A 72089-nucleotide genomic window follows, 5' to 3' on the forward strand; every position below is an offset into this window, starting at 1 on the left:
ATACTATTATTTTATATATACAGCATAAAAAAATGTTCAACCCTTACACTTTACAGCAACTATAAAATATATATGCCCAAAATAAGGAACCGTTTAAATATGCATTCTACACAAATTTTATGTTTTTTAGCCCCCAAAAAGGTCACAATTTTTTTCGACTCGCTTCGCTCAGCCATCTTTAAAAATGTCGCCCCTTTTCTAAAATCCAGAATCCGCCCCTGAAATTCATTATATGACGTCACAAAGTATATCGGTTTTTAGATATTCTAAAAATAACCGTGCGATATGCTTTTTGCCGGTCAATATGCTTTTTGCTATCCGCCGTTTTTTCTCTACCTTCGAAAATATAGTTTAACATGTGACTATCTCTAAACGAATCAAATATGTTAAAATATACGAATTAATAATATATATATATATATATAGTGTTTGTATGATATTTTATTAGATAACAAGTGTTGACACAGATGAGTGTGGATTTGTTTTTCGTTTATTTTTTGTACATAAATAAGGCCGTCAGTTTTCTCGTTTGAATTGTTCTACATTGTCATTTCGGGGCCTTTAATATCTGACTATGCGGTATGGGCTTTGCTCATTGTTGAAGGTCGTACTGTAGTTGTTTTAATTTCTGTGTCATTTTGGTCTCATTGGCAATCATACCACATCTTTTTCATATGTATTTGCTTACTATTTGTATGGATCTATGTATATTACTTTATGGTGGATCGTCAGTATCATTAGTAAAACTTTTTGTCAAAATGTCGAATTGTTTTTTTTAGTAATGAAAATGCCTGACATGATGCTAGGGGCTAGATGAGCTAGAAAGAGAACTTATGTGTTGTGGTTTTTTCTTCAATTCTTTGATAATATTTCCTCCAAAGCTTGTCAAAGCAAAAAGGAGTTTTTACTAATGTGAAAATGATATCGTGAAAAGATCCTTTGTCAGCATGCTTCAAAGACTCATAACTGTTCTTAGAGTAATCTGGTAGAATTCAAGCATGTAAAGTGGATATTATGAGCATCTAGTTAATGTGTCTAGATATCTAAAAAGTTATAATATTCAATACAAAAATGGTAGTGCAAAATTATTCTCTTTTTATTTTTTTGGTTATAATATATGGACACAAATATAAGTGATACCATTACAGTATTTGTTGTGGTATGAAAGTGTAGTAATTAACATTTACTGTAACAATGTTAGTGAGAGCCGTGGTGTAGTGGTTAGATCATCGAACTACTAACTTAAAGGTTCCTGGTTCGATTCCCGTTCGGGATGACAATTTCAGGGACTCAATTTTCTGCTCTCCCTTGACACCATTTGCGAGTATGGTCTTAAGGAAACGATGATAGTCCGTCGCAAGGGGACGATAAATGGCTGACCCGTGATAAGAGAGAGCCATATCTCTTGCACGTTAAAGACACCCTTGTAGATTTCGAAAAAGAGTAGGCTAATGCCGCTACAAGGCAGCACTCTCACCCGCAAAGTGGAAAGGGATTAATATAAGTTGCAAAACTTGTTTCCCAATCCAAACATATGTTAATTCACACAAATTAAGAAATAAACAAATAAATGAACAAATGTTGAACAGGTACAATGAAATATAATAGTTTTAGAAATCAATTAGGCCAGATAGGCCTAATTTTTTTCTTCTTCACATAATTGAATGACCATTTACACTCAGGTCCTAGTCTTTAGTAGGCAATACAGATGTATTAAAACAACCTAGCATAATATTGCTTGAAGGGGGAGTAGCATTGTCCGGTTTTTTTTCTTCAATTTGATCAATAGACACATAATGTTTGGTTCAAATCGAAATAAAATGCTTTTTTTTATCTCCCTATTACATACTAGTACATTGTACATAGAATGAATAATACTTGGACAAATCCTTGTACATGAGAGTTGTATGTCAAATCTTTATTTCACAAAGAATGAATTGCACAGCAATGAACTCAGCTCAAAGCAAAGCACTTTAATGATACACTTAGACAGAGAGCTCAATCCAGTGATATACTTTGTACTACAGGTTCTTCAGGAACATCATCGACTAAAACCATATCTCACCAACATGACTTACTACATGGTTGGATCTGACAGAAATCCTGAAAAAGACATGAATTTTATCATCGTATTTTAAGTATATATACACAGATTAAAACTTTCGCATTTGTGGCAAAAACATTCAGTATTTAGCAACTTTCAATCGCTTTCCTCCACTTATTTTTAGTCAACTGATGAAGAAACATTCAAAACTATAAAATTTTATTTACTTTAAGACTTATCAGTGTCTATTTGCCATCGCCCCTGAATCAATGATATATGTACACATCTATACATGTAAGACTAACATTAAAGTATATCCGACTAAAACTGACGTTCGGTCTTTACTTCATCCCAAAAAGCTCGCTATACTTTTCCTTTTTTGTCTTTTGTTCGAGCCTGTATATTGACCTCTAGATATCTTTCAATTACATCCAGTTTGGTGCGTGTTGATGTTTGATAGTTGTAAATATAAGGAAATAATAACCGAATAAGGAAATGAAAATTGAATAAGGAAAAAGAAATCAAATAAGGAAACAGAAACCGAATAAGGAAAAAGAAACTGAATAAGGAAAAAGAAACCGAATAAGGAAAAAGAAACCGAATAAGGAAATGAAAATCGAATAAGGAAATGGAAATCGAATAAGGAAATAAAAACTGTATAAGGAAATGAAAAAGAACGAATAAGGAAACGAAAAAAAAATTTGAAAAACTTTTTGAGAAAAAAAATTTTGAGGATAAAAAATTGAGGAAACAAATTTTTGAGGATAAAAAATTTGAGGAAAAAAAAATTTTGAGGATAAAAAATTTGAGGAAAATTTTGAGGAAAACAAATTTGAGGAAAATTTTGAGGAAAAAAAATTTTGAAGGAAAAAAAATTTTGAGGCAAAAAAATTTTTGTTTGGTAATATTTTTCAAAATTGAATATCGAAAAAGGAAAAAGGAACCGAATAAGGAAATGGAAATCAAATAAGGAAATGAAAATCGAATAAGGAAATGAAAATCCAATAAGGAAATAGAAACTGAATCAGGAAATAGAAACCGAATAAGGAAATAGAAACCGAATAAGGAAACAGCAATCGAATAAGGAAATGAAAATCGAATAAGGAAATAGAAACCGAATAAGGAAATAGAAACCGAAAAAGGAAATGAATATTGAAAAAGGAAAAAGAAACCGAATAAGGAAATGGAAATCGAATAAGGAAATGGAAATCGAATAAGGAAATGAAAATCCAATTAGGAAATAGAAACCGAATAAGGAAATAGAAACCGAAAAAGGAAATGAATATTGAAAAAGGAAAAAGAAACCGAATAAGGAAATGAAAATCGAATAAGGAACTTGAAACCGAATAAGGAAATCGAAACCGAATAAGGAAATAGAAACCCAATAAGGAAATAGAATCCGATTCAGGGAATAGAAACCGAAAAAGGAAATGAATATGAAAAAGGAAATAAAAATCGAATAAGGAAAAAGAAATTGAATAAAGAAACGAAAAAAAATGAGGAAAAAAAAAATTTGAGAAAAAAAATTTGAGGAAAAAAAATTTTGAGGAAAAAAAATTTGAGAAAAAAAAAAATTTTGAGGAAAAAAAATTTGAGGAAAAAAAAATTTGAGGAAAAAAAAAATTTGAGAAAAAAAAAAATTTGAGGAAAAAAATTTTGAGGAAAAAAAAATTTTGAGGAAAAAAAATTTTGAGGAAAAAAAAATTTTGAGGAAAAAAAAATTTGAAGCAAAAAAAAATTTAGTTTGGACTTATTATATTTTTCAAAATAGAATATCGAAATAGGAAAAAGGAACCGAATAAGGAAATGGAAATCGAATAAGGAAATGGAAATCCAATAAGGAAATGAAAATCCAATAAGGAAATAGAAACCGAATAAGGAAATAGAAACCGAATAAGGAAATAGAAATATTTTTCAAAATTTGAATATCGAAAAAGGAAAAAGGAAAAAGGAACCAACTTGTGTCTGGTATTAAAAAGTATTACATAATTAATTTATCTAAACATGTGTTTGCAGTCAATATTTTGTAAAAATTATATTGCAAAGTAAAAAGTTTTCTTAAATTTGATAAATTATATTGCAAAATCAAGATTTTCTTGAATTGATGAATTATTTTTACCAAAAATATATTTATACTTTAGTCTTAATTCTATCATTAAATACTTAAAAGAGGCCATTTTTGCCACTCTCCAATGGAGCCAGGTTCTGTTGAATAAATTACTTTCTGCAAAAAAGACAGTCTGATTAAAACCAGTCCCCCTTCCCCACTGCATGTGGATAGTCAGGGCTGGTTTAAATCAGACTTGAACAAGAGAGATTACACACAAAACATACATTAAAAAGTATTACAATATTAATTTATCTAAAAATGTGATTGCAGTCAATATTTTGTAAAATTATATTGCAAAGTAAAAAGTTTTTCTTGAATTTGATAAACTATATTGCAAAATCAAGATTTTCTTGAATTGATGAATTATTTTGACCCAAAATATATTTATACTTTCTTCTAAATTCTATCATTAAATACTTAAAAGAGCCCATTAAGGCATTTCTCAAAATGTTCTTGAAATGATGAATTATTTTTACCCAAAATATATTTATACTTTATTCTTAATTCTATCATTAAATACTTAAAAGAGGCCATTTTTGCCACTCTCCAATGGAGCCAGGTTCTGTTGAATAAATAACTTTCTGCAAAAAAGACAGTCTGATTAAAACCAGCCCCCCTTCCCCACTGCATGTGGATAGTCAGGGCTGGTTTAAATCAGACTTGAACAAGAGAGATTACGCACAAAACATACATTAAAAAAGCATTTCATAATTATTTTATCTATATAACATAAGATTGCAGTCAATATTTTGTAAAATTATATTGCAAAGTAAAAAGTTTTCTTGAAAATGATAAATTATATTGCAAAAACAAAATTTTCTTGAAATGATGAATGATTTTTACCCAAATATATTTATACTTCATTTTTAATTCTATCATTAAATACTTAAAAGAGCCCATTTTTGCCACTATCCAATGGAGCCAAGTTCTGTTGAATTAACTTCTTTCTGCAAAAAAGACAGTCTGATTAAAACCAGTCCCCCTTCCCCACTGCATGTGGATAGTCCGGGCTGGTTTAAATCAGACTTGAAAAAGAGAGATTACGCACAAAACATACATTAAAAAGCATTACATAATTAATACATGTACATCTAAAAACAAGTTATTGCAGTCAATATTTTGTAAAATTATATTGCAAAGTAAAACGTTTTTCTGTAATTTGATAAATTAAAATGCCAAATCAAGATTTTCTTGAATTGATGAATTATTTTGACCCAAAATATATTTATACTTTCTTCTAAATTCTATCTTTAAATACTTAAAAGAGGCCATTTTTTGCCACTCTCCAATGGAGCCAAGTTCTGTTGAATAAACTACTTTCTGCAAAAAAGACAGTCTGATTAAAACCAGCCCCCCTTCCAAACTGCATGTGGATAGTCAGGGCTGGTTTATATCAGACTTGAAATAGAGAGATTAAGCACAAAACATACATTAAAAAACATTACATAATTAATTTATCTAAACATGTGTTTGCAGTCAATATTTTGTAAAAATTATATTGCAAAGTAAAAAGTTTTCTTAAATTTGATAAATTATATTGTAAAATCAAGATTTTCTTGAATTGATGAATTATTTTTGCCAAAAATATATTTATACTTTAGTCTTAATTCTATCATTAAATACTTAAAAGAGGTCATTTTTGCCACTCTCCAATGGAGCCAGGTTCTGTTGAATAAATTACTTTCTGCAAAAAAGACAGTCTGATTAAAACCAGTCCCCCTTCCCCACTATATGTGGATATTCAGGGCTGGTTTAAATCAGACTTGAACAAGAGAGATTACGCACAAAACATACATTAAAAAGCATTACATAATTAATTTGTCTAAAAATGTGAATGCAGTCAATATTTTGTAAAATTATATTGTAAAGTAAAAAGTTTTCTTTAATTTGATAAATTATATTGCAAATTTAAAAGTTTTTCTTGAATTGATGAATTATTTTGACCCAAAATATATTTATACTTTCTTCTAAATTCTATCTTTAAATACTTAAAAGAGGCCATTTTTTGCCACTCTCCAATGGAGCCAAGTTCTGTTGAATAAACTACTTTCTGCAAAAAAGACAGTCTGATTAAAACCAGCCCCCCTTCCAAACTGCATGTGGATAGTCAGGGCTGGTTTATATCAGACTTGAAAAAGAGAGATTAAGCACAAAACATACATTAAAAAACATTACATAATTAATTTATCTAAACATGTGTTTGCAGTCAATATTTTGTAAAAATTATATTGCAAAGTAAAAAGTTTTCTTAAATTTGATAAATTATATTGCAAAATCAAGATTTTCTTGAATTGATGAATTATTTTTGCCAAAAATATATTTATACTTTAGTCTTAATTCTATCATTAAATACTTAAAAGAGGTCATTTTTGCCACTCTCCAATGGAGCCAGGTTCTGTTGAATAAATTACTTTCTGCAAAAAAGACAGTCTGATTAAAACCAGTCCCCCTTCCCCACTACATGTGGATATTCAGGGCTGGTTTAAATCAGACTTGAACAAGAGAGATTACGCACAAAACATACATTAAAAAGCATTACATAATTAATTTGGCTAAAAATGTGAATGCAGTCAATATTTTGTAAAATTATATTGTAAAGTAAAAAGTTTTCTTTAATTTGATAAATTATATTGCAAATTTAAAAGTTTTTCTTGAATTGATGAATTATTTTGACCCAAAATATATTTATACTTTCTTCTAAATTCTATCTTTAAATACTTAAAAGAGGCCATTTTTTGCCACTCTCCAATGGAGCCAAGTTCTGTTGAATAAACTACTTTCTGCAAAAAAGACAGTCTGATTAAAACCAGCCCCCCTTCCAAACTGCATGTGGATAGGCAGGGCTGGTTTATATCAGACTTGAAAAAGAGAGATTAAGCACAAAACATACATTAAAAAACATTACATAATTAATTTATCTAAACATGTGTTTGCAGTCAATATTTTGTAAAAATTATATTGCAAAGTAAAAAGTTTTCTTAAATTTGATAAATTATATTGCAAAATCAAGATTTTCTTGAATTGATGAATTATTTTTGCCAAAAATATATTTATACTTTAGTCTTAATTCTATCATTAAATACTTAAAAGAGGTCATTTTTGCCACTCTCCAATGGAGCCAGGTTCTGTTGAATAAATTACTTTCTGCAAAAAAGACAGTCTGATTAAAACCAGTCCCCCTTCCCCACTACATGTGGATATTCAGGGCTGGTTTAAATCAGACTTGAACAAGAGAGATTACGCACAAAACATACATTAAAAAGCATTACATAATTAATTTGTCTAAAAATGTGAATGCAGTCAATATTTTGTAAAATTATATTGTAAAGTAAAAAGTTTTCTTTAATTTGATAAATTATATTGCAAATTTAAAAGTTTTTCTTGAATTGATGAATTATTTTGACCCAAAATATATTTATACTTTCTTCTAAATTCTATCTTTAAATACTTAAAAGAGGCCATTTTTTGCCACTCTCCAATGGAGCCAAGTTCTGTTGAATAAACTACTTTCTGCAAAAAAGACAGTCTGATTAAAACCAGCCCCCCTTCCAAACTGCATGTGGATAGTCAGGGCTGGTTTATATCAGACTTGAAAAAGAGAGATTAAGCACAAAACATACATTAAAAAACATTACATAATTAATTTATCTAAACATGTGTTTGCAGTCAATATTTTGTAAAAATTATATTGCAAAGTAAAAAGTTTTCTTAAATTTGATAAATTATATTGCAAAATCAAGATTTTCTTGAATTGATGAATTATTTTTGCCAAAAATATATTTATACTTTAGTCTTAATTCTATCATTAAATACTTAAAAGAGGTCATTTTTGCCACTCTCCAATGGAGCCAGGTTCTGTTGAATAAATAACTTTCTGCAAAGAAGACAGTCTGATTAAAACCAGTCCCCCTTCCCCACTACATGTGGATATTCAGGGCTGGTTTAAATCAGACTTGAACAAGAGAGATTACGCACAAAACATACATTAAAAAGCATTACATAATTAATTTGTCTAAAAATGTGATTGCAGTCAATATTTTGTAAAATTATATTCCAAGGTAAAACGTTTTCTTTAATTTGATAAATTATATTGCAAATTTAAAAGTTTTTCTTGAATTGATGAATTATTTTGACCCAAAATATATTTATACTTTCTTCTTAATTCTATCATTAAATACTTAAAAGAGCCCATTTTTGCCACTCTCCAATGGAGCCAAGTTCTGTTGAATAAACTTCTTTCTGCAAAAAAGACAGTCTGATTAAAACCAGCACCCTTTCCCACTGCATGTGGATAGTCAGGGCTGGTTTAAATCAGACTTGAAAAAGAGAGATTACGCACAAAACATACATTAAAAAGTATTACAATATTAATTTATCTAAAAATGTGATTGCAGTCAATATTTTGTAAAATTATATTGCAAAGTAAAAAGATTTCTTGAAAATGATAAATTATATTGCAAAAACAAAATGTTCTTGAAATGATGAATTATTTTTACCCAAAATATATTTATACTTTCTTCTTAATTCTATCATTAAATACTTAAAAGAGGCCATTTTTTGCCACTCTCCAATGGAGCCAAGTTCTGTTGAATCAACTACTTTCTGCAAAAAATACAGTCTGATTACAACCAGCACCCCCTTTCCCACTGCATGTGGATAGTCAGGGCTGGTTTAAATCAGACTTTAAAAAGAGAGATTACACACAAAACATACATTAAAAAACATTACATAATTAATTTATCTAAACATGTGTTTGCAGTCAATATTTTGTAAAAATTATATTGCAAAGTAAAAAGTTTTCTTAAATTTGATAAATTATATTGCAAAATCAAGATTTTCTTGAATTGATGAATTTTTTTTACAAAAAATATATTTATACTTTAGTCTTAATTCTATCATTAAATACTTAAAAGAGGCCATTTTTGCCACTCTCCAATGGAGCCAGGTTCTGTTGAATAAATTACTTTCTGCAAAAAAGACAGTCTGATTAAAACCAGTCCCCCTTCCCCACTGCATGTGGATAGTCAGGGCTGGTTTAAATCAGACTTGAACAAGAGAGATTACACACAAAACATACATTAAAAAGTATTACAATATTAATTTATCTAAAAATGTGATTGCAGTCAATATTTTGTAAAATTATATTGCAAAGTAAAAAGTTTTTCTTGAATTTGATAAACTATATTGCAAAATCAAGATTTTCTTGAATTGATGAATTATTTTGACCCAAAATATATTTATACTTTCTTCTAAATTCTATCATTAAATACTTAAAAGAGCCCATTTCTCAAAATGTTCTTGAAATGATGAATTATTTTTACCCAAAATATATTTATACTTTATTCTTAATTCTATCATTAAATACTTAAAAGAGGCCATTTTTGCCACTCTCCAATGGAGCCAGGTTCTGTTGAATAAATAACTTTCTGCAAAAAAGACAGTCTGATTAAAACCAGCCCCCCTTCCCCACTGCATGTGGATAGTCAGGGCTGGTTTAAATCAGACTTGAACAAGAGAGATTACGCACAAAACATATTTTAAAAAGCATTACATAATTAATTTATCTAAACATGTGTTTGCAGTCAATATTTTGTAAAACTATATTGCAAAGTAAAAAGTTTTCTTGAAAATGATAAATTATATTGCAAAAACAAAATGTTCTTGAAATGATGAATGATTTTTACCCAAATATATTTATACTTCATTTTTAATTCTATCATTAAATACTTAAAAGAGCCCATTTTTGCCACTCTCCAATGGAGCCAAGTTCTGTTGAATAAGCTTCTTTCTGCAAAAAAGACAGTCTGATTAAAACCAGTCCCCCTTCCCTACTGTTTGTAAATAGTCAGGGCTGGTTTAAATCAGACTTGAAAAGGAGAGATTACACACAAAACATACATTAAAAAGTATTACAATATTAATTTATCTAAAAATGTGATTGAAGTCAATATTTTGTAAAATTATATTGCAAAGTAAAAAGTTTTCTTGAAAATGAAAAATTATATTGCAAAAACAAAATGTTCTTGAAATGATGAATGATTTTTACCCAAATATATTTATACTTCATTTTTAATTCTATCATTAAATACTTAAAAGAGCCCATTTTTGCCACTCTCCAATGGAGCCAAGTTCTATTGAATAAACTTCTTTCTGCAAAAAAGACAGTCTGATTAAAAAATGTGATTGAAGTCAATATTTTGTAAAATTATATTGCAAAGTAAAAAGTTTTCTTGAAAATGAAAAATTATATTGCAAAAACAAAATTTTCTTGAAATGATGAATGATTTTTACCCAAATATATTTATACTTCATTTTTAATTCTATCATTAAATACTTAAAAGAGCCCATTTTTGCCACTCTCCAATGGAGCCAAGTTCTGTTGAATAAACTTCTTTCTGCAATAAACTTCTTTCTGCAAAAAAGACAGTCTGACTGCATGTGGATAGTCCGGGCTGGTTTAAATCAGACTTGAAAAAGAGAGATTACGCACAAAACAAACATTAAAAAGCATTACATAATTAATACATCTAAAAACTTGTTATTGCAGTCAATATTTTGTAAAATTATATTGCAAAGTAAAACGTTTTTCTGTAATTTGATAAATTATATTGCAAAATCAAGATTTTCTTGAATTGATGAATTATTTTGACCCAAAATATATTTATACTTTCTTCTAAATTCTATCTTTAAATACTTAAAAGAGGCCATTTTTTGCCACTCTCCAATGGAGCCAAGTTCTGTTGAATAAACTACTTTCTGCAAAAAAGACAGTCTGATTAAAACCAGCCCCCCTTCCAAACTGCATGTGGATAGTCAGGGCTGGTTTATATCAGTCTTGAAAAAGAGAGATTAAGCACAAAACATACATTAAAAAACATTACATAATTAATTTATCTAAACATGTGTTTGCAGTCAATATTTTGTAAAAATTATATTGCAAAGTAAAAAGTTTTTTTAAATTTGATAAATTATATTGCAAAATCAAGATTTTCTTGAATTGATGAATTATTTTTGCCAAAAATATATTTATACTTTAGTCTTAATTCTATCATTAAATACTTAAAAGAGGTCATTTTTGCCACTCTCCAATGGAGCCAGGATCTGTTGAATAAATAACTTTCTGCAAAAAAGACAGTCTGATTAAAACCAGTCCCCCTTCCCCACTACATGTGGATATTCAGGGCTGGTTTAAATCAGACTTGAACAAGAGAGATTACGCACAAAACATACATTAAAAAGCATTACATAATTAATTTGTCTAAAAATGTGATTGCAGTCAATATTTTGTAAAATTATATTCCAAGGTAAAACGTTTTCTTTAATTTGATAAATTATATTGCAAATTTAAAAGTTTTTCTTGAATTGATGAATTATTTTGACCCAAAATATATTTATACTTTCTTCTTAATTCTATCATTAAATACTTAAAAGAGCCCATTTTTGCCACTCTCCAATGGAGCCAAGTTCTGTTGAATAAACTTCTTTCTGCAAAAAAGACAGTCTAATTAAAACCAGCACCCTTTCCCACTGCATGTGGATAGTCAGGGCTGGTTTAAATCAGACTTGAAAAAGAGAGATTACGCACAAAACATACATTAAAAAGTATTACAATATTTATTTATCTAAAAATGTGATTGCAGTCATTATTTTGTAAAATTATATTGCAAAGTAAAAAGATTTCTTGAAAATGATAAATTATATTGCAAAAACAAAATGTTCTTGAAATGATGAATTATTTTTACCCAAAATATATTTATACTTTCTTCTTAATTCTATCATTAAATACTTAAAAGAGGCCATTTTTTGCCACTCTCCAATGGAGCCAAGTTCTGTTGAATCAACTACTTTCTGCAAAAAATACAGTCTGATTAAAACCAGCCCCCCTTCCCCACTGCATGTGGATAGTCAGGGCTGGTTTAAATCAGACTTGAACAAGAGAGATTACGCACAAAACATACATTAAAAAGCATTACATAATTAATTTATCTAAACATGTGATTGCAGTCAATATTTTGTAAAATTATATTGCAAAGTAATTTTTTTTTTTAATTTGATAAATTATATTGCAATTTAAAAGTTTATCTTGTATTGATGAATTATTTCGACCCAAAATATATTTATACTTTATTCTTAATTCTATCATTAAATACTTAAAAGAGGCCATTTTTGCCACTCTCCAATGGAGCCAGGTTCTGTTGAATAAATAAGTTTCTGCAAAAAAGACAGTCTGATTAAAACCAGCCCCCCTTCCCCACTGCATGTGGATAGTCAGGGCTGGTTTAAATCAGACTTGAACAAGAGAGATTACGCACAAAACATACATTAAAAAGCATTACATAATTAATTTATCTAAACATGTGATTGCAGTCAATATTTTGTAAAATTATATTGCAAAGTAAAATGTTTTCTTGAAAATGATAAATTATATTGCAAAAACAAAATGTTCTTGAAATGATGAATTATTTTGACCCAAAATATATTTATACTATATTCTTAATTCTATCATTAAATACTTAAAAGAGCCCATTTTTGCCACCCTCCAATGGAGCCAAGTTCTGTTGAATAAACTTCTTTCTGCAAAAAAGTCAGTCTGATTAAAACCAGCACCCCTTTCCCACTGATTGTGGATAGTCAGGGCTGGTTTAAATCAGACTTGAAAAGGAGAGATTACACACAAAACATACATTAAAAAGTATTACAATATTAATTTATCTAAAAATGTGATTGAAGTCAATATTTTGTAAAATTATATTGCAAAGTAAAAAGTTTTCTTGAAAATGAAAAATTATATTGCAAAAACAAAATGTTCTTGAAATGATGAATTATTTTTACCCAAAATATATTTATACTTTCTTCTTAATTCTATCATTAAATACTTAAAAGAGGCCATTTTTGCCACTCTCCAATGGAGCCAAGTTCTGTTGAATAAACTTCTTTCTGCAAAAAAAGACAGTCTGATTAAAACCAGCACCCCTTTCCCACTGCATGTGGATAGTCAAGGCTGGTTTAAATCAGACTTTAAAAAGAGAGATTACACACAAAACATACATTAAAAAGTATTACAATATAAATTTATCTAAAAATGTGATTGAAGTCAATATTTTGTAAAATTATATTGCAAAGTAAAAAGTTTTCTTGAAAATGATAAATTATATTGCAAAAACAAAATGTTCTTGAAATGATGAATTATTTTTACCCAAAATATAGTTATACTTTCTTCTTAATTCTATCATTAAATACTTAAAAGAGGCCATTTTTGCCTTTCTCCAATGGAGCCAAGTTCTGTTGAATAAACTTCTTTCTGCAAAAAAGACAGTCTGATTAAAACCAGCACCCCTTTCCCACTGCATGTGGATAGTCAAGGCTGGTTTAAATCAGACTTTAAAAGAGAGATTACACACAAAACATACATTAAAAAGTATTACAATATTAATTTATCTAAAAATGTGATTGCAGTCAATATTTTGTAAAATTATCTTGCAAAGTAAAAATTTTCTTTAATTTGATAAATTATATTGCAAAGTTAAAAGTTTTTCTTGTATTGATGATTTATTTCGACCCAAAATATATTTATAATTTATTCTTAATTCTATCATTAAATACTTAAAAGAGGTCATTTTGCCACTCTCCAAAGGAGCCAGGTTCTGTTGAATAAATAACTTTCTGCAAAAAAGACAGTCTGATTAAAACCAGCCCCCCTTCCCCACTGCATGTGGATAGTCAGGGCTGGTTTAAATCAGACTTGAACAAGAGAGATTACGCAAAAAACATACATTAAAAAGCATTACATAATTAATTTATCTAAACATGTGGTTGCAGTCAATAAAACAATAAAATGAAATGCATAAACATGCATCAATATCAAATCTGTAAAGTACCCTATAGAAAATGTAAAGAAAAGACAAAAACATACACAAAAATTTATAAATGAAATACATAAACATTCATCAATAGCAAATCTGTGAAGTAACCAATAAAAAATATAAACAAAAGAAAAAACATACACAAAAACATATTAAATAGAATACATAAACATACATCAATGTCAAATTTTTGAAGTAACGAATAGAAAATATATAGAAAAGAAAAACAAATACTACAAAGAACATAAAATGAAAAAGTAACCTATATAAAACATATGAAAAAGAAAAAAACATACAAAAGAACATTTAAGATAAAATACATAAACATCCCTCAATATCAAATTTGGGAAGTAACCTAAAGAAAATATAAAGAAAATAAAAAAAAACACACACAAAAACATTTTTTTTTAAATAAAAAAAATCATACACAGAAACAAAAAATACAAGAGAACATAAAATGAAGAGGTAACCTATTGAAAATATAAGAAAAAGAAAAAAACATACACAAGAACATATAAAATGAAATACATAAACATCCCTCAATATCAAATCTTGGAAGAAACCTAAAGAAAAGAAAAAAAAACCACACAAGAACAATTCTTTAAAAAAAAAAAATCATACACAAGAACAAAAAATACAAGAGAACATAAAATGAAAAAGTAACCTATAGAAAATATAACAAAAAGAAAAAAAACATACACAAGAACATATAAATAAAATACATAAACATGCCTCAATATCAAATCTTGGGAGTACCATTATAAAATGAAATACATAAACATCCCACAATATCAAATCTTTAAAGTTACCTATAAAAAATATAAAGAAAAGAAATAAAAAATACAAATGAACATATAAAATAAAATGCATGATCATACATCAGTATCAAATCTTGGAAGTACCCTATAGAAAATATAAAGAAAAGAAAAAAATACATAAGAACATAAAATGAAAAAGATAAAAATCCCTCAATATCAAATCTTGGAAGTACCCTATAGTAAATATAAAGAAAAGAAAAAAAACACACACAAGAACAAATAAAATGAAAGGCATGAATATACATCAATATGAAATATTGGACGTTTCCCTATAGAAAATATAAAGAAAAGAAAAAAATACATAAGAACATAAAATTAAACACATCAACATACATCAATATCAAATCTTGGAAGTTACCTATAAAAAAATATAAAGAGACAAAAACAAACACAAGAACAACCCTTTTGAACTATACACAAGAACAAAAAATACAAGAGAACATAAAGAGAAATAGTAAACTATAGAAAATATAAAGAAAAGAAATAAACATACACAAGAACATATAAAATAAAATACATAAACATCCCTCAATATCAAATTTTGGAAGTACCCATAGAAAATATAAAGAAAAGACAAAAACATACAGAAGAACATATAAAATAAAATACATAAACATCCCGCAATATCAAATCATTAAGGTTACCTATAAGAAATGTAAAGAAAAGAAATAAACATACACAAGAACATATAAAATCAAATCTTGTAAGTTCCCTATAGAAAATATAAAGAAACGAAAATTAAATAAGAACAAAAAATGAAATACATCAACATCCCTCAATATCAAATCTTGGAAGTAACCTATAGAAAATATAAAGAAAAGAAAGTAAACTATAGAAAATATAAAGAAAAGACAAAAACATACACAAGAACTTATGAAATGAAATACATCAACATCCCTCAATATCAAATCTTGGAAGTAACCTATAGAAAATATAAAGAAAAGAAATAAACATACACAATAACATTCAAAATAAAAAAACATAGACATACATCAATATCAAATTTTGGAAGTACCCTATAGAAAATGTAAGTAAAGAAAAAACATACACAAGAACATATAAATTGAAATACATCAACATCCCTCAATTTCAAATCTTGGAAGTACCCTATAGAAAATATAAAGAAAAGAAATAAACATACACAAGAACATATAAAATGAAATACATAAACATCCCTCAATTTCAAATCTTGGAAGTACCCTATAGAAAATATAAGAAAAAAAGATTATATACAAGAACATATAAAATGATATACCTAGACATACATCAATATCAAATCTTGGAAGTAACCTATAGAAAATATAAAGAAAAGATAAAACATGCACAACTCTTCAAACAACTTATAGAATAGAAAAAGAAAAGGAAAGAAAAAATCATATAAAATGAAAAACATAAACATACATAAACATACATCAATATCAAATCTTGGAAGTAACCTTTAAAAAATGTCAAGAAAAGAAAAGAAGCATACACAAGATAAAAAAAAAATACAAGAAAACATATAAAATGAAACAGATAAACATACCTCAATATCAAAACTTGGAAGTTACCTATAGAAAATATATGGAACAGAAAAACCATACGGAAGAACAAAAAATACAAGAGAACATATAGAATGAAATAGATAAACATACCTCAATATCAAAACTTGGAAGTTACCTATAGAAAATATATGGAACAGAAAAACCATACGGAAGAACAAAAAATACAAGAGAACATATAGAATGAAATAGATAAACATACCTCAATATCAAAACTTGGAAGTTACCTATAGAAAATATATGGAACAGAAAAACATACACAAGAACAAAAAATACAAGAGAACATATAGAATGAAATAGATAAACATACATGTTATACATCAATATTTAATCTATGAAGTAACCTATGAAAAATAAAAAGACAAGACAAAAGCATGCAGAAGAACATATGAAATGAAATACATAAACATACATCAATATCAAACATTGAAAGTGTCTTATAGAAAATATAAAGAAAAGAAATAAAAATACACAAGAACATATAAAATGAGATAAATAATCATCCCTCAATATCAAATCTTTGAAATAATGTATAGAAAATGTTAAAGAAAAGAAAAACACATACACAAGAATATATAACATGAAATACATAAACATCACGCAATATTATATCTTTGAAGTAACCTATAGAAAATATGAAGAAAGAAAAAAAACATACACCATAACATATAAAAACAAAAACAAAACATCCCTCAATATCAAATTTTTTAAGTAACCTATAGAAAATATAAAGACAAAAACGTACACACGATCATATAAATTGAAAGATATAAACATACATCAATATCAAATCTTTGAAGTAATCAATAGAAAATATGAAGAAAGAAAAAAACATACACAAGAACATATAAAATGGAATACATAAACATACATCAATATCAACTCTTGGAAGTAACCTATAGAAACTATAAAGAAAAGAAAAACACATACACAAGAACATTCAAAATAAAAAAACATAGACATACATCAATATCAAATTTTGGAAGTACCCTATAGAAAATGTAAGTAAAGAAAAAACATACACAAGAACATATAAATTGAAATACATCAACATCCCTCAATTTCAAATCTTGGAAGTACCCTATAGAAAATATAAGGAAAAAAATATATACAAGAACATATAAAATGAAATACATAAACATCCCTCAATATCAACTCTTGGGAAGTACCCTATAGAAAATATAAAGAAAAGAAATAAACGTACACTAGAACATTTAAAATAATATACCTAGACATACCTCAATATCAAAACTTGGAAGTTACCTATAGATAATATATGGAACAGAAAAAAACATACACAAGAACAAAAAATACAAGAGAACATATAGAATGAAATAGATAAACATACATGTTATACATCAATATTTAATCTATGAAGTAACCTTTTAAAAATAAAAAGACAAGACAAAAGCATGCAGAAGAACATATGAAATGAAATACATAAACATACATCAATATAAAACCTTGAAAGTGTCTTATAGAAAATATAAAGAAAATAAATAAAAATACACAAGAACATATAAAATGAAATAAATAATCATCCCTCAATATCAAATTTTTTTAAATAATGTATAGAAAATTTTAAAGAAAAGAAAAAAACATACACAAGAATATATAAAACGGAATACATAAACATCACGCTATATTATATATTTGAAGTAACCTATAGAAAATATGAAGAAAGGAAAAAAACATACACCATAACATATAAAATGAAATACAAAACATCCCTCAATATCAAATTTTTTTAAGTAACCTATAGAAAATATAAAGACAAAAACGTACACACGATCATATAAATTGAAAGATATAAACATACATCAATATGAAATCTTTGAAGTAATCAATAGAAAATATGAAGAAAGAAAAAAACATACACAAGAACATATAAAATGGAATACATAAACATACATCAATATCAAATCTTGGAAGTAACCTATATAAAATATAAAGAAAAGTAAAAAAACATACACAAGAATATATAAAATGAAATACATAAACATCACGCAATATTATATCTTTGAAGTAACCTATAGAAAATATGAAGAAAGAAAAAAAACATACACCATAACATATAAAATGAAATACAAAACATCCCTCAATATCAAATTTTTTAAGTAACCTATAGAAAATATAAAGAAAAGACAAAAACGTACACACGATCATATAAATTGAAAGATATAAACATACATCAATATCAAATCTTTGAAGTAATCAATAGAAAATATGAAGAAAGAAAAAAACATACACAAGAACATATAAAATGGAATACATAAACATACATCAATATCAAATCTTGGAAGTAACCTATATAAAATATAAAGAAAAGTAAAAAAACATACACAAGAACATATAAAATGGAATACATAAACATACATCAATATCAAATCTTGGAAGTAACCTATATAAAATATAAAGAAAAGTAAAAAAACATACACAAGAATATATAAAATGAAATACATAAACATCACGCAATATTATATCTTTGAAGTAACCTATAGAAAATATGAAGAAAGAAAAAAAACATACACCATAACATATAAAATGAAATACAAAACATCCCTCAATATCAAATTTTTTAAGTAACCTATAGAAAATATAAAGAAAAGACAAAAACGTACACACGATCATATAAATTGAAAGATATAAACATACATCAATATCAAATCTTTGAAGTAATCAATAGAAAATATGAAGAAAGAAAAAAACATACACAAGAACATATAAAATGGAATACATAAACATACATCAATATCAAATCTTGGAAGTAACCTATATAAAATATAAAGAAAAGTAAAAAAACATACACAAGAACATATAAAATGGAATACATAAACATACATCAATATCAAATCTTGGAAGTAACCTATATAAAATATAAAGAAAAGTAAAAAAACATACACAAGAACATATAAAATGGAATACATAAACATCACGCAATATTATATATTTGAAGTAATCAATAGAAAATATGAAGAAAGAAAAAAACATACAGAAGAACATATAAAATGGAATACATAAACATACATCAAAATCAAATCTTGGAAGTGCCATATAGAAAATATAAAGAAAAGAGAAAAACACACACAAGAAAATATAAAATGAAATACATAATCATACAACAATATCAAATCCATACACAAGAACGTGAAGTAACCAATAGAAAATATAAAGAAAAGCATGAAAGGGTTGCATCCATGTATTATTCATGAATTCATAAAATTAAGATAAAAACACAAGAACAAATAAAATGAACATCCTTCAATATCAAATCTTGGAAGTAACCTGCCTCAAGGATAACAAAACAATACATTAAGAAATTTTGAATCGATGTTATACTAACAACATTCTGATGTACAAGCCATGTAGCATCGGTCTACAGGAAAGCAGGAAACGGTTGCATCCATGTTTTATTCATGAATTTATAATTTATAAAATTAAGATAAAAAATAACTACATCTGGTGGTCAACATATATGAAATCATTAATAGTAACTCAGACTACTTTGGGAGAGATCCGTTTGCGCCAAAAATGCGTCCTTTTGCGCCACAACATTTTTCTCCAAAGTAACATTTGCGCCACCTGTTTTAAATTTACATGGTATCATTTGCGCCAAAAATAAAACATACGATTGCGCCACTTAGAGGAAAATGACTTCTCTCCTCCTTTGTTCGGACTGGGAACCGGCAGTTTACACGGCAAATATTTCCTTTTTTGAAACATACTTTCTTCTTACAGCTGCTGCATTAAGTACTTCCTAATTTAAAGTATTTAGTAGCCTGTAACTTCACTTTATTGTCCAAAGAGACAAACATTGAAGGATGAAATCTATAAAACAGTGCTTCTGCTCTATTAATAGTACGTATTACGGAAGATAGAGTTTCAGCCCGTACGGATGGTGGGAACAAAGCTCTTTGGCTAAAACATAATCAGCAAAAGTTTCTATTTTCACCTCTTTTGGCATATCTTGTATTAAATATTCAGCAAAGCAAAGCAATAAGTTTTTTTCTCTCTCTGTACATGGACTGTCTACTGCCTTTCAAATAATTTTTTATCCAGATGCTCACCTTCATGGTGAAATGTCTCAAACCGCATTATCAATTACGTGAAAATAATTCAAATATTAAGGAATATTTACTTAATTTTTTTTAAATATGTTAAGCACAAAAACGATAGTATATAATATATATCCAGGGGTCTATTTCCTAGGTGATTGTGCCTAAACCCTCAATTATGCTTTAAGTGAGCTACTTTTGATTGTATGGGGGTGAGGAGGGTATTTATCTAGGGGCATATTATGCCTTAAAACTTTTCCAGACGCACAGGTCTGTCTGTACTCAGAGTGAATTTTGAGGTGAAATGTATCCCTTTTAGCCATAGAGTCAACATGAACCTTAAAATAAGTACAAACACATATTTTTCGTCTGTTTCAGATTAGACTAGAGGCTCCAAAGAGCCTGTGTCGCTCACCTTGGTCTATGTGAATATTAAACAAAGGACACTGGTGGATTTATGACAAAATTGTGTTTTGATGATGGGGATGTGTTTATAGATCTTACGTTTCTCAACATTCTTGCTGCTTACAATTATCTCTATCTATAATGAACTTCGCCCAATAGCTTCAGTGGAAATGTAAGTGAACATTTACAAATTTTACGAAAATTGTTAAAAATTGACTAATAATGGCTATAACTCCATAGGGGTCAATTGACCATTTTAGTCATGTTGACTTTTTTGTAGATCTTACTTTGCTGAACATTTTTGCTGTTTACAGTATATCTCTATCTATAATAATATTCAAGATAATAACCCAAAAACAGCAAAATTTCCTTAAAATTATCAATTCAGGTCTGATTCATCTGAAAATTTCAAAGCTGATAGATCTTGAACTGATGAACAGTTTAACACTGTCAGATTTGCTCTAAACGCTTTGTTTTTTTTAGTTATAAGCCAAAAACTGCATTTTACCCCTATGTTCTATTTTTAGCCGTAGCGGCCATCTTGGTTGGTATGCGGGATCACCGGACACAATTTTCAAACAAGATACCCCAATGATGATTGTGGCTAAGTTTGGTTTAATTTGACCCAGAAGATTCAGAGGAGAAGATTTTTCTAAAAGTTTACGGACGCCGGATGACGGACGCCAGACGACGACGGACGACGGACGCCAAGTGATGAGAAAAGCTCACTTGGCCCTTTAGGCCAGGTGAGCTAAAAATGATGTATCCCTTGCGATTAATACATTAATTATCTAAGAAATTTTGTCGATGCTATAAAAATCTTGATTTCTTTTCCACAAAGTTCTCTTTTTCTATCAAATGCAATGAAAAAGTAAACTGAAATAATGCTTTGCATCAAGTTTCCCCTTGGAATATGTACAAAATAGCCTATCTCTATTATTCATTATATCTGTAGTTTTGATACATTTGAGGTTTGAAAAAAATGTACAAAAATGGCTACAGAAGGTTACATAAACCTTAATGAGATAAAGTTTCCGACAAAGGCATCTGCAGTGGCTTACTTTGACCTTGACCACTGACAAAGGTTCATTCGATTTGAATTTTAAATAATAAATTAATTTCCCATCAGCTTGCATAACTTTCAGTGGCAAATATTTCATGCATGTTCACTAAGGACGATCAAGTTAAAAAAACGACTGTCCTATTTTTAAAAACAGAAACTTGAGAAACAACAGACAAAGTTTCGGTTTAGTAAAGGGATTCATACGATATAACAAAAATATCGTCTATCTGTATCGTATCCCAAATTTATGAGGAAAGTCATATTTTGATTCATAAAACGAAAAATAATCTGAGAAAATATCTACCTTGTCTGTGTGGTTTTATGAATAGCGTCATAGATTTCATCAACACTTTTTCTTCTCTAAAGTATTTCCGACTTGTTCGTCTTAAAAGACAAAGGGTTTTGAAACACTTCGGCGGGAAGTTTTCCACTGGTCAAACATTTCGGGTCACAAAACATCAAACCAATAAGAATCCGCAAAAAAGACACACCCTCGACATGAAAACAACTCACAAATTCATTTGACCATAGACTCTTGTTGAACAATTAAATTTCAATCTCAAATCGACCATAAAAAGGTAACCTAAAGATAAATTATAATAAAGAACGAATAGCCATTTAAATTTTATATTAATACGAAGTGTTTTTAACATAGACAATATTTTATTCGCACAAACACATTTACATTAAATGGTTATGGCATACAAAATTAAGACAATAAACGTACAATAGTTAAATTGATTACAATTATATTAGAGTGACAGTGGTATTCACAGCAAAGAAGAAAAAAGGCTATAAATATCAACAGTTAACACATTATTAATGTTCATGAACAATTGAAAAAAGAACACAAACAAAAATTAGGTTGGCATTGCATATTAAAAGAAATACAAGTTATACAGATGTTCTTAATAAAAGACAATCATTAATATACTTTATGGTGATTTTTATAATGACTGGTAGACTGCTATTTAAAAGTACAGTCAAATGCTTAAGTGTTATAGTGGACTGCAATTTAATAAAATTGAAATTAAAATTTTTATTAATATTTTGTATATAGGTATCCCTTAATGATGAATAACATGGACAGATTGAGAAGAAATGGTATTCATCCTCAATTTCTTGTCTGTTACAGGATAAGCAAATGCGTTTACTTCTTTCAATGTTGGTATAACGCCCTCTTTCAATTGCTAGGGAATGTGCACTTAGTTTAAATTTACTGAAAACTGATCGGTCAGTTTTGAATTTACATATATCAATATATGGGGGCCTTTTCCTAATTCTTTTAGTATGACAAAAGAAATTTAATTTTTCACATTTATTGATAGAACAATTTATAATTTGATAAGCCTGGTCATAGATTCTTTGTTGGATACTATTTATGTGATATTTTAAATTAAAAGTATCAAAAGTGAGATGACCAAAACCTAATTTATTTAACCAGTCTTTTACAATGTTAACCCATTTACTTGTTTTCTCTACATTATTATATATTTTATGGACTAAAGTGTTAGGCGAGTTTACAATATGGTTTAGAAATTTTATAGCTGAAAGCTGAATTTTAAAGTACAAAGGGATTCTGTTTGTCTCAGTTAAACAGGCTACATTTGTTGTTTTGCACTGTACACCTAAAATTTCTTTAATAAATTTAATATGTAAATGTTCAAATGGATCTGAATCTTTGAACACTTGGCTTACACCCCAAACTTCACTCCCATAAAGAATTATTGGAACAACTAAAGTATCAAATAATTTTTCAAGCATACTGCAGGAATTATCTAAAGAGACTGTTTTTTTAATTTTAAACCAAGCCTTTCTCCCTTTTTCCATAAGATTTTTTTTTGAATGACTTAAACTTCCTGAACAATTTATAGTTATTCCAAGGTAACAAATAGATTTAACAGTCTCAAGATGTTCTTTTTCTACTTTAAAATAATTACAGTGAGATTTTCCATTAGAATTGAATATTATAATTTTTGATTTTTGTTTGTTAACATCAAGTTTCCATAGGGAACAAAATTTAGTTAACTCATTTAGTGCATTTTGTAGCCCTTCTTGGGTTTCAGATAATAAAATAATGTCATCTGCATATAATAATGATGTTAATTTAACATCTCCTATAATAATTGGTTGAGTGTTTGCATGATCAAGGTCATTTACAAGGCCATTTATATAAATATTAAACAAAGTGGGGCTAAGTACATCCCCTTGTTTTACTCCATAATTTGATATAAATTCATGGCTCATACCATTTTGAAATTTAATTCTGCATTTGTTGTCATTATACATTGATTGGATGACATTAAAAAGCTTGCCTGGAAGTCTGTTTTGGAGTAGAATGTAGAATAAACCCTCTCTCCAGACAGTATCAAAGGCTTTTCGCAGATCTATAAATGCTGCAAAAATTTTCTTTTTTTTAGTTTTATATTTGTCTACAATAGACTTTAATGAGAAGATATGATCTGCTGTTCTAGCTTTTTCTTTGAAGCCAATCTGATTTTCACTTATCAAATTATTAGTGTTAATAAACTTCATTAGTCTAGTGTGTATAATTTTATTGAATAATTTTCCCAAATTAGAAGTCAATGAGATACCTCTATAATTAGAGGGGTCAGATTTGTTCCCCTTTTTATGAATTAAAGTAATTAACATATAACTATTTATATCACAATAGAAGTCTTCAAGTGTACTAAGGGATCTACCATTTGATTTTAATAGGAGAGGGTGAGGGGGAGGGGCTAGGATGTAGTTTGAAAAGGGCAGGACAGAAGTTTTGAGTAAAAAAGGCAGAATGAGCAACTTGGCATTGCCGCAAAAAAGACAGGATGACAATTTATAAATAAAATCATGGGACAAACTGTAATAAAAAAGCCAGAACCGAATAGAGATAAATTAAAAAGGCATGACAAATATTACAACCAAAAAAGGAGTAGGTTCAGTAAGACCCGTTTTTGGCAGCAAAAAATAGCACTTTTACAAAATTGTGAAATTGTTAATTTTTTATCATTGATTCGAAAGGAAAATGCTTCTGCTACATAAATATGGGCTGTTTTTTTGACAGTACAATGCATATATATCGGGTACTAGCATCATCAAGTCATGCTAAATTACTAAATTTTAGCATTTTAGTTAAATTTAAGACGGTTTCCGTCTTAAATGAAAGGGGCGTTCATTCATAATATTGGAATATAAGTTGCATTATGTTTATAATACATAACATATATAAAAGTTGAGGATAAACACGGATGCGGCCATTTTTTTGGCATATTTGATAGATTTTTCATTTTTCAGCTTGAATCGGAGCGTTTTTTATGACTAAATCAGTTAAGATATTTCACATCAAATGGTTGAATCAACTGAAATAGCCACTTAAGTGTTTAAAAAGTGGTCTAAACTTTCATCAGATGAACCTGAAATTTGAGGCCAAAATCGGCCCAAAGCGGACATACTCCTTCAAACCCCGTTGGTTACGATATAAATTTGTAGAGCAGATACATACCCTCTGGTTACACATCCAAGGTTTAAAAACGGCAACCTGATTATATGTAGAAATAATCATATATTTATTTCCTTACACAATTTGAATAATTTCAGTGGCTAGCTGACAAGTTTCAAGGGAAATGTGTACATCTACTCAATAGACACACTTTCGACAGCAGAAGACCAAACTTCATCCTAGTTACCGTGATCAAATCACCTATGTATTATTTTGTACTTGTCTAGGATATGCATGAAATATTTGCAACTCAGTGGACGACTACAATCAATAAAATAATTCAATACATGATATACTTGTCTAGGATATGCATGAAATATTTGCAACTCAGTGGACGACTACAATCAATAAAATAATTCAATCGGTGTATTGAAATGTGGAAGAACAATATACATGATATACAAGCACATCATTTACAACAAAGCCAGACCATTTGAAAGAAAATATAACAGTGATATATACATGTATACATATTTTGAAGCACATAAACTTAAATCTTATCATGCATATATTTTATTATCACTTTTTCAATCAGATTTTATTAAACTTTTAATACAGGTTTAATTATGTTTTTTTAGTAGTTTTAGACTATAAAAAAGAAGATTTATATGTTTTAGTTGAGTATTACGTCCATTTTCACTGAACTAGTACACATGTTTAATAAGGGACTAGCTGAGGACCACATTCGGGTGCAGGATTTACTTGCTGCTTAAAAACCCCATTGGTGGCCTTCAACTGCTATCTGCTGTTTGGTCGAGTTGTTGTCTCTTTGACAAATTCCCCATTTCCATTCTCATTTTGAGGTATATTCAGAAATATTTGGAAAAATTGTATTGCATAGATAAATTGCAGTAGAGCTCATAAAGAGTAGTTTCAGCTTCGACTATGTGGAATGATAAAAACCATGGATAAATAGTGATAACAAGTGTGTTCTGAAGAGGTTTATATTTAAAGGACCCTTGCAGTAACTCTTTCTGAGTGCTCTATAGTAGACTACTGATTTCTAAATTCATGCCCGTACACTCTCAATGTTCTCAACAGAAAAATATTACTGTATACCCTTAACTATATCAGTTACTTATATAAACCATTTTATTCTAGTACTTGTACATGTTGAACTATTTGCCGTTTATAATTAACTTTTTTTAGGGGCCAGCGTAAGGACACATACGGTTGCGGGAATTCTCGCTACATTAAAGACCCATTGTCTAATCTGTGGTCGCGTTGTTGCCGCTTTGACACGTTCAACATTTCCTTTCTCAATTTTATTTTATTGTTTCTTAATAAACCGTGTAAAAATCAGTAATTTATCATTCTGAAAATGTCCATGCATTGGAAAATATATCTATTGAATGCCATTTCTCGTATATACATTTTTCTGTTTACCGCCACCTTTTCTCTTAAATGGAATCATCATTTTTTTTATGAATACATTTTTTTCTCTCAATTGAATCGAAATGAACTGAAATTGTTAATTCTATGATTTTCTTCATTCTAAATTTGCTGCTAAATTTTAATTGCATGGTATGGGTGAGATTGAACATTCTGTTTATATATCAGACTGATTTCATGTTATGTATATGTACTTTATACAAAATAATTCTTGTTCATCTGTTCTTATCTTAACTTGACCAAGCCAACGATTTTTCAACGTAATCTGTACTATAGAATTATATGAAAGTGTGTAGAGCTATTGTTCTTATACGTCTAATCTATAAATGGCACCACAGTTTTGTGTAAAAGGTTCTAGAAGAAGCTACTAATGATCCTCGTATACGAAACGCTGTGCTCTTTCTTGTACCCTTTCATTTTTTTTATTTTTACGTCCCACCTACGATAGCAGAGGGGCATTATGTTTTCTGGTGTGTGCGTTCTTCCGTTCGTTCGTTCGTTCGTCCCACTTCAGGTTAAGTTAGTTTTTGATGGGACTGAAGTATAATCAACTTGAAACCTATTGCACATGTTCCTTATGATATGATTTTTCTTATAATAATATTTTAAAACAAAATTAAACTTTTGACCCCATTTTCATGGTCCACTGAACATACAAATTAAAAGTGTGAGTTTCAGGTTAAATGTTTTGGTCAAGGTAGTTTTGATACGCCCGTCGTCGACGGGACGAATTATGGTATACTGTTGTCCATTCGTCCGCCCGTCCGTCCGTCGTCCACACTTCGGACAATAACTCAAAAACACTTTCACCAATTTCCATGAAACTTAAGTGAATTGTTTATATCTTTTGATGTTAGCTCCCTTTTTTTTTTTTTATTATTTCAGATTTTAATTTTTTGATTTATGGGGCTTTATTAAAAAAAGGGGGGGGGGGATTTTCAACACTTTGGAAAATAACTCAAAAAGGCTTTCGCCAATGTCCATGAAGCTTTGGTGAATTTTTTTTTATAGCTATTGATTCAAGCTCCCTTTCAATTTTTATAAATTTCAGGTTTTCAGTTTTGGATTTATGGGGCTTTATTCATAAAAAAAGGGGGGATTTTCAACACTTCGGACAATAACTCAAAAAGGCTTTCACCAATGTCCATGAAACTTTGTTGAATTGTTTATATCTATTGATGTAAGCTCCCTTTCAATTTTCATAAATTTCAGATTTTAAGTTTTGGATTTATGGGGCTTTATTCATAAAAAAGGGGGGTTTTTAACACTTCGGACAATGACTCAAAAAGGCTTTTACCAATGTCCATGAAACTTTGGTGAATTGTTTATATCTATTGATGTAAGCTTCCTTTCACTTTATAAATTTCAGATTTTACATTTCCGTGTTATGAATTTCTATGCTTAAAAAGGGGGTATTCCAAATTTGGGACAATACATTTCAAGCATAAAAGACAAGTAAAAAGAGCAACGGGCGTATCATGCGCCAAAGCGCAGCCCTTTATTGATGAAGCTGAAGTCTAATCAACTTGAAACTTAGATATAGGAAGATGTGGTGTGAGTGCCAATGAGACAACTCTCCATCCAAACATATTTACCTTATGATATTATCTTTCTTATTTTAAAACAAAATTAGATAGAAACTAGTATCTCAATTGTTTGTAAAACAATTGAAAGGTCTTTCCTGTAAAAGTGATGTTTTCGTAATGTACTTTGTACGACCTTTCGTTTGATATACGACAAGCATACCTTCTCAAATTTTTCGCTTTTAACACTTAATGACCTCATCCGCCTACATTTTAGAGATCGGAAGTATGATATATGAAACACAGAGTAGATGAGCTTTCATTTGATATGCGACAATGCCATGTTCTAGAAAGTTTGATTTTTGCACTTAATAACCCTATCCAACTAATTTTTGGAGGTCAGGAATTTGATATTTCAAATCTACACATCATGGCATTTCATTTGATATACAACAACCCTATCTTAAAAGAAAATTTATTTTTTGCACTCAATGACCTCATCAAACCAATTTTTTGGGGACATCAATTTGAAATTTGAAATGTACGCTTTATGTTCTTTCATTTGATATGCGACAACCTTACCATCTGAGAAATTTGAATGTTTGCACTTAATGACCCCACCCATCCCCCTGGAATGAAAAGGGGGTTTAAATTTTTCATTTTTAAGTGGAGTTTATTAAGACCTCCATTTTGATATATCAGATGACCCCATTTGACAAAGTGCAAAAAATGATGCAATATCAACTATATAAATAGAAGTTATGAAACTTACAAAGTCAATGCAAAACATGAAAATTTCAAATTGAATTTTTTGTGTTTTTTTCCATGGAATGTTTTTGGTATTTGGTCAAACATATAACTATGTTAACCTCTTCAATTTCTAAAACATTTTAAGTGGTAAGCTCTTGTTGATTCAGAAAAACATGCCTCCGCTCGCAAAACTTCAAACTGCATTATCTCTATAACGATAATAGATATCTCAAATCTGTTAAATGATAAATGATCTACAGTTGAAGATCAACATTATAGAAAAAGAATTGGAACAAATTCAAAGTTCACCAAGGTCACAATTAATCATCAAATATATGATGCAATATCTAACTTGAGAACCGGAAGTCGTAAAGACATGGGACTAGCACCATTCAACTCAGGACTACTTGACCTTTCAACTATCACAAGGTCAAGGTCATAGTAAAATGTGAAGGTCAAGGTGAAATTTCATCATGACCTTACATTGACCTCAAATTGAAGGTCTTGAATTACTGATCATCTTTGCAGTTTATAGTAGGTAGATATCTGTTACCTTTAAAAAGATATACACACAATACTATACTTTTAAGAATCATCCCGTTGTAACTTTTCAATAGACGGTCGGACATGTTTGGGCTTATTGCATAAAATGTAGAGCTCGTTGAGAGGAACAATTTACACGCTGTATGTATGCAGCAAAGTCTTAACGTTTTCATAATATGTAATCTTGAAATTGCAGCGTAATTTTTTTTTGCACTCAGTGACCTTTGAACTTGACTGCATATTAAAGGTCACATGAATTAAAGAGTATTGGTGAAGGTCCCAAGTCTCTACGACTTCTGGTTCTCGAAATACAATTTTTCAAAAATTATGTACAATTTTTCAAGGGGAATAACTCCTTATCAGGGTTAATAACAAAATAATTGTATATGTTTATTAACATTGCCATCTGTTCCTGTACATGTTGCCGTTGTCAAATCGATTCTATCTCTTATACTTTTTGAGAAAAATGCAAAGGAAAGAAATTGTTTCAAGGGGATATAACTTTCATAGGGGATGATGATATCTTTTGCAGCCTCATATGGTAATACATCATGATTAGATCTACCTATTGTCCAAATAAAGTCATGATATCTTTAAAAACAACAAGGGGGGGCCATGTTAAAAAATATCAATAAAAGGGAGATAACTTCTCAAGGGGATGATGAAATCCTACAAAAGTTCATCTGGTAAAACTTCATGATGAGGTCTATCGACGGTTTAAATTTGGTATTGATAACTGCAATAAAAGGGGTAGGAAGGCTTGCCAAAAAAATGCTGGAAGTAAAAAAAAAAGAAAAAAAAAAACATTAGAAAAACAACTAGTATCTCAATTGTTTGTAAAACAATTGAAAGGTCTTTCCTGTAAAAGTGATGTTTTCGTTATGTTCTTTGTACGACCTTTCGTTTGATATACGACAAGCATACCTTCTGAAACTTTTCGCTTTTTACACTTAATGACCTCATCCGCCTTCATTTTTGAGATCGGAAGTATGATATATGAAACACATAGTAGATGAGCTTTCATTTGATATGCGACAACGCCAAGTTCTAAAAAGTTTAAATTTTGCACTTAATAACCCCATCCAACCAATTTTTGGAGGTTGGGAATTTGATATTTCAAATGTACACATCATGACCTTTCATTTGATATACAACAACCCTATTGTAAAAGAAATTATTTTTTTTGCACTCAATGACCCCATCCAACTAATTTTTGGGGGACGTCAATTTGAAATTTGAAATGTACGCTTTATGTTCTTTCATTTGATATGCGACAACCTTACCATCTGAGAAATTTGAATTTTTGCACTAAATGACCCCATCCTTCCACCTGGGATGAAAAAGAGGTTTAAAATTTTCATTTTTAAGTAGAGTTTATTGGGACCTTCAATTTGATATATCAGATGACCCCATTTGACAAAGTGCAAAAAATGATGCAATATCAACTATATAAATAGAAGTTATGAAACTCACAAAGTCAATGCAAAACATGAAAATTTCAAATTTATTTTTGGGTGTTTTTTTTTCCATGGAATGTTTTTGGTATTTGGTTAAACATATAACTATGTCAATCTCTTCAATTTCTTAACCATTTTAAGTGGTTAGCTGTTGTTGTTTCAGAAATACTTGCCGCCGCTCGAAAAATTTCAAACTGCATTATCTCTAAAACGACAATAGATATCTCAAATCTGTTAAATGGTAAATGATCTGCAGTTAAAGGACAACACTATAGAAAAAGAAATGGGACAATTTCAAAGTTCACCAAGGTCACAATTAATCATCAAATATATGATGCAATACCGAACTTAAGAACCGGAAGCCGTGGAGACATGGGACTACCACCATTCAACTCAGGACCACTTGACCTTTCAAATATCACAAGGTCAAGGTCATAGTATACTGTGAAGGTCAAGGTGAAATTTCATCATGACCTGACATTGACCTCAAATTGAAGGTCTTGAATTACTGATCATCTTTTTAGTTTATAGTAGGTTGATATCTGTTACCTTTAAAAAGATATACACAAAATACTATACTTTTATTAATCATCCCGTTGTAACTTTTGAACAGACGGTCGGACATTTTTGGGCTTATTATATAAAATGTAGAGTTCGTCGAGAGGAACATTTCATACGCTGTATGTAGGCAGCAAAGTCTTATCGTTTTCCTAATATGTAAGCTTGAAATTGCAGCGTAATTTTTTTTTGCACTCTTTGACCTTTGACCTTGGGTGCATATTGAAGGTCACATGAATTAAAGATTATTGGTGAAGGTCCCAAGTCTCTACGACTTCCAGTTCTTGAAATAGATTTTTTCTAAAATTGTATACAATTTTTCAAGGGGAATAACTCCTTATAAGGGTTAATAACAAAATGATTGTATATGTTCATTAACATTGCCATCTGTTCCTGTACATGTTGCCGTTTTCAAATCGATTCTATCTCTAACATTTTTTGAGAAATGAGCAAAGGAAAGAAATTGTTTCAAGGGGAAATAACTCTCAAAGGGGATGATGAAATTCTATGCAGCCTCATATGGTAATACATCATGATGAGATGTACCTATTGTCCAAATAAGATCATGATATCTTTAAAAACAACGAGGGGGGGCCATGTTGAAAAAAATCAATAAAAGGGAGATAACTTCTAAAGGGGATGATGAAATCCTACACAGCCTCATCTGGTAATACTTCATAATGAGGTCTACCGATGGTCCATATTTGGTTTTGATAACTCCAATAGAAACGAGGGGAGGCCATGTCAAACAAATGCTGGATGAAAAAAAAAAAAAAAAAAAAAAAAAAAAAAAAACATGCGAAAAACAATAAGGTCTTTCCTCGCGGAGAGGATTAAGGTCTTTTCCTCACGTAGGGGAAAGACCTTAATTAAAAGTGTGAGTTTCAGGTTAAAGTTTTTGGTCAAGGTAGTTTTAGATGAAGTTACTTGAAACTTAGTACACATGTTCCCTTTTGATTAATCTTTTTACTTTTATGGCCAAATTAGATTTTTTACCCACTTTCACGTTCCATTGACATGGAAAATGATAATGCGAGTGGGGCATCCGTGTACTTTGGATAAATTCTTGTTTTTAAATGTTTTCCTCGGTCTATACAGGCCACGTCAAAGATAAATTTAAAAACAACTTCGAATAAGAGTATGAATAATGGTAATTTTACTAAATCTATCCAAAACAGAGCCTACTAAATGATTAATAAAAAAAACTGTTGCTGTGAGTCCCAAAACTTTTCGCCTGACTGATGATTTTGATCCATCAGAGCAAGGATTTGTAACTATACAAATCCTTGATTCAACGGACCAATTTTTGTAAATTTATGAAAAATAAGAATAAATCACAAAATTTGGGTATTTATGTGTGCAGCTGTGTTGATAAAATTAGCTCCAGATTTAATAAATAATAAAACTGCCATTATTTGTGGGTTTTTTTTTCATTTCAAACATTATTTTAGTGAGAAATGAAGAACAAACCTTTAAAAATACTTTCAAAGGCTTGAAAAAATACAGAGTTTTCATTACAGGTATGTATTTACTTATACATGTGATGGTTATCATGGAAACGAGTCTGGTGACATACTATTTTTAACTCAAATTCTTATAGAGGCCTTTGAATAGTATATGTATGCAAAATTTAAGAAGAATTCAACGGTGAAAAAAATTTTGTTATTACTGTAGGATTCACCTTAAATCTTGTTTTGTTTCGAATCTGGGACTATATTTTTTTGGGGGGGATACATACATGTACAAGTTTATATGAATAAAGATAGTAATAAGAAAAACTATGTTCTGGTTCATCAAGATCATTCTAATAATAATATAATTTTTATTGAAAGGTCTCAGTCTTACCGCAGTCAGTCACATGTGACACTTTCTCTTGATGTCAAGGAATTTCCTTGTTTCTTATTCCATAGGAAGTTTGCATACAGTTTGTAAATATAACGTAAGGAACCGAGTACCCAAATTGCACCTTTTTAGAAAAAAAGCAACGGTAATCGTACAAGATTTCCTAGAGACTAAACAATTTGTATTTTTATGATTTGATATTATGTACGTTTTTCAACATAGGTAAACATATTTAGATATACACAAAACGTTCACAGTATTTATCAACAGATGGACTGTTTACTGAAAAAGCAAAATGTACGAAAACGTCACCATGCGACGTCATCAAAACGTCATCTTTTTTAAAATTAGCAAATACAATATATTATCAGTATCCATTTCGTAAGATATGAAGAGTAAGCATTAAATAATATCAAATTGTTCAAAATATTTGAATATTTTTCTTGTTATCAGATCTCCTCCGCAACCGTAAAAGAAAGCGACAAATTTATTTTTCCAAATTTGCTCGTTATATCCTCAGGATGTTACATTTTATTTTCACCGAAGCTTTATGAAGAATCCATTTGAGAGTTATTTCCCCTTTTGTAATGAAATAAATTTGTAACTGGAAAACCATTAGTGATAGAGGCCTAAGGTCTTTTGATTTGAGGTCCTTGGTCCAACAAAATGAAAATGGGGTCAAGGTCAAAGGTCAAGGTCATGTTCAAAAATATGATTTTGGCTTGTTATCTCTTATTTTCAGAAATCATACAAGATATTGACAAAATATTTTCACAAAATGTGTGTTGCGACAAGGCGTAACACGTAAATTTTAGTTAAAAGGGTACGTAAACATTTGATGCGAATTTTTCCTCCTTTCATATCTTATATTAGTTGTATGGTAATATAACTCATTATAATTATAAAGTAAAGGCTTACGGTCTTTTGATTTAAGATCCTTCGTCCAAAAAAAAGAAAATTAGATCAAGGTCAAGTTCAAATTCTAAAATCTTTTTCATTAACCTTATAAGATTTCAATAAATTATTTTTACTAAATTGTTATTCGCAACATGTCGTAACTTATAAATTTTAATTGGGAGGGTGCGAAGAGAATAAATGGGATTGTGCCCCTGTTATATTAAGAATTATGCGTAAAGTGATATTACTCATGAACCATACATAATATAGACCTAGGGTCTTTTAATTTGGGATCCTTGGTTTATGACCTTGAAATTGAGGTCAAGGTCATAGGTTAATTGGACGTTCTAGATTTTGACCTTTGTTGAAATTCATATTTATATATCATTTAGCCATAGGAACTGACATTTTCAACTGAATTTTGATATTTTCAAATCAAAATAGATCCTTATTGGTGGAAAGACCTTCAATTGTTCTTTGAACAATTGGTTTTTAATTATTATTAATATTGTTCCGCAAAATTTACTTGTCATCAAGGATTAACATTCTACCACACTGTTTACAACATATTTAAACGACGAATCCGCAGGATGAGTTCGCTTAAATATGTGAATGAGTAAGGCGTGGTGTAGTATATGTTTTGTAACATCATTCAAAAGTGACCTTGAGGTCACAAAATACTTGAGTGATGGGTCGAAGTACCCTTTTCGAGTGACGACATAGATGTAGATGTAGACCTGGTGATTTTTTATCCAATAAAAAAAACATTTTGGGAGTTTCGTTCTAGTCCGCTGCTTAACGTGCACGAGCGAAAACCGATCCAGTTGGGAAAACGGCACAACAGATATGACAAAAAGATATTTTTTCAAAAATAAGCGACTCGGGTTCATACCATCGGGTGCCATCTGCTTACCCTTCCGGAGAACTTGATAGTATCCCAAGTTTTGTGGGGGGTTCGTGTTGCTCAGTCTTTAGTTTATATCTTGTTTCTTGTGTACTTTTATTTGTCTGATTGTCTTTTTCATTTTTAGCAATGGCGTTGTCAGTTCATTTTCGATTTATGAGTTTGAAGAAGTTCAGAAGAAGCAGAATGAAAAAGCTACAAATTATCTGCATTCGATACACAAATGCCATTTGAAAATTTTTTGTGATTTCTGTTATTTAGGTTTTTTTTATTTCGATATATCCTCTATTTCTCCTATTACTTCAACAGTATAAAGTACCTTAACAAAATACATGACTTTTTTGCGAAATCCTATATTTAAAAAAAAAGGATTCATATACCTTCGAGCCCCCTTAAATATGATGTCGACGAGTTTGAATATTTTTGATTTGAGGTTAATAGATCCGGGAACGGCTAAGTGTAAAATTTAATCACGTGGTACAATTCTAATGTGATCATAATATAAGTAATGGAAAATCAAGAAAAGCGCTTCGGACGAATATAATTTTTATAATATTTTTTTTTATATCAATGGATCGATACTGCTGCTGGTGGACCATTAGCCATTAAGGGTAACCAGTAATGCTTTGATACTTTGTGACATATTTTAAATACTAGTAGTCCATTTATTAAAATATAAATAATTTAGAAACTAAGTTTCCAATTCCCTTATGCTATTATTTCTTGGTCCCTTTAATTTAAATATTCTATTCATGCGCACGTGCTCATAGTTTATAGTAAAATGGGTTACTAGGTTGTAAAACTTGTGTCTGATCCTTTTGTCATTTTGAACAATAGAATGTGTTTACTAGTAAAATAGGTACTAATGTACATCCATGGTCTTAAGTATTTAGCGTTCCTATAGTGTAGGTTAATTCAGAAAAGCGTTTCACGGAGACCCATAACATTTATTCATTAAAGTGTTATTTTTATTTTCTTTAACATGTTTAAATTATAGCAGAAAAGGAATACTCAAAATATTTACTTCAAATTATAAACCTAACTTCCATATAATAACTACATAATTATGAACGCTTGAAATATCACTGAGAAGGAAAAAAAATTAAGAAGGATACGCCACCTATGTAACATATACTGTATCTCCTTTGCTTCCAAGAAATAAGTTGGGTGTGTGTATTGGTGCTTAAACCTCTGGCCAATAAACTATTATTATAAAATAACTGCTAGTTTCAAGATATTAAATTTTAAAGGATGGACCTTGTTGCCCTATAACTGTTTTGCTCTTTGGTCGGGTTGTTGTCTCTTTGACACATTCTCCATTTCCATTTTCAATTTTACCTTCGTGTAAGCATGATCGCCGTTATGACATTTACATTATTCTCTAAAGAAGTGTTGCATATGTCAATTGGACGGGACTAATATGAGGAAGCCAGAAAAATAAGAAATCTTATTTATAGCATACGAGTTGTAAGAAGGCAAATATCTATACGTTTATCTGTATCTATAAAAGCTTGCCATCAACTCTAGATAATTTAAAGAACAAACACTAATATTTCGTCAGGATAACAAAGCGCTACTTCTGTTACATTAATTTGTAGAAAAAGTTAATTAACGTGATCAATTTTGAACATTCAAATCAATTTCTTACCATAATACATCAATACTATAACAATTAAAAGGATTTCGTGAACACCAATAATTAGACTACTTGTTACAATCTCTGAGTTGTCGATGTGACATTGGTACGATAATGCCATTAATTTTACATACTGCCGTTTTCATGATATGAAAATATTGACCCTCCACTGGTGATCGCCTCCACTGGCGATTTAATTATTGAGAAAAAAAATTGCGTTGCCACAGGACTAATTTATATCTTAAAAGGACAACTCACGGAAGTCTCAGTATTTATATGTAATTTCATTGCAATTAATACTGCAGTTTTATTTCTTTGAAAATAGAAACAATGTTTTTATTGCTGATTGTTCTGTTGTTGCTATCGTGCAGTTCTGGAGAATTAAATCAGTTTAATTGTATAGAGGTTATTCCAGGAAGATTATTTAATGACGATATTGTTTTCTCCAAAGATGAAAGCTCTTATACAGATTGCATTGCATTCTGTATGGATCATGATGAAATTTGGCTGAGTGCGTCATTACAAAAAAACAACTGTAACTGCCATAACAAACATTTCATAGCCACTGACGGAAGTACAGATTCTTCATCCACCTATTTTAAACTAGACAAGAGAACTAATAGTCATAACTGTTATGACATCTACAGTTGTTACTCCAAAGGAAACGGTGTATATAATGTTTCACTAGACGGTACGAAGGACGACTTCCATATTTACTGTGATATGGATAACGGGGGCTGGTCTGTAATACAGCGCCGGTTTGACGGTTCCTTAAGTTTTGAGAAGAGTTACGTGGAATACCAAGAAGGTTTTGGCGATGTTGATGGTGAATACTGGTTGGGTCTGGACAATATGCATACACTTGTAAGTTCTGGTGACTTTGAAGTTAGATTTGACCTTGAGGATTGGGAAGGAAATACTGGTTATGCGGTTTATAGTTATTTCTCATTGGCAGACAAAAATAGCACATATCAATTAAATATAAGTGGTTATACTGGTGATGTGGGAGATGCAGCTCGCTATCATGATGGTATGTTGTTTTCTGCTGGTACTATTGATAATGATTATTGGCCTACAAAATGTGTCGATCGATTTGGCGGTGGAGGTTTCTGGTACAACAAATGTCACCATATGAATATCAATGGAGAGTACAACAACACAGCGGATGGAAGAGGAATAAACTGGGGACAGTGGCGTGGTTATCATTATTCCTTAAAATCTGTAAGCATGAAGGTCAGACCTAAACAGAATTAACAGTAAGAAAGAGATCAACTATTTCGTGGTCGATTTTCAAAATAAAAAGTGAAAGTAAGGAAATCTATGAAAACAATTGTATTATGAATGGCTGTCAATTTTCAAATTTATCTGTGATCCCTGACAAATGAGTGTTTTAATTATGCTTTTCGTGTGATGACGAGTTACTCGGCGTTTTGCATTTCCGCCAATCTGCATTTCATTTGCGCCGCGATTTTGTTTTCAATGCGCTGATTTTTTTTCATTTGCGCCGGTTTTTTTCAGGTAAATTACAGGTGAATAGATTTAAGAAGATGTGGTATGAGTGCCAATGAGACAACTCTCCGTGTTGTTTTTCATATATCATTTAAGATCTCTTCCGTTAGCCAATTGTATTGTCAATCATATTAAGTTTTCCCCTGCTCACCACGGGTATAGGTGAAAGAAGGATATTCAAAGTCAATATGTATAACATCGGACACAAAGGAAAGTTGTTTTTGACGACAGAACCAGTTTTTACAGCCGTGTAAAGTATATAACTGATACAAGTATTTCGGACAGCACTTAGGGGACGACCATTTGATATTCGAGGGGGGGGGGGGGGGCAGGAGGATTTTTTTTTGATTGGTTATTTATTTTTGTAAACTAAGAGGACAGATTATTCATTTCCGCACTATTGAAGCAAGATTTTTCATTTTCATAAAAGCAAGGGACTGATCATTCATTTTCACAACTATATTTATGGTATTCGAAAACATTCAATTTTGTTAATTATAATAATACATGTACAATCAAGTTATTGTTTATCATTTAATAAAAATTAACCATTACCCCCTGCAGAAATTTTAAGACTCAAGATTTTATTCATAACCTCAGACACATACTTGTGTACAAGAGGACAATATCTACAAACATATTAAGATAATACATAGCGAGACAGGACAAACGAAACACAAATACATAGTATATTATAAAAGGCAATTGGTTTAATTAGATTAAGTATTTTAAACTTTTCTTCACGAAAAGAATAATTTATATACCCAAGGAAATGTATAATATACAATTCCTTGATATACCCAACCAATATACATGTATTGCATATATACAATGTACATAGTATTAAAGTTTGGTTTGTAGCCTTTTTTCAAAAGTATTGTCAAACATATTCGCCGAGCGGAGCGAGGAAAAAAAAATTTTGAAGGGTTTTCGAACCGCTGAAGGCCAAAGAAGCTAAAGACCTGCTGAGTTATTTATTTTCAACACATTCCAAGTCAGGTAATTTATTTTCAAACTACCAAAGAACAAACCATTTATTTTTTTAATAATCAAGGCTGAGTTATTTATTTCCGAAATCCTCCTGCCCCCCCCCCCCCCCCCCCCCCCACAGAATATCAAATGGTCGTCCCCTTAAAAGTTCCATCTATAAATATTGTAGACGTATCATTGCAACGACATTTAAGGTGTGAAGTAAAAACAAGTATGACTTTCTCGCGATCATTTGAAAGCAGGAAGTTTTCCAACTAATTTGTCACAATTACCATGAATTTAAAATCAGTATCGGTATGCACGTCATCTCTACTTTTTGTAAAACTGGTGTACCCTAACGACGCTCTTAAAAGCATTAACTTACCTGTAAATCCAATTATAAGAAACAAGGAAAGCAGTGCAAATAGATAAATGAAATCGGCGCAAATGAAAGAAGGAAATTTTTCAGTCAAAATCGGCGCAAATGTCATACGCCCGAGTTACTATCTACATGACAATCAGTTACTGACAACAAAAATGCGTTATTTTCCAGGAGAACGAGTGACTATATTTTAATTTATAGACTAAAAAACGAATTACTAGTAATTTGATTTATAGACTGAAATACGTATTCATTTGATGTATAGACTGAAATACGAATTCATTGGTATTGCAAGTCAGTAAAAAATAATGCGATGTAAAAGAAAAGACTCAACGAAAAGCAGGTACTTGTAAATATTCGTTTCATTTTGAACACATACAATGACGCCACACTCAGGTTAATATAAAGAAAAGTTCTGCAGACTCACAATATGCATACAGAGTTCTTTTTATGTCCATTGATGTATTTTTTAAAACACATTAGCGGATCCGGGGGTGGGGTGGGGTGGAACCCGTCCTTTTTTGGAACGATCAATACATTTCATTTGAATGGGGACATATAGCTGGAACCCCATTTGTCCTGGGTTTGGAGCCCCCTTTTAAAATGGCTGGATCCGCACCTGAAGCATCGCATTTTTATTTAATTAAAGAACAGAAATTAGTCGTTATGAAGTTAGCTATTTATTGCAATTAATGATACTTTGTAGATCCATTGCAATATGTGGAAACTTAAAGTGAATACTTGTAAAACAAAATGATGTTCAGAGAAATGAAGCAAGCACACATTTGTATTATGATCTTTAGAAATAGTACATAACTCTATATATATATCTTGGTCTTTTGTTTATGATCATTACTGGACACTAGCCTTGTTTCGCATAGAACATTCAAGGTTGAAATATTGAAAAACGCACGTTTGTATGAAGAGTATAAGAAATAAAAACAATTTACTGGACTTCAAACACTTGTTTCAGAATATCGAAACATATGGTCGTGGAAGAATAAGTAATGCGTTCAAATCGTGAATGCCAGATGCAAAATAAGGCACGTTGATACATTTTTTAGTTTGTTTTTTACTTTATTTTTAGTCGAGCATTGTATTTTTGCATGTCATTTCGTAGGTGTTTTGAACTACGAGTTGTTAAACGCTGCAAAAGTATTTTTTTCTGATAAATAATTTGTTCATGTTAATTTGTATATCGTATGCTTTAAATTTTTCAATTTAGTAATAATCATTAAGTATAAATTTATCATAATTATAACTAAACTCACATAAAGATTCAACACTTAATAAACAATTTGCAATTTAAGATGAGTATATTTTTTTCGAGCTTTTAAGTCAGTATATCTAGATGTTCAAGTCAAAATTTTGACTTAAAAAAACCGGTAAGTACTAGGTATTTAGAAAGTAGTCAACATTTTGCCATTCTTGGGTATTTTTCATAAATATTTCATTGTTTGTATATTCCTACAGATCCATTATATGTATTCTATATAGTGACTCTCTGTAGAAGGACATTAAAAAAATGACCTATTCTAATATGACGTGCTTCTTTCGCTTTGTAAACAACACTGTGATAAAATTCTCGATATATCTATACTTAGCGCAGACTCCGTGGTGTACATAATAATGGCTGTTACAATATACTTCCCACGTAAATCCACATGTATTGAAACCTATTTGCAAACCCTTTGTCGATTTAATTGTTTTAAAAATTGCAATTCAGAAAAGACAAAATCATTTTTATTCTTATTCGGATGCATAATAAAAAGAAGTAATGCATAAGAGCTCGGAGAAACCAACAAAATAAAATTTAAATAAAATTCCGCGAAAGTCTATTAATGTTTTTGGCGCATTTAAGTCATTTCAAAACATGACGTCATACAAATGAAAACTCTAGAGTTGAACGTTTTCTGTTACGTGAACTATTGACATGTCGTTTACAATTGTATTAAAATTGATTATCAAGGTAGGTTATGTTTGATTTTCTATTCTATTGCATTATTCGCATATGTACTGATTTCAGCAAGTCAACATGGCGGCTCATTGGTTACGAAATGTCAACTTTGGATTTGACGGTAGCTCACGGGAAAAACATATAAATCAACATGGTTTTGAGAATGAAACATTTTTTTTTTCAGCGGTTGTTCACGAAATAATCCGTGCAAGCTACGGATCTATTAAAATGATGAGCTTTATCTAACAGGGAGTAAAAAAGAACAGCCATACACACAGATTTACCCACCCTCGCTTCAGTTTTTTAATGATCGTATTTGTCCTATTAGAATCGAAATAATTCATGGAAGCCATAGATTTGTTGTAAATTTACACATGGCCTGGGCCGTGATATTCGTTAATTTTATCCCTCGCTAACGCTCAGGATAAAATTCGAATATCACGGCCCAGGCCATGTGTAAATTTCCAACAAATCTATGGCTTCCATGAATTATTTCTTAATTAACCATTATAGTAAAGTCTTGTCAACGTCGAACTACTTGTACTATTAGATACACGTGGTCTGGATCTGGAGCTGAACAATTGAGGCATCATTCTATAAAACAAATCTCCTGAAAATTAAAAAAAAACGAATTAGTAACTGAACATTATTTATGTGATGACTAAAATACATGTATGTAAGAAAAGCATTACGAGAAACAGTTTGAAACGACTGATATAATAATAAGAAGTATATACCATAAAAATTAAATTTCCATAAGACACCTGACCAAAATTAAAACCAAAATTAAAAACAAGGAAAACCACAAAAACACAATAATTCAAGGTTTTTATGCCCTTCACTAATATGGAGATTACGAAATCCGAGTTCTTTATTTTAATTAGATAACGTATAACCATAAAACACAGACCAAGTTGGGACTTGAGTGGCGTCACTTTAACATTCTCTATTTGTGTCCGTCTATAGCGTCTATTTGCAAGCTGTGGCATCATCTGTGTCAATTGACACATTCTCCATTTTTTTTCGATTTTTGTGGTCATGTGTTATTCCGCTCGCCAATCTTAAGTAAAGCCATACAACTAGAACGAATGAAAAGAGGGATGGATGCCAAAAGAACACTCATGCATGAATCCATTGAAGAACCAAAAATCATTGAAACAGGAAATTATGTGTCGACCGAGCAACAATAACACAACTAAAACTGTACGAAATTTAATCATGTTCTGCTCCACAAATGCAAGTGGCAGTCATCGTGTTGCTGATGGCAAGTTAACATTCAGTGAAAAAAGTTATTTCAATAGAAAAAGAAATCTTATTATTAAACAGATTGCTGATATTTTAAAATGAATTGCATGCTTTATTTCAAACAAAGGCGCGTTTAATTTATTTTCATAGTGCGATTCTTAGAACGCAATACCGTAAATCAACAAATACTAGTACGATTAAGCCGTGATGAAATTGTTTATGTAACAGTAAAAAGTATTCACTATAATTGATATCAAGATATTGATTGCCCTAGATATTATCAAAGACTATTTTTGTTTATGCTGTTTTCTTTGTTGATTAATAATGTATAGAGTTTACCAAAAAATGTATAGACTAAAGAAACATTTATATAGATAAAAGCATTAATTGTATAGAGCAAATCAGAACTTGAAACAGTAAACCAACATTTGCATTAGAGTAAAGCAATATTTGAATTAGAGTAAAGCAACATTTGCATTAGAGTAAAGCAACATTTGCATTAGAGCAAAGCAATATTTGCATAAGAGTAAAGCAACATTTGCATTAGAGTAAAGCAACATTTGCATTAGAGCAAAGCAACATTTGCATAAGAGTAAAGCAACATTTGCATTAGAGTAAAGTAATATTTGCATGAGAGTAAAGCAACATTCGCATTAGAGTAAAGTAATATTTGCATTAGAGTAAAGCAACATTTGCATTAGAGTAAAGCAATATTTGCATTAGAGTAAAGCAACATTTGCATTAGAGTAAAGCAACATTTGCATTAGAGTAAAGCAACATTTGCATTAGAGTAAAGCAACATTTGCATAAGAGTAAAGTAACATTTGCATTAGAGTAAAGCAATATTTGCATTAGAGTTAAGCAAAATTTGCATTAGAGTAAAGCAACATTTGCATAAGAGTAAAGTAACATTTGCATTAGAGTAAAGCAATATTTGCATTAGAGTTAAGCAAAATTTGCATTAGAGTAAAGCAATATTTGCATTAGAGTAAAGCAACATTTGCATTAGAGTAAAGCAACATTCGCATAAGAGTAAAGCAACATTTGCATAAGAGTAAAGTAACAGTTGCATTAGAGTAAAGCAATATTTGCATTAGAGTTAAGCAACATTTGCATTAGAGTAAAGCAACATTTGCATAAGAGTTAAGCAACATTTGCATAAGAGTAAAGCAACATTTGCATAAGAGTAAAGCAATATTTGCATTAGAGTAAAGCAACATTTGCATTAGAGTAAAGCAACATTTGCATAATAGTAAAGCAACATTTGCATAATAGTAAAGCAACATTTGCATAAGAGTAAAGCAACATTTGCATAAGAGTAAAGCAACATTTGCATAAGAGTAAAGCAACATTTGCATTAGTGATAAGCGATAACTGCATTAGAGAAGAGAAATATTTGTATGAGTGTAAAGCGACATTTGTATTATTTGTATTAGAGAAATGCGTCATTTGTATTAGAGAAATGCGTCATTTGTATAAGAGTAAAATGACATTTGAATTTGAGTAAAGAACGAATCATATAGAGCGAAACAACATTTTTTATAGAGTAAATCAACAATCATATTTAGAGCTCAGCAAAATTTGTATAAGAGTAAAGTAAAACGATTAAATAGCAAACAAACAAAACTGAGGGAGTCGGAAGAACTCCATAAGGAGTAAACCGAGAGTGTCGATTTTGGTAAGCGTCTCCTACATTGTACTACGCTAACGCATGGACCCATCCAAAATGTCACAATCAGGAATACAACGTACACAGTTAGAAAAATTACAAAGATCTAAGACCGCAAACAATACGATTGTGGCTGAGACATTGACACATCTTATCTGTCAACCAATTCGTGATGGTGATCGTTAATACTATAACGTGTTGTTTTCAGTCGTTCTTACTTATGAATCTGCTGGAACAGTTTATGTATAAGGAGCGCACCTGTTGATAGTCCGTAAAGTGTGAACACAAACGAGCTTAATGTAATAATTAGATATCTCAACGCAATACAATGGAAAAGAGGTCATGTTACTGTTGAGAAATGGAAAGTTAAAAATTTGATTTTGATTCAAGTTTGAAAACGTCCATCTGTATCAATTTCATATGTATAGTAAAGCTGAGCTTCTATATAAAATATACCTACTTTGGTCATAGAAATAGTCTGCAGATTGAAACTGTGGTATACACCCTTGACCGGAGACCGTCAGCATCAAAATGGAAAGGAATACGAAGTTTCTCATAGTTTATATTCTCTAAAACTAAATAAAAGTTATAAGTGGAATAACAAAAAATGAACTGGTTAAGACATTAAGCGTGAATTTTTAGACATTTTCAGAGCAGACACAAATTATGCTTAGCCTCCCGGAGCACATGAGATTATCCCCAGTTTTTGGTAAAGAGCGTGTTGCTTAGTTTTCTATATTTTGGCTTGTGTACTATAATTTGTCGTCTGTTCGTCTCTTTCGTTTTTAGCCATGCCGTTGTCAACAACTATTGGTTATCAACAATGAGCAAAGACAATAACGCATAGTCAGCTATAAAATGCCCCAAAATGACAAATGTAAAACAATTTAATCTAGGAAACTTACGGCTTAATTTATCTACAGAATGATGAACGATAAACAATTATTTGACTCAGCAACACACGACAACCACTAAATGACGAGTTCCTGACTTAATTGTTTAATTTTTGTGTCATTTGGTTTCTTGTGAAGAATTGTCTCATTTGTAATTATACCACATTTTATATTTTGTTTATATATAAAAAAAAAATCCAATAAATTTCAATGTTAAAAAAAAAAATGAAGAGCAAATAAAATAAAATTTTAATAAAACACCATAGCAACTTAGAGAATACTTACAGTGTACACGGAATATACTATTTTGCCTTAGATTTCTGGGTCTTTGTAAAATGATCTGTATACTTTAAGAAAACAGACAAGTAACATCAGTTTTAGATCACTGGGCCTTTGAAGGCTGTAGATTTCAAGGTTTGATCTCTACAGTCTTTTTCATTTTGATAGTATGTAAAATTAAATGCATATTTTGTTTATTTTATTTTTGATGAATGAGATGTTTAGATTTGAAAATTAGTAAAAGACCACGAACAAAGATTGTTTTTTTTTTTATGCAATGTTGCAATAATCGCATACAATTTAATGTTACAAATAAAACAAAAACACATGCCTTTGTACGTGTTTATACTATAAATCTTGATTTCATATTGTAAACAATCAGAAATGATCGATGATGGCGAAGCTTTTAATGAAGCAAATAATTTTAACTACCATCTTTACAAAAGTACAGGAAACTTTAAAACCTAAAATGTCTCTTCTTCTGAATTAATAACATTATCTACATTTGAAACTGTATCAATAAGATTTGTTTCCTGATATATTGCGCTATACGTTGTAATCATGTTATAAAAAGTTTATGATTTATATTGGTAACGATCAACGAACTCATTATGGCGTTCATAAAATTTATGAAGGGATGATTTCAATTTCGTTATTTGTAAGCTTTTGTCTAAAAGCTTCCATGTGAGCAGTAATCCTCTTTCAAGGAAATCATGATAGGAAATATAAGTCCTCGAGTGTTGTATCAACTGGGAGATATACTTTGTATGCAGACGCTGCTTGAATGTTGCTCTATAGAAACAGAAAGTTACAATAGAGAAGCTAAAATAATATTTTTTGTTTTAAAGTTTTGTTTTTAACAGAGCCTTGTAGTCAATTTCTTGATTCAAGATTTGAGGCAGATTTAATTAACTTATCTATTATCCTATATCATAAGCTCGATTGTATGTATAGATGTGGTCAACACATTCACCAAATTTTGCATCATCTACATAGCAGTAAGTAAAGTTAAAGGATACTGTTAATTTCTTTACTTTCTTCCTAATAAGTTCCTGTATTAAGTCAGATTCGTGTGAATAAAGGAACAATTCAGCAAGTTAGTTCCCATGGAAATGCTGATTATTTCTTGTTAAAAAACAATTCCTTTTAACGTAGCAAATGTTTTGTAAATCAAAAAATCAAGCATCCTGATAATGTCAGTTTCAAGGGATTGTTTGTTCGAATCGTGGTGATTTCACAAAGTAGCTACATATAGGATTTATCCATCTCTAAGATAAGATACTTGTATCTATATTAGCCATTCTTTAATGAATCAAATCAGGACCAGATCGTTTTGTTTTTTGTTTTTTTTAGTTTGGAATGGTGCAGAGAGTGTAGAAAAGGAAATGTTTTAATATATAATGCAAGATAAAATAAGTCTTAAATTGTATGTTCTCTTTAAGATCTTTAGAATTTATAAGTCTTCACATCTGATTCACGTCACATCTAGAGTAGGTAGTTTCTCGGAAACTTAAAAGTACGATCTTGAGTTGTTGATTTGTTGATGTTGATAATTAAGAACGAGATTTTGTGAAACATTTGGAAGACACAGGAATGTATCTTTGTGTGTAAGGGAACTTATGTCGTCAAGGTATCTCATACACACATCTTTTGTTGTTTGAGGCTTGATTTGGTGGAAAAACATATTTGTCATGGAGGTAGGACAAGATTTTTGCAACATTTATGGTCTTTACCGATTGATGTAGCATGGGTATTCATAGACCTTCTTTCTTAAGTCTGATTCTGACCTAACACCCGTAATCAATTCGCAAAGAGTATCTACGGATCTATATCTTATGTTTTATCCATTGCCTGGTATAAATTATATCTAAAAATCTTCAACTAAACCCATCAGTATGTTGAAGTTGTGTTTCCTATTGATGGATTAAGGCTCACGACATTTCTGGCCTTTGGACAACACATTTCGCAGAGAATCGTATTGACTATGGTTCGGTCAACAGTAAAAACGTTAAAAAAAAAGCGGAATTATATATGAATGGGAAACTAGCACAGGCGCAATCAGGAGGTTTAGACTTGAAGTCCTTATATCGTGCAACAGGTGTTTGTAATTGAAAGTTTTAGTTTTGGTTTGGTATAGGTACAAGAAATGATAGGTACATAGTACATACCGATCTTTAAAATAGAAAGGTATTTTCAAGAGAAATGATTTATGAGGATGGATATTGCCCAAGTTAAACGCATAGAAATCTTTGTTGGCAAAAGATTTTTTTTTAGAAAGTATCGTTTCCCCCCTTTTCATCTTTTCCAATGTGAATTGGTTTGAAAATTCCGTGGCTTGCAATAAACGAAATGATAGCTGTAAGTTTGAAATGGTTTGAAACAGTTGTTTTGTAACATATATTTTTCAGAGGATAAAGATTGCAAGGGCTAGTGAATAAAGCTTCGTGTAGATGTGTTGAATACCTAATGGTATGTATAACTGGCAGCAAGTCATTAACAGAGACATCATGCAGAGTAGGTGATGTATACTGACGATGACTACTACCATGACTGCATTTATGTCGAGAAGTAGAGTTGGCAATGTTCATCAAATTCACAAAGCTACACCTAGGACTAGATAGAATACGTATTTCATCAATTTTGTCATTGCAACTAGATCTATATGGTTTCGATGTTCCCAGTTGTCTAATAGAGTAATCTACTATTTCTCTACGGAGAGGTATTTAAAGAAGGGAATGAGTGTTAGTCCTGTGATTACCATACTGTTTTTGATTATACGAACTTGCATATAAAGGATTGAATTATCAGACTGGTTAAAATGCTGTTTTTAACAGTGTTGCTTGCACATGTTGCTGTTGCCTTGAACTATGGTCGCACATACGCGTATTTAGCTTTCTTTTCGTTCACCCGACGTTTGTCAATCCACAAAGGTCACACTCTATTCTGTAGACGACATTTGTAAATTTACATTTCAGAACTTCGTAGTTTCTGGTAAATAAGCTTAAGACTGTTTCGTTTGATTGGTAATGAATTGGGCATCTGTTAATAAAATCTTTCAAGTTTCGCAGTTTTTCGTTTAACATTTCGAAATAAGACAGTGTTGTCCAGAGTCATTGTATAAGAAAACAACAACCCGGTAAAAACACATTTAAAGTGTTAAATAATCCTAGAATTAAGATAATACACAATTGTTCTTTAATATATTTTATTGGAAATTTTCATAAAATAAAATAATGACAAACTCTCAATTTAATTGTTTTACGCATTGACTAAACAAAACATATCTTTAAATAGTTTACTCCGATGTCACATGACGATATCAGATCGATGAAAATCATTTAAAGTTATTATAGCAAACTCTTCTATTCGATGTACCACCAACTCTGCCTAGGCTGTAGTTGTAATTGGTCATGGTGTTATAGGACCTATCTCCTGTAATTATTTTAATTTTTTTAATAGACAAAAATACAATTTGTTAATGCCATATAAGGATAAAATAACTAGTTTAATATAATGAAGACAAGAATAAGTTTAAAAGATAATCAAAACACAGTGCAGTTTGATATTTTAAGAGTTCACTCTGTATAGTTCTACCAGACCAAAATAGGTCATGAACATTTTTTGTAAGATAGTCTGAAGTTTTTTCTTATTAGGATCTACATAAACTGTGAAGAGCAATTCTGGATTTATTCTGGATTTATCCGACAGCACAGTTGAACAGACTCAGTTTTTTACGCCTTCATAAAATGATATATTCTGAGCGGGACGTAAAGAAAATTTCTTTAGCAGGAGAAAGATATAAGTAAAAATGTTAAAATGCATGGCATACCTATATATCTAAGAGTATATGTAATATTGAATTTTATAAATATAAATTAAAAAGTAAAGTATACATTAGACCATCAGTGACATGCTGTTCCTCGCCATGGTCATCGACCCAAAGTTTGCAATGTACAGTAGTGGTACTTAAGTTTGGTACTTTTAAACATTTTTATTCGATCGTCACTGATGAGTCTTTTGTTGACGAAACGCGTTCGGCCACATTTTAATCCTGGTATCAATGAGTTTGATATTTTAAAGATAACATATCATTATTATATGCACTGTATCGACGTATTTCTATTCTGTTATTTTCATTGGTTATATGATTTGATAATGTTTGTGGACAAAAGAAAGACTGCAATTTTATTTATTTTATGTATATATTTTTAAAATCAAACGACTATAGCATGTTTGCTTGAAAAAATATTATTAAACAAGTAAACTTACTTTGGCGAAAAAAGTAGTCCACGGGATTATATGCCTCGATATTCAGTGGCATTGAAAAACCGCAATGGCAAAATAACAACAAAAATGTTGAAATTAACACGAAACGTTCCATTCTTTTTTCTTGTCTGTGGAACGTACTATTTTGTAAGAATAAACTTAAAGGCGGCGCAAAAAAATAATATATTACACATATAAGCGAAACATTTATATAGGAAGATTGATTCACATTTTATAAAAAACTGAAAAAATAAAAACAAACGTACCTTCCGTCTGCAGTTTTCAAGGCCGTCATTCGGTTAATCGAGGACTCAGTGCGTTGTTTCACATTCGTAAATATGAAGTTACAAAGGAGAATAGTCCGTAGATCTAAGAAATATTTGACCGTTAATTTGATTTATCAAAAAGAAAATTATAAAGTCAATTGCAAATTTTACAGTATGAATAATCCAGGTCGCCTTTAAATATACCAGTGGCAAAACTAGTAGGTTTTTGTATGTCACTTTTACTTTATACAACAAAGAAGTGTTACGCAGTAGTGGATTCTGAGGGAAATCGGAATGTACATGAAAACAAGGCCATCCAAACTCATTTCTTTGAAAAAAGTATGTTGTTGGAAATAAATTATGCAATATACTAAATTCAAGTCGTGGCACATACAAAGAATAAATTAACTCATCATAGATACCAAGATTAAATTTTGTATTTACGCCAAAGTGCGTTTCGTCTACAAAAGACTCATCAGTGAAGCTCGATTCCGAACATAGTTAAAAAGGCCAAATAAAGAACGAAGTATAAGTGCATTGAAGACCAGCATTCCCAAACGTTTTGCCAAATACAGCTAAGGTAATCTATTCATAATTCAAAATAATTAATTCAAACGTTTTGTAAACAGTAAATTTATAAATATGAACATATCAATGATAAATCATATAAGAACAGACTGGCTACTGCGCTGGTGGTACCCTCGAGGAATTAATATTCCACCAGCAGTGGCATCGACCCAGTGGTGGTAAATAAAGTCATCATAGATACCAGGATTAAATTTTGCAAAAGTTTGCAAAGTATTGACAAAAATAGACATAGCATGATTAACCTAATCATCGGGAAACATTTCTGTTTCAACCTGACGGGTATTCATATTATCAAACATAAATAATTGAAAGTGGGGATAAAACCTACACTGTGCGTGTTAGCTTAGGGACGATGAATAGTAGGTGTAGAAACGACAAACATTAACCTGTCTCTTCATCTTATAAATATAAATAATTGGTGCTGCTGCAAACTATAACAAATATTGTCGTATTATCTAGTCTGCTTAGACAAGCTTTAGGATTTGCAGAACCATTATACATAACTCAAACGAAAACTTATGACAGATAAGCTACATAATCGTTCCGTATCTCTTAAATCCTTATAATATTGATTGGCCATCTATAGTCCGCAAATTGTCAAAATATATCATAAGGACACAAGAGCTAGCTACTCTTCCTCATCTAATGACATATACGACAATATATATGATCGAAAATGGAAATATTGAGAATATATGATAATGTCTGTACCAAGTCAGGAATATGGAAGTTGTTATCAATCCGTTTGATGTGTTTGAACTTTCGATTTTGCCATTTAATTAGTGACTTTTCGTTTTTATGTTTTCCTCGGAGTTCAGTTTTTTGTGATTTTACTTTTTACTACAACGTAAAAGGGTATTTTTTAATACAGTTTTTGTGCAGGTTATCCGGTGAACATTTAAAACATGTGTACTTTTAATAATATATTTCATATTATAATTGCTGATAGCAAAATAAAAACGTATGCAAATATATTGATGAGCGCGGCCATTAAATAAGCTTTTGATTTTCAAATATTTTGCCTCGAGCATCACTGAAGAGAGACTAATTGTTGAAAAGGGCATATGATGCAGCAAAATGTATAAAGGAGATTTCCTCTTAAATAACTTATTTGGTCATTGGTTATTTGTGGAAAATTGAAGAAAATCGGAATTTTTCCACAACCAAAGTTTACATTAACTATCTTTATAATAAATAAAAAGTATACTGCAAAATAAAAAAAAAGATTGTTTTCATTCAAAAGTTTGACAGACAAACCTATAAATTATACCGAATCGACCGACTACTTATAATCGTGGGTATATACAAACAACAATAGTGGAATGCATTGTAGAAATAAGAATTTTAATAGATGATAAATATGCTTTCTGGGGGAAAGGTTGCAGTATTATGCATTTCTTAGAATTGCCAATTTGTGTTATTTGATAGCAGTAGTTTTTGATTGATAAAACGAGCCTATTGAACTTTATGGTTTTGCATTTATATGATTATCCCTATTCCAACTGCAATACATTATGATCCATAAAGAAAAACTAGATAAAACATAAATCATTTAAGAAAAACACACTTTTAACTTGACCTGTCATTTCTTATTTTGAATAAATCAAACTATAAAAAGTACATTTACCTTTAATTTATCATTAGCTTGATGGATGATTTTAATTGTGTTTTTACAAGAAAAAAAACAAATAAACCTTCTATTTACTAGTAATCAATAGATTTAAGAAGATGTTGTATGCGTGCTAATAAGACAACTCTCCATCGAAGTCATAATTTGTAGATCAAAGTAATATAAGGACCTCAATCAGGAGCATTGGTGTATTGCATTATAATACTGTTACCTTTAATGACTATTTACACCACTGGGTCGATGCCACTGCAGGTGGACGTTTCGTCTCCGATGATTTCACCAGCCCAGTTGTCCTCACTTCGGTGTTGACATGAATATAAATATTAATTGATCATTTTTAAAAATTTCCTGTTAAAAAACTTTGAATTCTTCTAAAAACTAAGGATTTTCTTACCACAGGAATAGATTACCTTAGCCATATTTGGCATAACTTTTTGGAATTTTGTGTCCTCAATTTGTACTTTTTGGCTTTATAACTATTTTGGTCTAAGAGTCACTGATAAGTCTTGTGTAGACGACACGCATATCTGGCGTATTGGGTTATAATCCTGGTACCTGTGATAACTATTTACAAAACAAATTATTTTGTTGATCATAGTACTAGAAAAGAAGTGAAAATTTACAGTCATATCAGACCACTTGTTTTTTACAATATTCCATTTGATGTTTATTTCGAGGATAGGGCACATAGTGGGTCCATCTGAAGTTAAAGTTCAAATTACAATGCATATAAAAAGTAATCAAGGTTTTTCAATTTATACTTATCTTATTGTAAGAGATACATTTTCTTATTTACCACTTATTTATTTACAAAAGACTTACTTTAAAATTAAACAGTTAAATACAATTGAGAATTGAAAAGGGGAATGTGTCAAAGAGACAACAACCCGACCAAATAAAAAACAACAGCAGAAGGTCACCAACAGGTCTTCAATGTAGCGAGAAATTCCCGCACCCGGAGGCGTCCTTCAGCTGGCCCCTAAACAAATATATACTAGTTCAGTGATAATGAACGCCATACTAAATTCCAAATTGTACACAAGAAACTAATATAAAAATAATACAAGACTAACAAAGGCCAGAGGCTCCTGACTTGGGACAGGCGCAAAAAGCATATTTGTAAATCACCAAAAATACGGCTAAGTTGAACTAAGATTTTGACCAACACTTACAAAGCTCGTTTTTTAGTACCAGACACAACTTTATCTAATGGTGAATAATCATGCCAAGTTTCAGTACAGAACTCTAGGGGTAGAAAATGTTAGATTGTGGAAGCGACTTTTGTAATACAGTACCACGTACAGTGACAAGGCTGATCAATGTGTTTTTTTAACATGGCTTACACAGAAGGCCTTAAATTTGTTGTTTCTATACACAACATACCTCTAAGTTACGGCGAGTAATCAAACAAGTTACATTGCCCCACTCCAAGTGGTTATTAAGTTAAAAACTGGTAATTATTATTTCGTACATTATTAATTTATTTTTTTGGATCCTAAAAAACTATGAAGGATCATATATTTAGATTTTCTTTTCTAAGGAATATCAAAACATCCACTATGTATACCGGTTAAAGAAAATATTTTATCATATTATGTATGATCTTTATAGATTTTAAATTGAATATTTTGCACCTTATCATCTATCTTGTTAACTGTCGTATCTGTTCTGGCTAGTATTGTTAATATTGCACTTTAACAATCTCCGGCGCAAAGATCATATCCTTGCTATTTAAATTGCTTTTCAATACTACGTAACACTACAATCATTATTGAGGAGAATGCATGGAACGGTTATGAACTCTGCGCTGGTGATTGCCACTTTTCCTTAACTTTTGACATTGGTTTAAAAACATTTTCTATGTACGATGCTTGATCCATTTTCGTCATATTCTTGCTTTGAAATACACATATGTCCAAAAGTGCATAGAGAACCAAGTATAGATCCTCCAATCCAAGCAGAGTATTTTCTTTCCGGAGGTGCAATAATCTTAGTGTTCATTGCACTAGAAGATAGGGCTTCCATTTCTTTCTTCAGTCGATCAGCAATACCTAAAAGGATAAATATTACGGAATCAATGTATAATTTTGCATCGCTATGCATTTAATTTTTAAAAGCTACTTTTGTCTTAGTATTTTATTCCGCTTAATATAAGCTACCCTTGATATTTGTTCCATTTTTTCATTTAAAAATAACGTGTTGTGTGACTGTCAATGAAACATCTATCAACCAGAAAGAAAATGACGACGGTGTTGAAAGTATTTTGCTTTGCTGAAACAATATAGCATGCATAGACTGTCTATAGACATTATTCAGGTATGTAGCAAAACCATTAGCAGAAAAATATACTGTGGGGAGGGGGTATCAAAATGCATAAGACAAATAAAGAAACTTTAAAATAGCAGGACAGGCAAACGACGAATAGGAAATAAAAGAAAAAAGATTTTTCATCCAATAAATTACTCACCTGGAAACATTGTGCAACCTCCTGATAACACAATATTACTGTACAGATCTTTTCTAATATCAATGTCTGACATCATAATGGAATTGTGAATCATTTCATGGATTCCACTTTGTTCCATTCCTGAAATTAATTATTAACATTTACTTAGTTATTTTATGACTCTTAGGAAGAAACAGTTAGCTATAAAGGTTAGAAACTAAGTATATTCTTGTTCCTTTCTTAATAAATCCTGTACAAATCAATCTAGTAGTTCCCACAAAATACAAACTTAACTTTTTAAGGTTTATACTATAGTTTGGAATAATAAAATAAAACGGCATAATTTCTTTTTAATTTACTAAACATACCAAGGAACGATGGCTGAAACAATGCTTCTGCGCATCGGAAGCGTTCTTCATTCCCGATTGTAATGACATCACCATCTGGTAATTCGTATAACTTTTCCAAAGATGATGACTTGTCTGACGTGTCCATTTCTTGCTCAAAGTCGAGACAAACGTAGCACATTTTCTCCTTGATATCACTTACTATCCCTTCCATATATGGGAAGACAAAATTGTGACCCTTTTCAGGCAAGATTCTTTGGAGATATGCAGTAAGGTCTCGTCCTGCGAGTTGAGAACGTTTAATAGTGTGAGGTATAGCATACCCTAAAAAAATAATTGAATAAGTTACATCAATAATTATTTTTGAATGTGGCTGTAGTATTGAGCAAGAACTACAACACATAGTAGTTACATGTATCTTATATTACAAATTGAAGTCCTATCGTATGTAATAATATAATTCAACTTCATATATACAAACATCCGCCTTTTATAAATTTATCAGAACATCATTTCAAAATTTACTGATGAATCTTATAACATGTACTCATTTACAATACTGCATCATGAATTAAACGTATAATCTATTATTCGTCTTACTTGTTTACCTTCGTAAATTGGTACAGCATTGGAAACGCCATCTCCTGAATCAAATACTATTCCTGTTGTTCTTCCAGATGCATGCAGAGATAGAACGGCTTGTATGGCGACGTAGAAAGCAGGAGCATTTAAAGATTCCAGAAAAAACTACGGATAAATAGATTAACTAATAAATGGTCGTCAATGATTGATTGCTTTTATTTTTGGTTTTAAACCACTTTTTTTTTTTTGAATGATCATGATTATTCATGTTTAGATTGAAACTTTTATTGCAGATCGAATTTAAGATTATCAAAAACAGAGTAAAAATCGAATAGATACAACATAATTAGTGAACGTGTCCAAAAGACACAGATGATTCTCCCCGCTTGCATATTAATTTGTAAAGGAACACCACTCTGGAACTGTAAAAGTGATGCTACCCAAACTTGTACTTGATACGAGTTTTCTGGTAATAAGCTTTGTGTATACGTTTCATAATATTTAGTTGAGGCAAACTTAAGGTAGAGAACGGCAACAAAAACTGCAGCAACTTTTCCATTTGAAAAGGGGCATAACTTTAGAACTGTAAAAGTGACGCCACCATAATTCAAATTGATCTGTGTTTTGTGGTAATAGGCAGTGTATGCAAATTTCATTGCATTCAGTTCAGAAAAACTAAAGTTAGAAAAAGGAAATCATTTTTGGGACGTACGAACGGCCGGACGGACGGATAAACAAAGGTAAGACTTAATGCCATTTCCCCTACGACAGGAAATATTTATTAGTAGGTAGTCCTTCTTTATCGCCATAATAAGTGCTGTCATATTATGAAAGCAGAGCCATTTCTTATTATATATATGATTGATTTTAGTGTCAAACGCCGTATTCTTCTATCTTCACTATATAAGTAGGGCGATTCTTTATAGGTGAAAAATTGAATATACACATGTGTGTAAGTACATGTAATGTATCTACTCTAAACATAGTTTAATTCAAAAGAATGTTATTGATAATGTTGATAATAATAACTAATAATATTTACAAAACAAATATGCATTATCACTGAACTAGTATACATATTTGTTTAGGGGCCAGCTGAAGAACTCCTCCGGGTGCCGGAGTTTCTCGCTGCATCAAAGATTGTTGCCTTCGGCTGTTGTATGCCCTATAGTCAGGTTGTTGTCTCTTTGACACATTCCTCATTTCCATTCTAAATTTTAAGTTGGTAAAAACAATTAAAAGACGACTTACTTCTGTCATTTTCTCTCTGTTAGCTTTGGGGTTCATTGGAGCTTCTGTTAATATGACAGGATGTTGTTCTGGAACCACTCGGAGTTCATTATAGAATGTATGATGCCACAGTTTTTCCATGTCGTCCCAGTTTGTAATTATTCCGTGTTCAATGGGATATGTCATTTTCAGGATGCCTCGTTTATTTTGTGCGTCGTCTCCAACAAAACATTCCTGTTCTGTGTAACCTTGCTTAACCATCTCGGTCTGTTATTAATAATAAAACATGTTCATACAATTTGCAGAAAAAATATATCTAATCTCATTCTAATTTAAACGATGAAACTAATATATTGACCGCCTTGAATTGTGACTGGTTAAAAATAAATTGTTTGAACAAGGGTTTAATAATGAAAAGAGTAATCGAAAAGTTCATGATTTTATTTTATTTTTGGTATCCATCATGTCCAGTAAAAAGTAAAATCACAAAAATACTGAACTCAGAGGAGAATCCAATCGGAAAGTCCATAATCACATGGCAAAATCAAACGACAAAACACATCAAAAACCAATGGACAAGAACTGTCATATTCCTGACTTGGTACAGGCATTTTCAAATGTAGATAATGGTGGATTAAACCTGGATTTTAAGCGCTAAACCTCTCACTTTGATGCCAGTCTCATCCACTTCTGTTATATTTACAAGGATGCGGGAACTAAACAGACATAATAAATGAAATATTCAAAACATGGGTACAGCAGTCATCATCGTGTAACAATTTTAGAAAGAACAATTTAACAGAACACAATTTGTTAAAAAAACATCTATCTACAAACACATTCATTGATTAGCGTGTCTGACGTCAGAAAATTTTATACGTCACATAAATTTGTCGTTCAATGTATATATAGACCGACAGCAGTCATAATCGTGTAACAATTTTAAAAGGAACAATTTAACAGATCACAAAAAAAAAACCAAAACAGTAAACGCAACTTAATGTTCATTCTGAATTATACCTGATGTCTTGGGCGGCCAGTTATTGAAGGAATAACAGCACTCGGTGCATCATCGCCTGCAAATCCTGCTTTGATCATTCCGGAACCATTGTCTATAATCACGGCAACAATGTCATCGTCATAACCGGGACCAGACATGTTTTATCTGCATTTTAAATCTGAAATTAAATATATATATAAAAAAAAAGGAAGATGTGGTATGAGTGCCAAAGAGACAACTCTCCACAAGAGACCAAAATAACGCAGAAATTAACAACTATAGGTTAATCGTACGGTCTTCAACAATGAGCAATGACTATATGATTACATATTTGATGCATAACAAATAAAAACCTCAGCATGCATAATTTAATATAATTGTTGGTGTTATTTTGGTTCCTCGGAAGTTTTATGAAAATTTAATGTATAAGTTTATGCAAAAGGCAAAACACAATTATGATCACGATTGTTTTTTGATAAAAAAAAAATCAATTTGAAATATGGTCACGATTTGTCTTTAAAATTAATTTCAAGTTTTATGAACCCTCCTTTAAATCTGTATGCTTGGTCATATCAAAATTGTTCTAAATCAAATGATGAAAACAGTTTTTTTTCCACGAATTCAAACTGTATTCTTATATATTTCTTAGATTTCGCTATTTAATAATCATATATGAAAGGCTATACCTCTCCGCTTACATAAAAGCTTAAGGGTAAATACAAACTCATTTCTTCAATAATACCCATAAAATGTTTTGTTATAAATATATAAGTAAAAATCATTAATAGCTATGCACAAGTACATAAAAAATGTGTAAACGCATGCGGAAGAAAACCTTCGCTAGCCAATGGTTACGATCTAATCCCACTCTAGAGCGGGAGTGGACCGTTATCCTTGGCTACGAAGCTGACAGAAGAAACGTATGTAATCCCCCATGCAGAGTTGTCGGTCTTTGTTTTCTCTCAAGGAACGATGACTCTGCATGGGAGGCTGAACTTTTTGGAGGGGAATAGGAATGTCTATCCACCTCTAATCTATTAGAAAAATCGAATTATTACAGAAGAGTGTCATCCCTGCACTTGCACTGCACTGTTATTTGTATGATAAACAACTGGATGAAAATTAGATACACGTAAACGTAATTCACAATAAGTAATTTAATATTTTTTTAATGGACTTCTGATATAATAAATAACAACAAACCGGAGTATACTGATTTGTATCACTACAATATAGTTATTACAGTGAGGTTGTATTCCCTGTCATGATTTATTTATCATCAATGCACGAACTTGTCTCAGATTGTTTTTTTATATCTGTACATTAACCTCACTTTAGATATAGAGATGCGATTTTTTTTTCTTTGACATGTGCTTGTCATCGTCCACAAGGACTTGCGGTCATCTGATGTTCAGTACTTTAGTACTTTGATATTATTTAGTTTCATGTACTTTATTTAAACATGAGTTATGTCCCTTGAACTTTTACCTGATATAATGTCTATTAATAGTATTAAGTAGTGGTAAACATAAGTTCAGCAAGAAACACCATATAAGGAATATAATTTTAATAAAATCATTTCTATATTTAATAGACTTATTTACAATCGCATCTCCAACTGATATTCACCGTTACAATTAAAGGTAAGACAACTCTGATATGAAACAACTAACTAGGTAATTTAGGTATTGACAACAATCCTAGTTTTCGTATTATGTATACTAATCAACATTTTTAGCTAACCTGACCTGATGAATCATGTGAGCTTTTCTTATCACATGGCATCCGTCTTTCGTCGTAGTCCGTTAACTCTTTCAAAAATCTTATATAAAAATGCTAGTAACCAAACCTATTTGGTCGGTTCCGATTGCACACGCATCCATTGTGGCATAATTTTCGGTTTCTATATTTGGAACAACAACAACATATCAACGTGACAAATGTAAAACATATTCAAAGTCGCATTTAAAGACGTAATAACTAATTGAATCAAACGTACCTGTTCAGCCATTTTTATCTAAATTATGTCAAAAATATTCATCTACACAAGAATGCTTCTCAGACACCGGATCTTGAAGACATGTGACTGTAATGTGGTTTAGTCGTTTCATTACAAAACAAGCGAGTTGAATTAAAATGGTTCTTAATAGTTACATATATCAAAGTACTGACAGCTGTGGATAGTCAAAATCACTTGTCTCAGAAAAAAAATCACATATCTATACCTGAAACTGAGGTTAATGTACCGAGATATACTTTTTTTCTGAGTCTAGTTTGTGCGTGGATGATGAATAAATGACAGGAAATTCAACCTCACCGTCACAGGCACTCGTCTCAGATTTTCCCCCCTATATACCTTTATGTTATATTAAGGTATATAGGGAAAAAATCTGAGATAAGTGCCTGTGCTCACCGTAATTACTATTGTATTGTAGTGATAAAAACCAGTATACACTGGTTTTTTGTTATATATTACCCGGTATATTACTACAACAGTTAAATGTATAAATAATTTTCATCCATTTGTATATCCATCTATTCTACTATTGCAGTGCAGGTGTATGGTGGACACTCTTCTGTAAAATTTCGATTTTTTTCTTAAAGATTGGATACGAGTAGGCATTCATTTCCCGCGAAACCGGTTCTTGTGGGAATTGTGACAAAACGTTCTTGAGGTTTTCTTCCGAATGCGTAACACAATTTTTGGGTACGTGTGTTTCGATATTATCAATGGTGTTTTACTTATATATCTAAAATTGTTGGGCTGATGTTTAGACGAGTTTTCAATTTAGACTTGTTTATAATTTTTTCCTTTGGGCTTGTATCATATTTTCCCTGCGGTTTATATGATCCGTTTATCCTATATTGACCCTTAAAATTGAAGAGTCTATCCTAAATTGAGGGTAAATTATATGGCCTTCCAAATACCGTTTCGATCCCTAACATCACTGAAGAGACATTTATTGCCGAAATCCGGATCTGGTGTACAAAAAAAAAATATTGACACCTTATGTTTGTGGCATAATATCTTGGCCAAAATTTTATTGTTTTCTTTTTAGTATTAAATGGATATTAAGATCCATTTTGTTACATTTTGTGATCAATTTTATTTAGCAATCGCCAATGGCAGTCAGCAGGATTAAAGAGCATCAGTCGTTCGACCTGTTAGTCAAGTGATTTTTTTTTTTATACTTTTTCACTTTTTTGTTTTTTTAGAAAATGTTGTTTTTGCTGTATTTAGGCCCTTTTACAACGAAATTTGTTTTACATGCATACGAATAAAAATTGCGGGATTTATCCGGCGCAATCAAAGGTTTGAACCTAGTGTTCAATTTAGACTTGTTTATATTTTTTTTAAATATACTTTTTAACTCTTTTTGTCTTTTGGAAAATGTTGTTTGTGCTGTATTTAGACCCTTCTACAACGACATTTGTTTTCCATGCACACGTATAACAATTGCGGTTTTTATTCAACGCAGTCATAGGTTTTCCGTTTATACTTGTTTATATTTATTCGTTTGGGCTTGTATCATATTTTCACTCCGGTTTATATGATCCGTTCATATATATTGGCTCTTAAAATTGAAGAGTCTATCTTAAATTGAGGGTAAAGTATATGGCCTTCAAAATACCGTTTCGATCCCTAACATCACTGAAGAGACATATATTGTCGAAATCTAGATCTGGTGTACAAAAAAAATATGGACACCTTGTGTTTGTGGCATAACATCTTGGCCACAAGTTTATTGTTTTCAGTTTAGTTTTTAATTTATATAAGGATCCATTTTGTTACATCTCGTGATCAATTTTATTTGGCAATCGCCAATGGCAGTCAGCAGGGTTAAAGAACATCAGTTATTCGACCTGTTAGTCAAGTGATTTTTTTTTTTATACTTTTTCACTTTTTTGTTTTTTTAGAAAATGTTGTTTTTGCTGTATTTAGGCCCTTTTACAACGAAATTTGTTTTACATGCATACGAATAAAAATTGCGGGATTTATCCGGCGCAATCAAAGGTTTGAACCTAGTGTTCAATTTAGACTTGTTTATATTTTTCGTTTGGGCTTGTATCATACTTTCCCTCCGGTTTACTGGTATATAATCCGTTCATCCTATATTGACTCTTAAATTTAAAGAGTCTATCTTAAATTGAGGGTAATTTATATGGCCTTCCAAATACCGTCTCGATCCCTAACATCACTGAAGAGACATATATTGTCGAAATCTAGATCTGGTGTACAAAAGAATTATTTACTCCTTGTGTTTGTGGCATAACATCTTGGCCACAAGTTCATTGTTTCAGTTTAGTTTTAGTTTTATATTAAGATTTCATTTTGGTACATCTCGTGATCAATTTTATTTGGCAATCGCCAATGGCAGTCAGCAGGGTTAAAGAACATCAGTTGTTTGTGCTGTATCTAGATCATTTTACAACGACATTTGTTTTACATGCACACGTATACAAATTGCGGTTTTTATCCAGCGAAATCATAGGTTTGAACGTAGTTTTCAATTTAGACTTGTATATATATTTATTCTGTAAAATACAAAATTTATATTAAGATCCATTTTGTTCCATCTTGTGATCAATTTTATTTGGCAATCGCAAATAACAGTCAGCAGGGTAAAAGGACATCAGTTGTTCGACCTGTTAGTCAAATGTGATTTGTTTAAATATACTTTTTAACTCTTTTTGTCTTTTGGAAAATGTTGTTTGCGCTGTATTTAGACCCTTCTGTAACGAAATTAGTTTTACATGCACACGTATAAAAATTGCGGGTTTTATCCGACGCAATCATAGGTTTGAACGTAGTTTTCAATTTAGACTTGTATATATACGTATAAAATGAATATATAAAATGACTGAATAAATAGTCAACGATTAATCTTACAGGGCGATGGATCATGTAATATGATTCAGTACACTACAAACTATAATATTTTTAAACAAGTCAAAAAGGGTACAACATAGCCATTATATAATATAAAATGAACAAATACTAGATATTTCGGAAAACAGATAACCTTCTTCGGTAATAATACGATGTCAAATGAATCAATGTATTCAAATTGAGACATTATCAAAATCTTGAAAATTTATACAATTTAAGCGAACTTCACAGACGCTGGTACAATTTAAAATTTTCAAACACGGCGCAAAGACTACAAAGATATGCCAAAATAAAAATAGTTATTTGCGCTGTGAACTGACAATGCTATTCGTTTGGGAGGCTGAAATATGTAGTTTCTGTTGGAATTGCCCTACCGTTGTTAAATTTGAAATATTATACCAACTTGGATCGGTTAGGGCATTTTTTTTGGGGGGAGGGACTGCTATCCATGCAGTTGTTGTAACATCTCAACTGTCACCGCCTGTGGAAATTTAGAGTTGTGTCAGTTCACATGCTACTTCTAGATTCGACTATTTTTCTATGTTATGCACAACTGTAAAATAACATCGATAGTGAACAGGACTCTCTTCCTGTAGATGTTCTTAATTACATGTCAATTGCATAGTCAATTTCTGCTGTACAAGTAATATGTCGGAAATAATATTTCATTTACGTTTTCGCATTTAGCCCATGACCATGCATAAGCCTCGACTGAATTCATCAGTATTTTGAAGTTGTATTTCAAATAGATGGATTTAAATTCACGTTATTTCGAACCTTTAGTTAACACATTTCGTAGTGGACAGACCTATACTGACCGTTCGAGGGCTGGTAAGCCAGTCAAGGTCGTTAAACACTTCCGTGTTTGTAGGAAAGTGTTTTTGACAAGGTTAGGGTCAACAGTAACAACTTGGCCAGCCGGATTATATTTTTCTTTGGAACTAGCTCAGATGCAAACAGGAGGTTTAGACTTGAAGTCAATAGTGAGATCCTGCAAAACGTGTTTGTAATTGAAAATTTTAGTTGCAATTGGTTTGGTATAGGTATAATAAATTATTGGTACAAACCGATCTGCAAAATAAGGAGGTATTTCGATTGAACTTATTAATGATCAAGGATATAATGATGCACAAGTTGACGCCATCGAAACCTTTATTGGCAAAGGAAAGTTTAAGAAAATATACTGTCTTTTTCCTTTTTTCCAATGCAAACTGGTTTGAAAAGTCGGTGACTAGCAATATCCAACATGAAAATTGTATTGGTTTGAATGAGGGTTTATCACAGTGGTTTCCTCTTATGCATATATTGCATCATAATTTTATCATAACTTTTAAGGCGTCGCCGGTCTGTTATAATGAATCCCACTTTTTGGTTTTATTGCTTTGCTGTCTCGTTATTATTTATCATCGTCGCTTTATCTCCGTTTAACATAAAAAGACATCTTAAAGTGAAACCAAGGGTGAACAAAAGACATATATTAATATCGATACCAATATATGACCTTTTTAACTTTTTGGAGGGATCGAGCGGTTAAATCTAAGTTTAATTCTGTTATCAATGATAAGTGTATTTACAACCACTGGGTCCATACCACTGCTTGTGGAGTTTTAATTCCCCAAGGGTATCACCAGCCCAGTAGTCAGCACTTCTGTGTGGACATGAATTATCATCGATATGGTCATATTTATAAATTAACTGTTAACAAAACCTTTCTACCTCAGGAATATATTACATTAGCTGTATTTGGCAATACTTTTAGAAACTTTGATCCTCAATGCTCTTCAAATTTAATCTTGGCATCTCTGATGAGTTTATATACCATATTTTAATTTCGTAAGCGACCTAAGACATTTTATGATAATTGTGTATGTTTATTCGACTTTGTATGTGTGTGTGTTTTCTAGATTTAATGGTGTATATGCCTATGTAGAACATATATGGTTCTGGATAGGAACAAGCACATTGAGATATAGATATAAGTTTCACAAATAGATAGTTTACGTATTGAAGCTATTTTAAATGACTAAGTATTATACTGTGGATACTATGTCTTTTGTGTGATGTAGTAGTGTAGGAAGACTCATTTCATACTTTATTGTATGAATGAATATGATGTAACCTTCTCATTTGATATGCTATAATATTTGCGAAGAAAGGAACCATTTATGATTCCTGTCACAGTTGCCTGAATATTTCTTGTACTGTTTCAGCAGATTGATGTCTCTATATATATAACTTCTTTATAATTAGTCATAAACATTTAATGCTTAAGAAATTATATGCGTGTCTACCCTCCGGGCTCATGTTTTCTTTTACAAGAATCAACGCTATCTATTGTTTCTATATTACTAAATATACTATTAATTTCTCATAATCAACTTTTTATCAAGACAGAAAGCATTCACGCTGTTATTGTTTCACTACGTGATCCTACGTTACTGCTTTTTCTCTTGTGCAAATATTGCATCATAATTTTATCATTACTTTTGAGGCGTCACCGGTGTGTTAGAATGCATCAAACGTTTTTGATTTATTGCTTTGTTGTAACGTTATTATTCATCCTGAACTTTGAATCACCTTCAAAAAGTAACCAAACATGGCAGATGAAATAGAGAAACGATATGACACAAAATAAGTATGTGAACATCAAAACAAAAATACAAAGAAACAAAAGAAGGCAACTTGTATTGCTGTTCAAAAGTCTCAAAGTCGCAGTGGGACCTTCAACATAAAACCAAAAAGACTGAAACCTCACTGCAGGTTTAATAAGACGACCCAAGCCCACGTTTGATTGGAATTGTTTGCAAACTGACGATCACGCTACAACTGTAAATTGCAGAAGAAAGCCATGGAGTAATACCTAGAACTTTAATACCTAAAGTAGTTTTGAGCAACGAGAGATGAAATACCATCAAACTTTCTGAAACGCGTTTTATCTGGAGGTATCGTGTATATACATGTAAACTAATGCAATTATTGATTGCTGCTTGCTTGCTTACTGTCTTGAAAATTATTTCCTGATATTCAGCATGACAACAAGTTGAAAATGATTTGAACAATCTGGAGATTCGGCAATGTGGGACGACTGGGTTTAGGTATCCGAGATAGCGCCCGAGATTTTGCATTGAAATTGACCACCAATTACCTTGCTAAAAGTTATTTTAAGGATTGTATAACATGGATAGCAATAGACATTCGTTCAACACAAGCACAACTAAACAGACGCGCAATTTTGTAAAGGAATATATTGCCGAAATGGGAAAGGGTTGTTGTCTGCATAGTTACGCTTATAAAGAAGAAGAAGTGATAAGATTGTCAATAAGACAACCGTCCATCAGCTGAGACCAAATAACATAGAAGTTCATATTATGAAGATATAATCTTTCAATCAGTGGAGTTGAGGTCTGAACTAGAATGTAAAAAACTGCTAGCAATACTTTGTTAATGTATGTTTTATTGTCCTTTTCCTAGGTTTTACTGTGTAAGATGTTTAACCCCACCCTTCTTTGCGCATGTCTTAGTTAAGGAGCCTCAAGCATTTGTTAATCTTGTGTTTTTTTAGTTTTAGTAGATTTATATGTTTTGGAGTTAAGTATGATAGATATAGGAAGATGTGGTGTGAGTGCCAATGAGACAACTCTCCATCCAAATAACAATTTAAAAAGTAAACCATTATAGGTTAAAGTACGGCCTTCAACACGGAGCCTTGGCTCACACCGAACAACAAGCTATAAAGGGCCCCAAAATTACTAGTGTAAACCCATTCAAACGGGAAAACCAACGGTCTAATCTATATAAACAAAACGAGAAACGAGAAACACGTATATATTACATAAACAAACGACAACTACTGTACATCAGATTCCTGACTTAGGACAGGTGCAAACATTTGCAGCGGGATTAAACGTTTTAATGGATCCAAACCTTCTCCCTTTTTCTGAAACAGTAGCATAACATCACAACATTGAAAAACATACGATTAAATATCAATTGGCAGACTTAACTCAATCAAAAAACGTATGATTACACAATGAACGAATAAATTTGATCTGCGATATCTGAATACAAATGCACAGTTAATTAAATATTAGAGACAAACATTCATGACCAAAAAGCTAACAAACAAATTCAAACACACTGAGAAATATTTAACCAATCAATGTTCACTTTAGAAAAAAAACGTTTTTTTATAATCTTGAAGTTTATACAAATGTTGTAAGAATAAGTGAAAAATTGAAGATATTACAAAATAATAAAATCTGGTGTACAGACAAGATCCATATATTTAAAAGAATAACAAAAATAACAAAAAGCATTATAAACAGGTGTCAATTTTCACTGAACTAGTACACATTTTTGTTACGGAGTCAGCTGAAGCCACCGTCCTGGTGCTGGATTTTATGGCTGTGTTAAAGACCCATTGGTGACCATCGCCTGTTATTATTATCTTTGTTTGGGTTGTCTCTTTGGCACACTCCCCATTTCCATTCTTAATTCTATCTTAACAAAAATAGGTTACTTTATGGTATTATGCAACGAGCAAATTCCATACCTCATAGTCAGCCCCGAAATGACAAATGTAAAACAATTCAAACGAGAAAACTACCAGCCTGATTTATGAACAAAACATTATAGCTCTCTTTTCATATTATGTAAACAAGAATGATGAGTAATACATTCCCTTTAACGTCGTTAATGGTACTTCTTTACGATGATAAAGTAATATTAAAAGTGCTATATTTATCAAGAAAATTTGCTTAAAATAGATGGCTTCCTTTGTGATTATTATCGTTAACTTTGCATTTTTTGTTTGTTTTCTGTATTGTTTATTTTTTTAGATTGGCTTTCGAACTTTCTCTATATTGTTGATTGAATCATGCATCAAACATATATGACGGAAATGTTTTTTAGGGTTTAGTTTCGTTTGTTTAAATGAATTTATTTAAAAGACGAATCCACAGTACTTATGGGGAACAACTTTTGATTATTGAAATACTTCAATGTGATGCGGAAATCTTTTTACAAAACTTGCACTTGCGTTTTACATACTGCTGAAGAATGCTGCCATGTTGTAAAGCATAAGATTTTCCGAAAATTTTAAATATAAAGTATCATAAAATAATAAGTGCTTCGTCCTATTTATCAGGAAACGCCTTTCTCATATTTTGGTACTATGCAATATACATAAGCTTCAGAAGTTTCTTCACAGATAGACACAAACCTATTGAACTTCTACTTAGGAAAAATACAACATTAGGCATAATTGTTTTAGAGTACTTTTATTTTGGTATGACATGTAAAAATAATCACACTTTATCAAATTGATGGACTACTATTTGTGACTTTATTTGTTCAAATGTATTACGTCTTTTTATTACGCACTGTATGCAGAACATATACATGTCGCCGTAAAAATGCAGTTAGTTGATAATCAGTCAAACACTATTTGACTAACCCTTTTTTTATGCAAAATATATAAATGAATATAAAAGGAAAAGGAAAACCCCAATGAATAACCTGTTTTTTTCAGTCAAAAATACTGAAAACGTTGGTGACAAAAACTGTCTCCTTTCTCATTTGACCCAATCTCCGTCAACACTCTGTTGACAATTAGTATTTTCCAGTGCAAATAGTTCAAAGGAAAATGTCGTGGCAAATAGTTCAAGGAAAACCGTCCGGCCAAATAGTAATGGTGGGGAAATTGATAAAAGTAGAGTTATTGTGTAAATTTTCCATCAAATGAAAACAAAATCCGAAGAGAACCAAAAGTTAAATCAGAATTGTGTAAAATAAGATCATAACGTTGCTGATAAACAGCAACCTTTATTTATTTTCAATCTGTCTGTCATTTTTTTTTGCAGAAGCACGATTTACATCACGGAGATTCATGAAAAATTACTGCAAAATCTAATATTATTCTGCAAAGGTTCCATTCAGTTATCGACAAAAAATGCAAAAAAATCGAGGAAACCGTACATTTATTTTCTAATTAAAACATCGTAGAAAAGTTATCTGATCTTTCAATTCATTATCCTATCAAAACCAATTCTGATATATATTTTTTTCTTATAATTGTTATAGACGTAAGGGTATCAGAATATTGAAAATAATGTTGAAAATTGAATTAAAAAAATGTTTAATGCCTAAGTCACTAACCGTTAGGTATTCATCACATTCGCACGAAACTTTATTCATTACCCCTTTCAAAACTTCATTCTCTGTTCAATTTATGTTTGGAATCCACTGTTACAAACCCTCATTCAAACCAATACAAACTACAAGCTATAATTTCGGATACTGCCAGTCACAGACTTTTCAAGCCAGTTCGCATTGGAAAAGATGAAAAAGAGAAAAGATCTTTTCTAAATCTTTCTTTTGCCAACAAAGGTCTCGATGGCGTCAACCTAGGCAATATCCTTCATCATAACTTAGTTCAATCGAAAATACCTCCTTATTTCGAAGACCAGTCTGTACCAATAATTTCTTATACCTATACCAAACCTATTGCAACTAAAATCTTCAAATACAAACGCGTTTTGCAGGATCTCGATATTGACGACTTCAAGTCTAAACCTCCTGAATGCACTTGTGCTAGTTCCCAATTCACATATAATCCTGCTGGCCACGTTATTACCGGAGACCTTAACATTGTTAATAACACTTCTCTACATAAAGCGTGTTATCGAAAGGTCCGAAATATCGTGAGCCTAAATCCATCAATTGGAAATACAACTTTAAAATTCTGATGGATTCAGTCGAGGATTATGCCAGGCAATGGGCTAAGCGCGAGAAGGAAGACGTAGACACTCTATCCGAATGGATTAAGGCAGTGAGGTCGTTAATACAAATCAGAATTAAGAAACTGAATGGGTCTATCAATGCCCATGCTACGTCAATCTTCAAAGATCCAAATGTTGCTAAACACCTATCTAACCTCCATGATAAATATGTTGTTGTCCCCGCAGACAAAGCCCCAAATAATATCGTTTTTGTCTGTAAAATTCATTACATTAATTGCTTGATAAACGAATTAGGTATAGACAATTCACTTGGAAACCCAACATATACCCTCACGACACTTACCAAAGAGGAAATCCTGGATAATCATAGGTCTGTTCTTTGTTCCTTTGGTATTTCAACCAAAGATGAAGAACTGGATCTCCCATCACTGTATTGGATACCTAAACTACATAAGTGTCCTTACAAACAACGGTACATTGCTGGGTCTTCCAAGTGCTCCACGAAACCCCTTTCTAAATTATTAACATCCATTTTATCAGCAATCAAAGACGGTCTTCAAAGTTATTGTGAAACTGCCTATTCTAGAGGTGGCATGAATCAGATGTGGATACTTAAAAATTCCAAAGATCTTTTAGAGTACATACAATCTAACTCTCTTTCATCTTGTAACAGTATTAAAACATTTGACTTTTCTACTCTTTACACAAGTATTCCACATTCCAAACTAAAAGACAAATTAAAAGAGTTGGTATTACTTTGCTTCATAAAAAAGAATGGCCAACGTAGATACAAGTATCTTGTCTAAAGGAGGGATAAATCCTACTTTGTAAAGAATCATTCTGATTCAAATAAAAAATTCTCTGAAACCGATATTATCAAGACGCTTGATTTCTTGATTGACAACATATTTGTTACGTTCGGAGGACGTGTTTTTCAACAGACTGTCGGCATCCCAATGGGAACAAACTGTGCCCCTTTACTTGCTGACTTGTTTCTTTATTATTATGAGGCTGACTCCATGCAGGAACTTCTTAGGAAGAAAGATAAGAAGTTAGCAATATCCTTTAACTCTACTTTCCGCTATATAGATGACGTTCTTTCACTAAACAATTCAAAATTTGGTGACTATGTGGATCGCATCTATCCCATCGAATTGGAGATAAAGGATACTACAGATACAGTTAAGTCGGCTTCATATCTTGACTTACATCTAGAAATTGATAATGAGGGTCGGTTGAAGGCAAAACTTTACGACAAAAGAGATGATTTCAGCTTTCCAATTATGAACTTTCCATTTCTAAGTAGCAACATTCCAGCAGCACCTGCATACGGGGTATATATCTCCCAATTGATACGATATTCCCGTGCATGCATTTCCAATCATGATTTTCTTGATAGAGGGTTACTGCTCACAAGGAAGCTATTAAACCAAGAGTTCCAAATGCTGAAGTTGAAATCATCCCTTCGTAAATTTTACGGACGCCATCACGAGTTGGTTGACCGTTATGGAAAAACCGTTTCACAAATGATATCGGATATGTTCCTTACGTCGTAACTACAATCCCCTTCTCTTTCATGAATTTGACCTACCGAATTAGACTTTTTACCGGATTTGTAATCACATAAGCAACACGACGGGTGCCGCATGTGGAGCAGGATCTGCTTACCCTTCCGGAGCACCTGAGATCACCCCTAGTTTTTGGTGGGATTCGTGTTGTTTATTCTTTAGTTTTCTATGTTGTGTCATGTGTACTATTGTTTTTCTGTTTGTCTTTGTCATTTTTAGCCATGGCGTTGTCAGTTTGTTTTAGATTTACGAGTTTGACTGTCCCTTTGGTATCTTTGGTCCCTCTTTTATAAATGAAACGATACATAAAAGTGCCATAGTATCAAATCTTTTGACTTATCTACTTTTTACACATGTATTCGCGATCTAAGTTATCAATAAAACGAAGATAAAGAATTGTTACTGCTTTTTTTTAAATTTAAACTAAATGACTAATCTTTTCTTAGGCAGTGATACATGGTAATTTAAAAAAATCTATAATTCACTCTGATTCAAACAAAATATTCACACATTATCAAGATGCTTGAGCTTTCGATTGACAACATATTTGTTACTGTTGTAGGAGGTGTTGTCCATTAAACAATCGACATTCCAATGAACACCAACTGTGATCCACGTCTTGTCATATTAGTTTGACTTTTAATATATAAGCGTCTTTTGAAGAACAAAAAAAGCTATCATTAACCCCCAACTTGACATTCTGCTATAAAGATGGTGTCTTGTTACTAATTAATT

The 72089-nt window shown here is 31.1% G+C and overlaps 2 protein-coding genes and 1 long non-coding RNA gene across 3 annotated transcripts; 1 reads left to right on the forward strand and 2 right to left on the reverse strand.

The window, feature by feature from the left end:
* Window positions 1–36987: 36987 nt before the first annotated feature.
* Window positions 36988–38270, forward strand: LOC134713739 (microfibril-associated glycoprotein 4-like). The gene has a single exon (XM_063575029.1). The coding sequence runs from the start codon at window positions 37228–37230 to the stop codon at window positions 38149–38151; it is 924 nt and encodes a 307-aa protein (XP_063431099.1). The 5' UTR covers window positions 36988–37227; the 3' UTR covers window positions 38152–38270.
* Window positions 38271–42213: 3943 nt separating this feature from the next.
* On the reverse strand, window positions 42214–46023 carry LOC134713740 (uncharacterized). Its single transcript, XR_010106371.1, has 3 exons — window positions 45807–46023; window positions 45089–45203; window positions 42214–42324 (listed from the first exon to the last, which is right to left on the reverse strand). It is a non-coding gene; the product is annotated as an uncharacterized LOC134713740 (long non-coding RNA).
* Window positions 46024–53546: 7523 nt separating this feature from the next.
* LOC134714694 (actin, cytoplasmic-like) lies at window positions 53547–60251 on the reverse strand. Its single transcript, XM_063576175.1, has 7 exons — window positions 60155–60251; window positions 58176–58333; window positions 57177–57422; window positions 55952–56090; window positions 55365–55667; window positions 55018–55137; window positions 53547–54601 (listed from the first exon to the last, which is right to left on the reverse strand). The coding sequence occupies exons 2-7, from the start codon at window positions 58311–58313 to the stop codon at window positions 54396–54398; spliced, it is 1152 nt and encodes a 383-aa protein (XP_063432245.1). The 5' UTR covers window positions 58314–58333; window positions 60155–60251; the 3' UTR covers window positions 53547–54395.
* Window positions 60252–72089: the final 11838 nt, after the last annotated feature.

This window comes from Mytilus trossulus, chromosome 4, assembly GCF_036588685.1.
Source record: "Mytilus trossulus isolate FHL-02 chromosome 4, PNRI_Mtr1.1.1.hap1, whole genome shotgun sequence".
NCBI lineage: Eukaryota > Metazoa > Mollusca > Bivalvia > Mytilida > Mytilidae > Mytilus > Mytilus trossulus.

What these genes read in the sequence shown, in the direction of transcription:
- LOC134713739 (XM_063575029.1), top strand. Translation starts at nt 37,228, where the DNA reads ATGTTTTTATTGCTGATTGTTCTGTTGTTGCTATCGTGCAGTTCTGGA.
- LOC134714694 (XM_063576175.1), bottom strand. Translation starts at nt 58,313, where the DNA reads ATGTCTGGTCCCGGTTATGACGATGACATTGTTGCCGTGATTATAGAC. An exon ending in TGCTGTACCAATTTACGAAG is followed by an intron (nt 55,668 to 55,951) that starts GTAAACAAGTAA and finishes TTATTTTTTTAG; the next exon opens with GGTATGCTATACCTCACACT. An exon ending in AGGTTGCACAATGTTTCCAG is followed by an intron (nt 54,602 to 55,017) that starts GTGAGTAATTTA and finishes TTATCCTTTTAG; the next exon opens with GTATTGCTGATCGACTGAAG.